The 71,871-nt window shown below is 42.6% G+C and overlaps 3 protein-coding genes across 6 annotated transcripts; 2 read left to right on the top strand and 1 right to left on the bottom strand.

The window, feature by feature from the left end:
- Nucleotides 1-18,891: 18,891 nt before the first annotated feature.
- Nucleotides 18,892-23,111, top strand: LOC146661469 (uncharacterized). Its single transcript, XM_085419473.1, has 3 exons — nt 18,892-19,819; nt 20,145-20,411; nt 23,037-23,111. Exons 1-3 carry the CDS (start codon nt 18,896-18,898, stop codon nt 23,109-23,111), a joined length of 1,266 nt encoding a protein of 421 aa, XP_085275599.1. The 5' UTR covers nt 18,892-18,895.
- Nucleotides 23,112-29,142: 6,031 nt separating this feature from the next.
- Nucleotides 29,143-33,186, top strand: LOC146661468 (uncharacterized). Its single transcript, XM_085419472.1, has 5 exons — nt 29,143-29,318; nt 29,755-30,577; nt 31,544-32,005; nt 32,142-32,209; nt 33,100-33,186. Exons 2-5 carry the CDS (start codon nt 30,541-30,543, stop codon nt 33,184-33,186), a joined length of 654 nt encoding a protein of 217 aa, XP_085275598.1. The 5' UTR covers nt 29,143-29,318; nt 29,755-30,540.
- A 3,569-nt stretch (nt 33,187-36,755) lies between these two features.
- LOC146661467 (uncharacterized) lies at nt 36,756-42,935 on the bottom strand. Of its 4 annotated transcripts, none has more exons than XM_085417925.1 (17): nt 42,377-42,935; nt 41,868-41,946; nt 41,552-41,669; nt 41,372-41,440; nt 40,835-41,209; nt 40,607-40,708; nt 40,156-40,388; nt 39,880-40,058; nt 39,691-39,784; nt 38,955-39,311; nt 38,742-38,859; nt 38,576-38,667; nt 38,360-38,474; nt 37,888-37,989; nt 37,519-37,686; nt 37,238-37,393; nt 36,756-37,005 (listed from the first exon to the last, which is right to left on the bottom strand). In XM_085417925.1, the coding sequence occupies exons 2-17, from the start codon at nt 41,937-41,939 to the stop codon at nt 36,791-36,793; spliced, it is 2,565 nt and encodes an 854-aa protein (XP_085274051.1). In that variant the 5' UTR covers nt 41,940-41,946; nt 42,377-42,935; the 3' UTR covers nt 36,756-36,790. The 4 variants fall into 4 exon arrangements, with proteins under 4 accessions (XP_085274051.1, XP_085274053.1, XP_085274054.1 ...); XM_085417927.1 differs by lacking the exon at nt 42,377-42,935 and adding an exon at nt 42,114-42,332; XM_085417928.1 differs by lacking the exon at nt 37,888-37,989.
- Between the last annotated feature and the right edge of the window lie 28,936 nt (nt 42,936-71,871).

The following is a 71,871-nucleotide window of genomic DNA, read 5'->3' as shown; positions in this document are numbered from 1 at the left end:
AGCTCCTCTTGAGTCTCTCTGTCCTTGCCCGGAAGATGCGGAACCTTCTACCAGATTGCAGAAGTTGGAACAGTTTGTTGCCAGGATGGGACGGGTCCTTCAGTATCTGCGCTGCTCTAGTCCGGCATCTCCTGGTGTAGGTGTCCTGAAGCGGGGGGAGAGCAATCTTGCAGCAGCGTTCTGCTGTACGGATCACTCTCTGGAGAGCTTTTTGGTCCTTCACACAGCTGTTCCCGAACCACGATGTCATGTTCTGTGTGAGGATGCTCTCCACAGCGCCTGTATAGAAAATCCTGAGGATCTTTGGAGAGACCCTGAACTTCCTCAGTTGTCGTAGGTGATACAGGCGCTGCCTAGCCTTTTTGGTCTGGACCTGAATGTGGGCAGCCCATGTCAGGTCTGAGGAGATGTGGACACCAAGATACTTGAAGGACTGCACCCTCTCCACTGGAGCTCCATTGATGATAATGGGCTTGTAGTCTCTGTGCTGACCCCTTCTGAAGTCCACCACCAGCTCCTTGGTCTTGCTGACGTTCAGCTGGAGGTGGTTGTCCTGGCACCACGATGCCAGATTCTTCACTTCATCCATGTAGGCCGCCTCATCGTTGTTGGAGATGGCACCCAACACCACTGTGTCGTCAGCAAACTTCACAATGGTGTTGGAGCCATGGGTGGCCACACAGTCTGAAGTGTAGAGGGAGTAGAGCAGTGGCGAGAGGACACATCCCTGAGGTGCTCCTGTGTTGATGGTGATGCTGTTGGAGAAGCACCTGCCCACCCTCACCACCTGAGTTCTGCCAGTGAGGAAGTCCAACACCCATGCACACAGACGGCTGTTAAGTCCCAGATCCCTGAGCTTTGTGAACAGTCTGCAGGGCACTATTGTGTTAAACGCTGAACTGTAATCAACAAACAGCATTCTCACATAGTTACCCTGTTTCTTGTCCACGTGGCTGAGTGTGGTGTGTAGGACGTGGGCGATGGCATCCTCTGTGGATCTGTTGGATCTGTAGGCGAACTGCAGCGGATCTATGGTGTCTGGGATGGAGGAGGAGATGATGTTCTTCAGCAGCCTCTCAAACACCTTCATTACTACCGAGGTCAGTGCAACTGGCCGGTAATCATTCAGGGATGAGGGTTTGCTGTTCTTGGGCACAGGGATGATGGTGGATCTTTTGAAGCATGTGGGGACCACAGACTTCGCCAGGGACTCGTTGAAGATGTAAGTGAACACACCTGCTAGCTGGTCAGCACAGCAGCGCAGCAGACGGCCGGTGATGCCATCTGGCCCCGCCGCTTTCCTTGTGTTCACTCTCCTCAGTGCCGCTCGGACGTCATGCTCCGCGATGCTGGTCACCGGTCTCTCGCTGATGACGTCACTGTCCTCGGTAGTCAGGCGGTAGATAGCATTAGCTGCCTGGTTAACCTCGAAATGGGCGTAGAACCGATTCAGCTCGTTGGTGAATGCAGAGTCGGCGTTGATCGGCGCAGTGTCCCTGGCTTTGTAGTCCGTAATGGTGCGTAGTCCGTGCCACATACTCCGTGTGTCGCCCTGGTGGAAGCGGGACTCCACACGTTCCCGGTACCGACGTTTGACATCTCTCACCGCACGCCGTATGAGGCCGCTTTGTAGGCGCTCATATCGCCAGTGGTGAGACCCGCGTTGTAGGAGGCGGTCCTGGCGTTTACTGCAGTGCGGATCGATCTGTCCATCCACGGTTTCTGGTTTGGGAATGTGGTGACTCTCGCAGTGGGGATAATCTCCTCCGCTAGCATATTGACGAAGCATACTGCTACTTCCGTAAACTCGTTGATGTCGACTGCGCATGCTCTGAACATGTCCCAGTCGACGTCGTTGAGTGCGTCCTGTAGCGTAGCTTCTGATTGGGCAGTCCACCGTTTTACCTCCCTCGTGGTCACGTCTTCCCTCCGTATGCTTTGTTTATACTGGGGAATGAGGAAGATGGCGTTGTGGTCAGACTTCCCAAAAGCCGGGTGTGAGACAGCTTTGTAGCCCTGCTTGTATGGCGTGTAGCAGTGATCCAAAATTCGATCCCCTCTCGTTGGACACGAGACATGCTGGTAAAAGTTTGGCATGACTTGTCTGAGGTTCGCTTTGTTAAAGTCTCCTGCTACAATGAGGGCTGCGCCCGGGTCCTTGTTTTGAAGCGAGCTCAGCACATCATGTAATTCGGACAAAGCCATACCTGTGTCCGCTTGGGGTGGGATGTAGACCACCGTGGCGATGACTGAGGTGAATTCACGGGGCAGATAGAAAGGGCCTCACTTAATGCTCAGGAACTCCAGATGTGGCGAGCAGCCGCTGGAGAGAGTAGAAATGCTCCTGGCATCACACCACTTTCTGTTTACCATGAAACACACTCCTCCACCTTTGGTTTTGTTCGACTCTGCCGTTCTGTCCGCGCGGAGCACAAAGAATGAATCCGACGGAGTTATGGCCTGGTCCGGCACGGTGGGGGTCAGCCATGTCTCCGTGAAGCACAGAATGTTGCAGTCCCTCATGTCACGTTGGAAGGTGACCCTTGCTCTTAGGTCATCGAGCTTGTTCTCCATGTATTCTGGAAATGTCTTTATGTTCTAAGATCACTGCATCGTTGGACGAACAAGTTATGCCATATGTTTTACATTTTGGTCCATACCAGACATTTGGAATTTGGGTGCCTTGCCAGCACGTGTTGTCCAGCGCCCGCTTGACCATCGGTCCCAGATCTCTTGCTTCATGACCTTCGTGGACCGCCAATATAATGTGGGGAGCTGAATCCTCTCCCACATTGTATCAAGGCAGTTGTTCATCCATAAATTTCACAGCCGTGGCTACACCTTCTGGTCCAACATAAATGTTATGTGTTCGCACATTCCAAGTCTGACCCTCAAGATCAGACTGGGATTGTTCCCGATAGGTGTCATTATCTTCCCTATCATAAAAGAGAGTGACGTGGTATAGATCTTGTGGCAGGGAATAGACGGCCAGGCTCATTATCCAGGGTTTCCACCGCTGATAATTGTTAGATTGTAATATTATTTTATGCCATGTTAGACCCCTAATTAAAGGTTGTGAATTATTATGTAGTTTTAGTTTGCATTATTCTCCTGAATTAGAAGAAACTGATAACTATTGCATTAGTTAAACTGATTTGCATTACATTAGACTGCTGATTTATTGTGGATGAATGATATTGTTTTATGATGTTATAAGAAATACTGTTCGCAGAAAGTCATCGCCTTATTTGTCTGATTAGAAGTGAACATGCTGGAGTTTTCTGCCCCATCTCAGCAGGAGCAGATAAACGGGGAGCCAAGGTCGTAGCTTAGGCGCCGTGTGAGAGAAAAGCATGTGAATGTTTAGGCTTTTATGATAAGGTGGGGGCACCAGAGGCTATAAGAGTTTGATCAATGCTCCACCATTTTGAGATCTGAGGCTGTCTGCATACAGTGTCCATCTCCCACGCGTGTGACTATTAAAATCATCGTTTGACTCAACCCTGCCGGACCAGTGTTGTTATTGTGGTTTTTTCTCTTGTCTCCATCCCCAATTTTGAACTCGTAACAGCTTGGGGGCTCGTCCTGTGGTATTGGGGTGGAAGTTGGAGGTTTGGACTGTCCGAGGTTGTCGAACGGACAGGCACAAGCCAGTGGTCTGACGTGAGTGGGCATAAGCCGGCTTATCCAAAGGTAAGGCACTACCTGTTGAATTATTTCCAAAGTGTGCCAAATTGGACATGATTAAATTAAAAGTCTACTCACTGAAATTACTGGTAGAGGGTCTGTTTTGATTTTGATGAGGATCCGCGTGTGTCTAATGCAGTTAAAGTCGGTTAAGAGTGTTTAATGCAGTCGGAAACTGCTAGGAAGAATAAATGCAGTCGGAAACTGCTAGGAAGAAATACTGGGTTTAAGTCCCATGAAATTGAGTTAAACGCTCAAGTAGTATGGTAGGGAATTGGTCATGTCGTTGGTTAAAGTCCAAATTGGTTATAAGTGTGGACCTGTGTGATTATAAGTGAGGGAAAGGCTCCATTGACCTCTAGGTTGCACTTGCCTTAGTCAGACTCTTTTATTAGGGTTTTATTAGGGTGTTGACTGTTGTTTCAAGGTGTTATAAATTATTATAGGACGGCAGTTAGAGGCTGCTAAGAAGCGCATAGCCCGGAGGTTACGCTCCCTCCTGGCCGTGGACACGCGGTCTTGACCTGTCGGCGAACAGGGGTAGTTCAGTTTGGCTTATCTGTGGGGTACAGGGCATCCTGGAATAAGCTAGGAGTTAGAGTCTCCTCACCGTCGGAAACGGTGTGATGTGCTTTTTTGGACACAGTTAAATTGAGTTAGGGACTTTAGAAATTAGGCCAGAGACTGTGGAAACAGATACTGGGATTGGCTGCAAAAAAGTTATCTTTCTTCGGTGAGACCCGTTATGGTAAAATTTGTCGAAATTTGTTAGGTGCTAAATCCGTCAGGCCTTGCATTGGTTGTAAATATAAGACGTCTTTGTAATATAAAATAACAGAGCTTTGTGTGAGACTGTGTGTGTGACGTGCAGCTGCAGCGCTGCGAGCTATTTTTAGACGGTGTGTGAACATGCAAATGAGGTGGCTGCTGTGAAGCGCACAGAGGACTTTTGCTTGCTGTTTAGCGTGTTATTGAGTTTTATAATTATGATTTGCAAACAATGATACATGCCTGTAATTAAAACGCTGATTTTGCTGATTATGAGATTACAAATAAGGTTTTGAATGACTACGCTGAATGTTTGATGTTTGGCTGGGTTTTGATATAGAAGTGTCACAGGCTGGGTCTCCGACCCAGCACTCTGAGTTTTCTTTGTATTTTTCTTATTTTTTGATATGTTATTAGTTTTTGTGTTATTTCCTATTTGCCTTTAGTTTAGGCAGTTATTGTTCCTGGGTTTTCTATGTTTTGGGGTTTAGTATTTATTCATCACGTATTAGGTCTGTTTAGTGGTGTTGTCATGTTTAGTTTTAGTATTTCCTGTTTTATTCTGACAGTGTCATGTGTTCTTTGTTCATTGTATTTAGCTTTCCTCTCCTGGTCCTGTCATTAGGTTTATGTCAGTCAGCTGTTCCCCCATGTGTCTCCACTTCCCCTGATCACCTCATGTATGTATTTAAGCCCTTTGTTTTCTGCATGCCATTGTCAGGTCGTCTGTTTATTTTGACCTTAGTCTTAGTCGTTGTTAGTTTTCCTCACCCTCAGTCATAGTTATGGTTTTCGTCTGTCAGTTCTACATTAGTCTTAGTCATAGTCTTTGCCTGTTATTTTCCACCACAGTTATAGTTATAGTTTTTGGTCTTAGTACCTCTTAGTGTTTTGTTTCTTAGTGTTTTGACAGTTTGCTTTGGTTTCCTGGTTTTCCCTTGCCGTTATCATTAAAGGATCACTTTTCTGTTCAAACTTACAACTCATCGTCCTCATCTGCTTTTGGGTCCTGTTTCATCACACATCGGCGCACCCCGCCGTGACAAGAAGAGACAAATCGTGCATGATTTAGACCGGCACTTCAGTCGGCAGAGTAAGATTGTGATGAAAATGATATTAAATAAATCTCTTAGTGTGTTGATACAGGTGGCTACAGGCCTGGGCCAACTGCCCCCACAAGCACAGCGGCCGAAGCAAAATTATAGTAATGGAAACCACACTCAGCAAGAATCAGCAGCTGTGGAAAAGACAGCAGCGAGGAGAGAATTAGAGGAGAAATTAAGAGAAGTTTTAACACATAAAATTGGGGCCAACAGACTTGTGGAGGTTGGGAAGGCGTCCGGAGCATCACAACAAAAAGGTGAAACAAAACACACAAGCAGAGTAATGTGAGAGAGAGGCACGTGCTAGAGGAATTCCTGGTTTGAGAAAAAAAAGTTAAATTAACCCACCTACAAACGCACACACGCAATGAAGAAACAGCTTACATTCATGAACACGTGAAGATTTTCCAACAAGGTTAAAGCAGCGAAACTTAACACACACCTGTTGTTAAATGATAAAGTTTATCCACTACTAACAAATAAACTCTCTGGGTTGCAGGACAACAACTTAACTTCAAAAAGACACTGGTCTGACCAACCAGTGAAGACACAACAAATTTAGTGGTAAAAAGATTCAAATTGTGACATGTTTTCTGCTGATTGATTAATACAAGTGATTACTGAGTGAAAGAAATGTCCATTTTTGGGCTTTTAAACATGATCTTAAGAATTTTAACATGTACCTGTGTTGTCCTGTCAGCTTGGTGGGTCATGAGTGGATTATATGGTGAGAAAAAACAAAAAAAGGGGGAGAGAAGGCTTGAATGCTTGATTACAGGCTGCTTTGTCGGCCCGGAAAGCCGAGGCTGACCTGGACTCCTGCTCTCCCCTCCACCATCGTTGCTCACTCCTCTACCATCTTTGCTCACTCCTCTACCATCTTTGATGTGACCCTGACCAAATGCTACAGCAGCTGGACCCACAACAACAACCTGAAAATGTCAACAGTGCTGCAGGAAAACGATCTCATGCAGCAGAGACGGAGAGCGTTAAATCCAAGGCCCGTTTCACTACACGGGGAGATTTCCAGACAGCTTCAGCTGACAGAGCTGTGACGAGACGCCCATTAAGCCCAGATGAAAAGTGAGGCCGAGCAAGACAATGCTGACCTTAACAACTCTGCATTAAAACTGTGCAGGACAGTGACGGACCAACACGGATGATCGGGCAACAAAAAGGGCGTGCCAGAGACAGGAGGAGTAACTGAGGTCAGGAGGCACCTCAGAATGGACAAAAGCACCAGGAGAAAATAAGCTGAAGGCACAGGTGCCGGGGCTCGGCCAGGAGCTGACCTCTGAGAAGAGCCGAACAGCAGAGTTGTAGAAGGCCGTGGAGAAAGGCAAGGGAAACATCAATGGACTTCAATCTGACCTGTACGGAGAAGACTCTGAGGTTTCTGCCCTCAGTAAGAGCTCAAGGCATCAGAGCAGAAACTGAGCATGGATCAGGAGGAGCTGGCTGATAATCGAACCCATCAGGCTTGGAGTCCCAGACACAGGACTTGAAATCAGGCCGGAGCTTGCTGGAGCAGGAGGTTGCCAAACCTGACGAAAAAGCTCCAACAGCAGGAGCAAGCCTTGAAGGAGCTACAGAAGCAAAGGGTCAAGTTAAGGAGGAGTGGAACAAGGAGAAGATGCAGGACACTGGAGAAAAGGACTGCCTCAATTGGGGCCAGAACCAGTATGGACAGAACTTTGAGCAGCAGCACCAACGGATGCAAACGGACTGAAAAGGAGGAGGGCAGGACCCAGGGCACGCTTCAGGCCGTGGTTTACCCAGAACACCAGAACAGGAAAGTGATGAACACAAACACCCACACAAACACACACATCTACATGCACTGACTCAGAATGAAGAGAAACACACATATGAACACATATGCACTCGTTGATTGAGTGAGAAATGACAGACACACGTGCACAAATCGAAATGCTGATTCAATACACTGAGAAGTGATCCATACACACGCTGATGCAATGAAGAATGCTTTACTAACAAATGCTGCACACAAACATCCAAATACGGAGTCGGTTACAACAATGTAAGGGGATTTTTATGAAATACAATATAATCAAGTGTGCCTTATATTCAAGTGTTCATATATTTTCACATAACCGAGCCTATTGTTAATAAGAACATGATGCATTCTTTATTTCAGTGTCTGTGATGTCAGATAAAGCATGATATACTTCTGTATTCTTTACTCCAGTGTGTGAAAGATCAGATAAGCTGAGCTAATGCCTAACCTCTCTTTGACTTCTCACAGAAGAGGAAGTACTATGTAACCTGCTTTGCCCTATAAATAAAGCAAGCAAGCCTGCACTCGGTGTGTGTGTCTTCTCAGAGACATTCACCCGTGCGCACGTTCTTAAAACTCTCTGAGTCTGGTCTGCAGTGTCTTATTTCTCTTACTTGTGAACAAATGTCTACCCCTGACAAACAACAAGAAGCCATTGATTGTTTATTGGTTAAATGCATTTCATGCCACCCAGAGGGCATTTGTGTAGATTTAGGGGACAGGGTCTAAAGCAGTTGGGTAGTGGAAACAATGTCTGTGCGTGATGTTTGTTTATGGCTTAAGGCCTCCACTGAATTGTTTACTGTGCTTCACACAGCCTGATAAGGAGCAGTGGTACAGAGTGAGAATGATGAATTAGCGGTGTGAGTTTTATTTCGGAGAGAATATGAAAAGGTTGTGTCGATTTAACTTAGTTGTTTAAGTTTCTGCCAAAGCAAAGCATTTGTGTGCAACCAGTGTCCACTATTGAGTTAAGTCAATCCAACATGTTTTTGTCAGTGCAAAAAGGACTTACGGTACCTGTATTCCTGCACAATATTGTCCCGGGAGGGAGAAAAACTTTCTGGTGAAGTTTTGGTTGAGTTTTGGGTTTTGCTTAACACTAGGTTGATTCTATCATTGAGGTTTGGATTGTTTTCTTTCTCTAAGAGAGAGAAAGATGGTTTTATGCTTGGACATGTTTGCAATGGGCCCCAGTATTTGTTACTTTATTAGTATTTTATTGTTTACGTTTGTTTGTGCTTTTGTTACAGTGCACTGAGATAAGAACATCTGAGAGGTGTGATCCACCGGTGGTGATATTTTGGTATTTTGTGAGTTCCTGATTTAACAAATCAGCTCTTTAATCCAGGCCTGAGAGATTGAACTTTAAAGCGCTATGAAATATTCTTACTGGAAACAGTCGCAAAGTGTTTTTCTCCATGATTATAATGGGCTTGGGAGAAATTCACTTATATGGGACATTGATCACATGAGAAGTCCTGAGCCTAAAAGGATTGCAGCGAGTCAATCCAGTCCAAAGAAGGAAAAAACAAACAAGGAACTGTTTCCTTTAAAATGATGACGTCGTCTTGGGGTGATGGAGGCTCGAATAGGCTGCGCGTGAGACTCCGTTATCAGCAACTTCTGGTATGAATGTGTGTGGATGTATGCATGTGACTGGACTGTGACGGACTGACGACTAAAAGTTTTAACTGACTTGGTACTGAGACAAAAACGGTGCCGACTTTAGGATTAGTGAATGTCCACAGCAATTCACCCAGCCTGTAGAAGAAAGGTGGAGGTTTTGTCTTGCTGTGTTTTGTTTTTGCAAGAACAGAAGGATGACAAAATAGGCTAGGGTTAGGGGCTATTGAGCTATTTGCAGATTACGTCCCGGATCAAAATGTGAAGTTTTACAAATCACCACTTCTTTAGTTAATATCATTTCAGTCTCAGACAACCTCGTTTCTCTTACAGAGGTTGAATGCACCTTCTGTGGATGGCGGTACCACACAGTGTGCGTGGACTTCCCCTGCACAGAAGGCAACTACAAATGCTGTGAATGCTAAATAAACAGAAACAAATGATCCCTGTTGTCTTTGCTTGATGATTGGTTTGAGTCTTGACAATCCACATTGCTGGCGTTGCATCTTTCAATGCCAGCAATGGCAGGTATCAGTGCTCAAAGCTTTTGTGTTTGTTTCCAACAAGTTGCCCACCTCGGGAAACAAAAATGTGTTCTTTTACTTGTCAGATGAACATATGAGACACTTTGACTCTTCAGTGCAGTGTGGAGCCTAACAAAGATCTGTTTTGTGTCCCAGCTGATCAGCAGGAGGAGGAGAGTCTGACGGAGCAGCAGAGGAACATTTTCAGCTACTTGGACTCAGCTCAGCCACTACAGAGGAAACAATGAGCTCAACACAGAAGGTGACAGACAGAGCAGGACCATATGACCAAAGATATTTATCACCATATACATCTGAACATTTGCCATAACGATGTAGCTGACGATAGAATTGACACCAGACAAAATACTTTACAGCTGCACAACTTTATTAAAAACCCATCAATGTATTTTCACTGAAACAAGCAGCTGTTGTTTATGTGCATTAAAGTTATATAAAAATGTAACAGTGCAAATGCAAATTCCTCGCTGACAGTTTAACCAAAAGGCGTTTCCAGTGGAAACTGGCCGACACATCCTGAGCATAACCATGTATAATATCCACTAAACTTCAGAAGAGGTTATACAGTCGTGGCCAAAAGGTTTGAGAATTGCATAAATATTGGAACCTGGAGAAGTTGCTGCTTAAGTTTTTATAATAGCATTTTGCCTGCACTCCAGAATGTTATGAGGAGTGATCAGATGAACTGCATCGTCCTTCTTTGCCATGAAAACGAACTTAATCCCCAAAAAGCCTTACCACTGCATTTCATTGCTGTCATCAAAGGACCTGCTGAGACCATTTCAGTGATCGTCTTCTTAACTCAGGTGAGAATGTTGGCGAGCACGAGGCTGGAGATCATCATGGCTGTATCCCGATTCAGGTTCTGCAGCTTTAAAGTCCTCAAGGGCCGCGTACTCAAAGACCGCTAAGGCCGAAGTGCGAGGCTCATAGGCTCGTGAAATGGGACGTCTAGCCTCCGTCGCGCTGCCCAGGTTGCCTAGCAACCATGATACTAACAGCTGGAAACGTTTCATACAGCTTTGTTTGACAGAAATGAAGGAGAACATATTTAGTTCATTTGTTTCTACATGAGCTCTGTGTGATTTGATGAGTATCTGAGGCTGAGACCACAGGACTGTGAAACATGATTGTTGGGCTTCATTTCTGTGCTGAACAGTCGTTTAAGATTAGCTGTAAATAACAATTAGCTGATGTTGTTCATGAGACTAAAGTCATCTCACTGTGGTAATGTAAATATAATATGGCCAATATTATAGTTATTATATTAATCACTTCACTCACAGACAAGTATCTGTGACAGTGTGTATATAGGTGTATCATATATAAGAGACAAATATTGTTCATTTAATATGTTGGTACTAAATGTGGCTCAATGCTTACATATATGTGTAAAAAGCAAATGTAGGAGCTGTGATAACTGTGTCTGATAGAATGAAGAGTCGACTGATATATGAAATATTCCTTTATTGGGTGAGAAAATCAGACCATGTCATAACTGCTGTAAGTCACACAGAATAGATATCAGAGCCTTAAACAGGCTGACGTCTGCTAAATGGGTCAAACTGGGCAGAAAGTATACAAACACATAACATCCTTATAGAATATGATGTAACACTATAGATCAACTTAGCTCAGAATATATAAAGCATATAAACAGTTACAGCAATATGATGCAACAAACACAGCAGCTACTGATCCAAAATACTCAAAGCTTCATAGAACTGAAACCAACATTTATTTTAGCTCCATTCTGCTGCTGATACATACTTTAGGTTTCTGAACATTAAACTTGTTGCTGCCTTTCATAGTGTGTAACTTGAAGGCCCTGAGTACTTTCTCCCACACTGAAAACACTGGGATGATCACATTATTTGAACATTACCTAATAAGACTGATTCAGCACAGACAGTTATGTTAAACTTTCCTAGCAGTCCTTCACAAACAGGGAACAGTCTGTCTATTCTCTCCATCTGTCAGCTGCTGCTGGCTCTTCCTCCTCCTCTTCCTCACACACTGCTGAGTTTGTCCTGGTGGATCATCAGGGCTGCAAAGCCTCACAGATGATGTGCAGCAGTGGGTCCCTCAGTCTGTCCTCACTCTGGACACTTGCAGTCGTCACACATGGAAATCAAATGTGTGATAAGCTGCAGGATTCAAACACAAGTGTAACTTATAAACACATGTTCATACTTTTATTCCACAATCAGAGAGAAAGAAACAGAGAGAGTGCAGGACAGACAGACAGGTGAAAGTCTCAGGTGTACACACTGCTACACAACAGCACAGAGAAGCAGGATTTAGTGTTTGTGTTATTACGAGTGTAAACAAGAAGAGTTCCAGATGGTGCAGTGGACACATGTGTGACTGCTGTGATTAAAGCATCTTTCTTTCAGCTTAACGAGTGAACCGTCAGCTCGTTCAAACACACGTTAAAGTGCGTTTGGCTCGACACCACCGAACAGAGGCAGCAATATAACACAGCTAACATTAACAGTGCAGTGGATCCTGCTTGTGCCGTGATGTTCAGGACTGCAAACCGAGCAGCATCACTGACTTTCAGCTTGTTGTGTTTGTGGATATATGACTGACTTTAATTATCCACAAAATCATCACATTCTCTGTCAGATTAAGGTCGACTATTGAACGACGTATATTTTAAAGGCTTTAAAACCAAGTTAACGCTGAAAGTACAAACATCACTAATGTCACATAACTCTGCCGACAAGGCATAGCTATGGCTATGAAATGCTCTTTGTGTATCACTTCTTCATTATGAAAGATGTCATTAATGCACTAGTAATGTCTCATCTGGAGTATTGTTCAATCATTTGGTCAGCAGCTAATAAGACAGATCTTAACAGACTTCAGTTAGTCCAGAATAAGGCGTCCAGATTAGTGTGAAGATGTTCATACTATACTAATATTGATAAAATGCATAATAACCTTTCTTGGCTTCCTGTACAGGCTAAAATATTCTATGGCTTACTTGTAGTTCTAAAGAAAGCAATTCTGTTAAACACACCACATTTATTCTGCTCAGCTGCAGTATCCAGATGAAATACATCATCATATTACACAGTTTTCAACAAGCTGCAATTTAGTAAATGCTCGAGTTAAAAGTAACGTTTTGTAAAACTGTTACATTTAGAGCAACTTTTAAGTGGAATAAGTTGCCTTAAAAAATTAGAGAATTATTCAAAACTTCAATGAACACTTAAAAGCCGATTTACAGAGCTTTTAGTTGTTGTAAATATTGTAAGACATGATTTGTTTTTGAAATTTGTGTAATGTGCCTCAATGTTATTGATATTATTATTATTATTATTATTGATTGCTTATATTTGAACAATTGTGAAACCTCACTGTGGATGTAAGAGTGAAATTATGTGGATATCTTGAATCCACTTTATTGTGGAATATTTTATGTGAGTATTTGACGGAAGACGAGCAACATCTGTTGTGGAAGCTAACGGGGTTCCTTTAGAATAAACAAACATAGGATTTATTATCACTGAATAATTATGAAAACAAAGGGTGGTGGAGTCTGCTTCTACATTAATGAAGGTTGGTGTACTGATGTCACAGTGTTACAGAAACACTGCAGCCCACACTTGGAAAGTTTTTTCATCAACTGTAAACCTTTTTATTCACCGCGGGAGTTTTCTTCCTTCATGCTGGTCGGAGTTTACATCCCTCCACAGGCCAACGCGAACAACGCACTGTGCGAGCTGGCTGACCAGATTACTACCCTGGAGAGGAAATTCCCGGATTCCTTTACAATTATTCTTGGGGATTTTAACAGAGCAAACCTAAACTACGAACTCCCTAAATACAGACAGCATATAGACTGCCCCACCAGGGACAACATCATACTGGATCACTGCTACACCACTCTAAAAGATGCCTATCGCTCTGTGCCCCGGGCAGCTTTGGGACATTCTGATCACTGCATGGTCCATCTTATTCCAGTTTATAGGCAAAAACTCAAACGTGCCAAGCCTGTAGTCAAAACTGTGAAGAAGTGGACTAACGCAGCAAAGCAGGAACTGCAGGACTGTTTTGACTCCACTGATTGGACTGTTTTTGAAGCTGCATCTGAGAACCTAGATGAGCTCACGGACACTGTGACATCATACATCAGTTTCTGTGAAGACGTGTGTGTGCCAACAAAGACCTTTTGCACACACAACAACAATAAACCATGGTTCACTCCTAAACTCCAACATCTTCGTAAGGCCAAGGAGGACGCTTACAGAAGTGGTGACAGGGTCCTGTACAAGCAAGCCAGGAACACACTGACCAAGGAGATCAAAGCAGCTAAAAGCATCTACTCCCAGAAGCTGGAAGAACGGCTCTCAGCCAACGACCCTGCGTCAGTGTGGAGGGGCCTGCAGGAAATCACCAGCTACAGACGCCCCCCACCCACTATTGAAGCAAACAAAGACCTGGCCAACGAGTTAAACACTTTCTATTGCAGGTTTGAGACGGACAGACTCCCACGCCCCACCCTCCCCTCCCCAGGGACATTGCTTCAGACATTGACCCCCAACACACCTTCCACCTCTCCCCCCTTCACCCTGCCCCTCCCCAATCAAGACTCAACGACCACCCCCACCTTCCCCAATCCAGACTCAACGACCACCACCACCCTCTCCAATCCAGACTCAACGACCTCCACCACACCTCTCACCCCCCTTTCCTCCTCCCTGAAACTAAGAATACACACTCAGGATGTGAGCCGACTATTCCAGAAACAGAAGCCCAGGAAAGCCCCCGGACCAGATGGCGTCTCACCCTCCTGCCTCAAAACCTGTGCTGAACAGCTGGCTCCCATCTTTACTCGCATCTTCAACAGATCCCTGGAGCTGTGTGAAGTTCCCTCCTGCTTCAAACGCTCCACCATCATCCCTGTTCCCAAGAAACCCACCATCACAGGACTGAATGACTACAGACCTGTCGCCTTGACGTCTGTGGTCATGAAATCCTTCGAACGACTGGTGTTAGCCCATCTGAAAGACATTACAGGCCACCAGCTGGACCCTCTGCAGTTTGCCTACCGGGCAAACAGGTCGGTGGATGATGCAGTGAACATGGGGCTGCATTACATCCTGCAACACCTTGACCGCCCGGGAACTTATGCCAGGGTCCTGTTTGTGGACTTTAGTTCGGTTTTTAACACCATTGTGCCTGAACTTCTTTCCTCCAAACTCTCCCAGCTCAGCGTGTCACCAGCTACCTGTCAGTGGATCACTAGCTTCTTGACAGACAGAAAGCAACAAGTGAGGCTGGGGGAGATCACCTCTGAAACCCGGTCCCTCAGTATTGGTGCCCCTCAAGGATGTGTCCTCTCACCACTACTGTTCTCCCTCTACACTAACGACTGCACCTCCAAGAACTCGGCTGTCAAACTCCTAAAGTTTGCAGATGACACCACTGTCATTGGCCTCATTTAAGATGGTGATGAGTCTGCATACCGGCAGGAAGTTGAGCGGCTGGTACTCTGGTGCAGTCAGCACAATCTGGAGCTGAACACTCTTAAGACTGTAGAGATGACAGTGGACTTCAGGAGACATCCCTCAACTCTGCTCCCCCTCACCATATCAGACAGCCCTGTGTCAACTGTGAAGACCTTCAAGTTCCTGGGTACAACCATCTCCCAGGACCTGAAGTGGGAGACCAACATCAACTCCATCCTCAAAAAGACCCAGCAGAGGATGTACTTCCTGAGACAACTGGGGAAGTACAGTCTTCCACAGGAGCTGCTGATCCAGTTCTACACTGCGGTCATTGAGTCTGTCCTGTGCTCCTCCATCACAGTCTGGTATGGAGCAGCCACTAAACAGGACAGGAGCAGCCTGCAGCGGACTGTACGGGCATCAGAAAGGATCATCAGCGCCCCCCTGCCCTCCATCCAGGATCTGTACCTCTCAAGAACCAGGAAACGGGCAGGGAAAATCATCGCAGACCCCTCACACCCTGCACACAGACTTTTTGATCTGCTGCCCTCTGGCAGACGGTACAGAAGCCTGCAGACCAGGACCACCCGACACAGGAACAGTTTCTTTCCCCTCGCCATCTCCCTTCTTAACAGTTGACCTGTCATACTGCTCCCACTGCCAGACTGCAACTGCACCTTATGTACATTTTGTAGTATTCATTCCACCTCATTCATTTCTGTATTTATGTATATAAGTTTAGATTCGTTATTTATAGTTGGTTTACACAGCTTTGTGTATGTATGTGTAATGTGTATATATAGACACTGTGTGTGTGTGTGTGTGTGTGTGTGTGTGTGTGTGTGTGTGTGTGTGTGTGTGTGTGTGTGTGTGTGTGTGTGTGAGATTTACATTGCTGTGCTTGAGAGCCACCATCTACCGGAACCAAATTCCCTGTATGTGTCTGCACATATACTTGGCCAATAAACACGATTCTGATTCTGATTCTGATTCTGATGTATAAATCTATACAAATTATAGAAATATGTAATTGGAAACAACAAAATAATCTAAATTATAAAATAATGTGTGTGTGTGTGTGTGTGTGTGTGTGTGTGTGTGTGTGTGTGTGTGTGTGTGTGTGTGTGTGTGTGTGTACAATCAGGAGGGATGGGCATGATTTTAGTGTTTGAACAGTCATGAATTATCTTTAACAGCAGGTTGGATGTAATGTGTTAGAACTACCAGCAGGTGGGGATAAGAGACCTTTAAGGTGTTTGGTGCCACGCTCCACCTTCAGGTTTAAAACTAGTGTTAATGGAGTTTGAAGGTTGAGTTTGTTCCACGACTGCATTTCACTCACTGCCTCTGTTTGTATCTCTGTCACTGCAGGACCAACATGGAGCCAGAAGTCAGCGCTCTCAGGAGGCCGACAAACCTCACAGAAGAAAGGGAGAGAAAAAACACACCTGTGACGAGTGTGGGAAGGGTTTTACTGTGAGGGCTAAACTAAAACAGCACCAACTCATCCACAGTGGAGTTAAAGCGTACAGCTGTGATCAGTGTGGCAGAGCTTTTACTCGCAGTAGCAGCTTACAGAGTCATCTAGCCCTCGTGCTACCCTAGCAAAAAACGGGACCATTTTGGGTACTTTTGGATTTTCGATTTTAAATATATCAGTCATTTTAAAGACCAGTTGCATGATACTTGCCCAGGATGTGAATTTTAGGATTATTTTTAAAATTCAATGATCCCCTCTATGGTGTGGTGTATAGTAAAGGAGATTCACATATTTACCCCCTCCCTTTGCCCTTGTACCATTTTGGGCCCCATTGACTCCCATTATAATCACATATTTTCGATATACTGTAATCCTGACATGTGATAATTTTTTTCTCGTGAATACCTAATGGATCTAAGCCTCTGCCTTCAAAATAAAGGAAAAATATGTTTTGGATCCAATGAGCACAATATTAGGCACAGCACCACCATAGACATTTTCAGTGGTTTTGAATGCAGGACATGGTTATCTTACCTTGCAAAATGCATGGCAATAAAACAGCTGACCACCATAAAATAGTCTTGATGTAGTGGAACTGATATAAGAGAGTGGTGTGAATGTGATTGAGAATATATATATACTGTGTGTGTGTGTGTGTGTGTCGGCCGCAAACAAAACAGCCCATAGAGCCGCCTCCTTGAAGTGAACAACGGCAGCCTGCTCCGTTTTTTTTCTCTTTTCTTTGAACCTCTGTCAATGTTATTTTTCCTCACTTGGCTGAGGGCAAAAACAAGGCTCGTGTGCAGAGAAGGGAGGGGTGTAAAAGCAGCCACGTGTTTGTTGAGCAGAGGGGGGAGGGGCAGTCGTTACTCTCCCAGTGGCAAGTCAGCAGAGCTGGATTCAAGTGCACATTTGAAGTCTGTGGGAATAGTTTGCAGCCTGGTCTTACTAGTCATTTCTGCACAGACGCCACGAAATGCACAGATGCGCGCACGCACAAGACGAAGCGCACGGTCAATTTAGGGGAGCTTGGAAGCAGTGATCATCCTGCAAACAGCGCATTATTATCGTAACAGCTGCAAAAGTTAGGATATGTCCTGTCTGCAACATCCATCCATCTAGAGGTTCGTGCTATAAAATGTAAATTACATCTTTGTTCAGTTTGTTGTTGAGTTTGCTAAGGTCAGTTCAGTTTTCCAGTGTCACAGGAATGGAACAGGAGGGAGAGACAGAAAAAGATCACCGTCTATCCAATAAGATAGAGGATGATCATTTTTTAATTCAGGTGCACCTTTGAAGTCTGTGAGAATAGTTTGCAGCCTTGTCTTACTAGTCATTTCTGCACAGATGCCACGAAATGAACAGATGCGCGCATGCACAACACAAAGCACACGGTCAATTTAGGGGAGGCTTTTGCTGAGAAAGCGCAGCGTTCCAAAAAGCGGAAGCAGTGCTCATTGTGCAAACAGCACATTATTATCGTAACTGCTACAAAGATATATATAAGATATGTCCTGTCTGCAAAATCTAACCATCTTATGGTTCATGCTATGTATGATAATGTAAATTACATCTTTGTATAGTTTGTTGTTGAGTTTGTTCAGGTCAGTTCAGTTTGTTTTTTTGCAATAAAGTGTTATTGTTCCAAAAATAATAATGCATCCAAATCAATGTTGTTATGAATTATTTACCTATTCAAGGCTGTAATAACCTCATGCCAAATATTTCCATTTGCAACTAATTTTTTGAAAATATTGCATATTATGGGTTTTTTCCCCCCCAAAAAACAGGGTTTTTTTTTTATGACAATAAAGCCATAAAAACCTAAAAAATATTTAAAAAATAATGAAAAACTTTATATCTGTGGTTAGGTCTGAAGTTGTTTAAAAGATCTGATGTGAAACAAAAAGAAAAAAAAAATCATATATGATATTGCTATATCACCTTTTGTCAGGGGACCCATGTGGGTACGAAGGGTAAAGCATGGGTGTAAATTTTAAAAACTCTTATTACTCCAAAAATAATAATGCATTCAAATCAATGTTGTTATGAATTATTTGCCTATTCAAGGCTGTAATAACCTAATGCCAAATATTTCCATTTGCAACTAATTTTTTGAAAATATTGCATATTATGGGTTTTTCACCCCAAAAAAACAGGGTTTTTTATGACAACAAAGCCATAAAAACCTAAAAAAAATATTTAAAAAATAATGAAAAACTTTATATCTGTGGTTAGGTCTGAAGTTGTTTAAAAGATCTGATGTGAAAAAAATCAGAAAAAAAATTCATATATGATATTGCTATATCACCTTTTGTCAGGGGACCATTTTGGGTATGAAGGGCAAAGGATGGGTATAAATTTTAAGGGATGGTCAAGAGCTAGTTAGCCACTCTGGAATTAAGCCATACAGCTGTGACGAGTGTGGGATGGAGTTTACTCTGAAGGCTTCACTAAAACAGCATCAGGTCATCCACACTGGAGAGAGACCGTTCAGCTGTGACTTGTGTGGAAAGTCTTTTTCCTTGAAGGGTTCCCTAAAAAGACACCAACTCATCCACAGTGCAGTTAAAGCGTACAGCTGTGATCAGTGTGGCAGAGCTTTTACTCACAGTAGCTGCTTACAGAGTCATCTAGTTACCCACTCTGGAATTAAGGCATACAGCTGTGATCAGTGTGGCAGAGCTTTTACTCACAGTAGCCACTTACAGAGGCATCTAGTTACCCACTCTGGAATTAAGGCATACAGCTGTGATCAGTGTGGCAGAGCTTTTACTCGCAGTAGCCACTTACAGAGTCATCTAGTTACCCACTCTGGAATTAAGGCATACAGCTGTGACGAGTGTGGGATGGAGTTTACTCTGAAGGCTTCACTAAAACAGCATCAGGCCATCCACACTGGAGAGAGACCGTTCAGCTGTGACTTGTGTGGAAAGTCTTTTTCCTTGAAGCGTTCCCTAAAAACACACCAACTCATCCACAGTGGAGTTAAAGCGTACAGCTGTGATCAGTGTGGCAGAGCTTTTACTCACAGTAGCAGCTCACAGAAGCATCTAGTTACCCACTCTGGAATTAAGGCATACAGCTGTGACATCTGTGGAAAAACTTTCAGCCAGAGAGAGAGCCGAAATAAACACCTACGCATTCACACCAGACATGATGTGTACTGCTGTGAACAGTGTGGCAAACAGTTTATAACTCACACACACTTACAACAACACATGTTTACCCACACTGAGGAGAGACCTTATCGATGTGACCTGTGTGAGAAGACTTTTAAAGCTCCACATCACCTGAGACGACACCAACAGATCCACACCAGAAAGAGACTCTACAAGTGCAGCTACTGTGAGGTATGTATTTATATTGTTATCTTGTCATTTTAGCCTGACTGTTTGGAACAACTCTGCTCATTAACCTGTGTTAGCATGTTAGCAATTCTACTGCATGGAAAAGCAGCTCTGAGTGATTATTCAGATTTTCCTTTCAGTTATGATTTTAGTATTACTGTAGTATTATGGTGGTAGTATTGTAGTTATTGCAGCCCAGTAAACTGAGTGTGTTAACTGAAACAGTCAAATGTAGTTGGACGTCTGCAGAGATGCTCTTTATTTCAGGCGACGTTCAGGATACAAATGTTGAAGGACTGACTTACACTGTCTTTGTGTCTTTGTTTAGAAGCAGAGCGACACAGATGGATCCAGTTCTCAACCCTGTCATCACTGTGGTGGTGGGAAAGACTTTCATTGTGACCTCTGTGGAAAAACTTTCAGTCAGCAAAAGACCCTAAAAGTACATCAACGTAGACACACTGGAGACAAACTGAAATACTGCAAAGAATGTGGGAAAAGCTTCACCACACCAAGTGAGTTAAAACAACATGAACTGATTCACAGTGGGGTTAAAAAGCACCTCTGTGATCAGTGTGGGTCATCCTTCACCACTGCAAGGGACCTTAAATCACACAAAAGAGTCCACACAGGAGAGAAACCACACAAGTGCAGACACTGTGAGAGAAGCTTCTCACAGTCAGGTCATCGTAACAGGCATGAACGTGCACACATGGAAGGAAACTACAGCTGTGACCAGTGTGACAAGAGCTTCAGGAATCTCAGTTCATACTCTGCACACAAACGATCCCACGTTACTAATAAACTGTTTCACTGTTACCAATGTGCCCAAACATTCACCTCATTGTCTGCTCTGTGCAAACATCAGCGCGATCACTCAGGGCTGAAATCACTCCCATCACTGGATCACAGTGAATCTGAAGACACAGAAAGATCCTCTGGTTTCTGTGTCAGACTCAAAAAGCTTGAGATCAGGCTCCACAGAGTTCAGATAGAATCATTTAAACTTGTGTTGAACTGAACTGGTTGTTGGGCTGAACTTCTACATAATACAGATCTACATGGGATCTTCTTTTCTGTTGTTTTACTGAGTCAGTTTTGTCCTTTTTTCTCTGTCCTGGTTTTGCTCGTCTGTAAATGATTGAAACTCAGTCAAATAGTTCATTGTTCTCCAGCAAAACGTTTTGGAAACTCATGTTTAACCTTTAAAACTCTGACATGTTTTAGCACACAAGGCTTCATCGGGGAGTTCACTCATGATTGGACCATGAGAACAAAGGTTTTTAGTTCTTTCAAAGAGAGTCTTGGAGATGTTTGATGTTTCTGTTTTTCTGAAACCACCTGAAAGAAAAACTATTTTTCTTGCTTTATGTAGTGTGGAAGTTTTTAATGTTTCTTCATCTGTGATGTTCTTGAATGTGTTCACGTGAAGATGGTACAAATAAACTGTCCTTTCAGCTTTAGCTCCTAATTTATTCATTATTTATGGATGTAGCACAGCAGCCGTCTCTTGATTAACACATGGAGGGCTCGGGATCTGATGGTGTCGTCTCCCTAATTTGCCCACTCAGTAAATCTCACTCATGGCCAAGAAATTGAAATAAACCTTGTTTCCCTGCTGGATAGTGATCCACTGTAACTCTGCTCCTCCTTCCTGTTTAGGATTTCTGTGGCTGAAGTAAAATTCCCTCCATCCATCACTTATCCCAGCTAACCCAAAGTGAAATAAAGTTTTGCTCGTCTTAAAAAAGCATTACAATAATGGGCATTACCAATGCAAACTGAATGATACAGAAGATGAAAGAAGAGACTTTGATCAGTTAATAAAGCTCATGATCTGGATTCATTGTGGCTGCTACACAGATACTTCTGGGTCACTTCTCTCAGTTAGGAACCTTCCTCACCAAACTGACTGTTGGACCACACCCCTGGTTTCATGAGAAATTGTTTCAGCCATGATTTCTCTTCCTGTATTTCAGAGTAAAGACTGAAGTGACAAATGGAAGCATGTTTAAAAAACACAATGTGAGAGAGACGTTGAGGTCCTTAGAAGTTACCCTGGGTTTTTCTGTCACCCTGCTAGATGTTACACACCTTGTTATTGTACTGATTTCTACTGCTGGACTACTCCTGCGGAGAGTAACAATACTCTTACTAATTAGCTCCCTTTCACACCTTTGGGGATATTTATTTTTGTGTTTGCAGCGCTGTGAGCCAGAACAGCGAGAGAAAAATCTGCAACAGCGACGAGCCGAATGCTTACGTGAATCGCAGCAGCTGCACATGTGCTACGCTGAATTAGAGGATATCTTTGCTCTGGATTTCTATTTCTACTTTTTCATTTCTATATGATTCTTCTTGCATCTAAACAAAGATGATTCAATTTGCTAAATGTTGATGGCTCTTCGTGCTCAGGTGTAAATGAGACGTAATATTTGCTCTTGGTTTGGTTCTCCTGTACAGAACCTTGCAGTACAACAGAAACCTAAAAACATTATTTGTAGTTGTTATTCTTAGTTGTTCTGCTGCCTAAATACCACAGGGTCTGATTATGAAGTTATTGAGCTGCACATACTTTACGACCTGCTTAAGTTCGAGGTCACAGCGTCTGTAGAGCAGCTGGAACATAATGAAGTCTACAAGGTTAAAGTTTTCTCTTCAGTTATTGTTCTTTCTGCTGCTTGGTTTGATGGATCTGAGAGCTTTTGTTTTTATTATTGTTATTATAATTATCATTAATATTTTACTCTCTAGAAGCTTTCAAATAGTGTTTGTGTTTGAAAAAATTGATTTAAGAATTGAACAGAAACATCTGTCCTTCTGAAAATCACCCAAAGGCACGGAGACAAAGTCAAAGGATGCAACCTGTAACTTTCTCTTCCTTCATGTCAGTACCATCATCGATGATTTATATAAAATGCATATAGCAACAGTAGCACTTTAGTTTGGACTTTATGATTTCTGTAACTGGAAAATATTATTTTGTTTAAAGACAGAAGTGACCGCATAGTTGCAACATCAAAGGGAAATATTAATTAATTAGCATCAAGTATATTTGTTGCTTAAGCGTTTGCACTATAACTTAAGTAGGATTATAACTTTTAAGGAAGGAAAGATTTCAGATATTTAGTTCACTGTTTCAACGTTGAAGTGTCAAACGTCCAACATCTGGAAAGGAAACCACGCCAGTGTACTGTGATGTTTCACCAACATGTGGCAGACGCTGGTCCTGCCTTTCATGCTGACATCAGCAGAGAGCCCCGCCTACCTCAAAGCCTCGCCTGTCATGTATTGATCAGGATGATTATGAAGATGAGCGAGTGCAAATAAGACTGTAAAAGTCCACGAGCAGAATGTTTGGATGCTTTCTAATAATTCATGAATATCATGAGAGTGTTTGTGTGTTTTGTCTTTTCTTTGCTGACGTTTGTTACTAACAAAGACAATTTACGCTCTGTGTGTGTTTTCATCCTTACCAGCCAAACTCTAACTGCAATGAAGGAAACAAACTGTAGAAAACGTCGACTCAGTGACTTCATAAAATATTGAAGTGGTTCAGGTAGAGCCAGTTTTTAAATGACCATGAACACTGAGCGTATTGTATCTGTACAGCATGTTTTTCTATTAGACAGATTTGTAACAGAGGCCTTGCTCTCAGTAAGTTTGAAATCCTTGTCTGATTTATTTTGTAATCTCTGATCTTTGTGTATCCTGCTCAGTTTGCCTGCTGCCTGTAGGAGTTTCTGTCTTTGTATTTGAAGATAATTCATTGAATATACTCAGCTGCTTCCCTTTGGTGCCTCACACATCACTGAAGTTTTTCAGTGTCCAGTTATTTGTTTTTAATAGCTGTTTGAATTCTCTGTATGTTTGACCCTATAGACTGTTTAATGGACTGCTCGTCTTCCTGTTTGTAACCACTGCCTGTTTAGGACTAAAGATTTGGATTTTTGACTTTAACACAGCCTCTGCGTGTCGTCCCTTTGTGTCCTCGTCCTCTGTGAATGTGTCACAGATGTTTCCATGATAATAACACAGCTTTCCCACAGTGGCTTGCAGCAGCATTTATTCACAGCACATTTGAGAAAGGTTCAGATTAACTCGATGAGTTTATATTCAGAATGATTCTGACAGTGGGCCACTGTGAATTGTGATCTTTCATCAGGTAAATGTTTAAGTTCAGTATTTCAAAGCAGGAGCTATGAACAGTCATCATGTTGGCATTAGAATTATTATTATTAATCATTATTAATAATGTCGTTACTCATGTATAACTTTGATTAGTATACATGAATTTTATCAATAGTGAAAAATAATGAATAATTCATGTATAACTTTTATTGTGTTTTGTATATTAATTATATTTAAATAGAGATGTTGACACTGTCTCTACAGTAGCATCAATGTAACATACATTATTGGTCCAAGCTGTCATAAATGGGGAGCCTGATCCTTTATTATGAAAACATGACGAGTATTTTTCTTGTCAGTTGGGAAGAAGTTGGTCTTTTTTTCCTTCTTTTTGCTCAGTTTGTCTTTTCTTTGATAACTGAAACTCTGATCAAACCTACTCATGTTCACAGCATGTAAAAGCAGCTGACAGTCCGTGGCATTGTTGTTTGTAGAGGTGCAGTGTAGTGGGAGCATAAATCAAAAGAAAACGGTAACATTTATGTAATAAAACATTTGAATGAAAATGAACAGGCCCTTTATGAACTTTAAAGGGATCTGAAAACAACACTTTTTAAAAGAGTATCTTGGGGTGTAGGTGGTCAAAATAGAAAACTGAGCTGAGACTCTAAGTTCAATCCATCCATTCGTTTTTACTTAGGAGGAAGAAATGTCAGGCTGGTGCAGGCTGGTTAGGTGCATGTGGTTATCTTTACCTAAATGAGTTCACTTTGTGGCTGCCAGGTTGGGCAGAAGTACCTGTCCCCTGTTAGGCTTAGCAAGGTTCTCCAAGAGTTTCTCCATGGGTAGAGCTTCTAGCTCTTCCAGCACATCTGTGGCCGTGCAGGCTGCCACTTTCTTGGTTGCTCTTTTTACCCCACTGGTTGCGAGTGTCTAAATACCCCCACTAGCTCGCTTTGGCTGCAGTTAACTTGGGAGGAAGGGGTGGGTGTCCCATGACTAGATGAAAAACAATTATCTGGGATACATAAATATAATAACACATGCATATATCTCTATCAATTTTTATTTCTCTCAGAAATATTGGATCTAAATTGCAAATGTGTTCCAGTTATACTGTTACTGTGTGACAAAGTGGATGAGCTGCAATGGTCTCCATTTGTCCCATATGTGTTTACTTCTTCTTCTTCTTTTGCATATTAAACACTTTATTCTGTTTCTATGTATTTGCTATGATTTGCTATTTGTTAAGTAACATTGCTTCACTCACTATGCCGGGTTTGTGTGTGGAAGCATTCAGTTGCTGGCAAATCAAACATTCTGCAAATGAAGCTGAATACTCAGTTACATGTTTCTTTACATTTTATTATGTTACAGATTAAGTCATTCGTTCATACTTACTTTGTTTGTCTTTTCAGTCTTCATGAGGGTCAGGTGTGGGGAAACGCCCGCCCGGCATTTCTTCATTTTAAAGTCCTGCTGATGTCACACATGACATCAGCAGGTCAAACCAAGTGGAGGGGTTTGTTTGTCCATAGAGATGCTTCCTTTTGTTTGTTTTAAGGTTTAAATGGATTTGTTGAATGTGTTTCTTTTCATCAATATTGCCATTTAGTTGTGTAAATGTGCATGTTAGAAGTTTGAAGAGGTTTTGTGTTTAGAAATGTATAGAAACCAATCATTTACTGACAGCATGTCTGATGGAAATAAGTGCAGATTATGTATGAAGTATAACTGCACACAGTAACTGTGTTACAATAAGTAAGTAAGTAAGTAAGTAAGTAAGTAAGTAAGTAAGTAAGTAAGTAAGTAAGTAAGTAAAATTTTATTTATATAGCACATTTCTAGATAGAAATCACAAAGTGCTTAACAAGATATAACAGATTAAAAAGACAAAATACAAACAAAGTTAGCAAAAAGCAATTTTAAAAAGATGTGTTTTTAGCTGTTTTTTAAAAGTAATCAATGAATCAGCGGATCGTAAGTCCTGAGGAAGGGAATTCCACAGTCTGGCGGCCACAGTAGCAAAAGCTCTATCACCCCTAGTTTTCAGTCTCGTATACTGAATGACAAGTAGGCCCTGACTACTCGACCTCAGAGACCTACTAGGGGCATAGGGCTGTAAAAGTTCAATAATATATGGTGGTGCTTGTTGTTGAAGAGCCTTAAAAGTTAAAACCAAAATCTTAAAATGGACTCTAAATTCGACAGGAAGCCAATGTAACTGCATAAGCAACGGTGTTATATGTGAATATTTAGAAGCTTTCGTCAACAGTCTTGCTGCAGCATTCTGAACGATCTGCAGACGCTCCAAAGAACCTTTGTTTAGATAAGTAAACAGGGAATTGCAATAGTCCAGTCGTGAAAAGATAAAAATAAGGACTTAACAGCGCCCTCTGCTGGAGTGTTTCAGTACTGCGTTAACTAGAATACACCACCTCCTCCTCCTCCTCACACCACCTGCTACAGCTCTACTCTTCTATGACTACAGTCATCCACAGCACTGATGTAAGGTCACATGGTTCATATGTAAGGAGCACAGCTGACCTCAGGTCAGTTTAATGACTGTGAGCAGCAGCTGTGTTATTGTCACTGTGACAGGGAGACACTCTCAGACACAGCGCTCATGTCAGCTTGTTCTCATGCAGGAGGATCAGGAGCTCCATGTTTGTCTTTCTGTTTGAATCATGATGTGTTTGTGCCATCAGAGTCTGTCATGAGTACTCAGGGTTTCACAGCAGCTCTTCTGGATGCTGACGAGGACTCCAACCTCATGTTTCACCTCTCTGAGCTTCTGATGTCTGTGAACACTCGTGTTTCTTCTCTGGGCTCATCTGGACAAAAACACCTTTCTGTGTTTGGCTCCAGACTCATTCTGACTGACAGGAAGTGTGTTATCCATGAGCTGCACTTCTGTGAGGAAGTTTCCTGCTGTGTTTCCTGTCTGTGGACAAACACGAGTGTTTCAGCTGAGGACTTGGTTCCTTCCACCTGTCCATACAGGACATCACGCTGTCTGCAGCTCTGTAAATGCAGCTGCAGGTCCTTCCACGTGCTGCTCTGTATTTGTGCAGTTTGTAGTGTGTCCTGGGAAACGTAGCACACATGGTGTTCTTCTGCTGTTTCCTCCTTTCACTGAGTGTGAAACACTGACGCTGTGCTGTTGTTCACAGAGGGGAGCTGATTCTAGCTGCAGCTGGACTCTGTCATCTAACTGAATGTGTTGGTGCTGATCACGGGGCTCTGAGAGGGGAGCAGCAGGAGGACTCTGGATGCTGACGTCAGTGTATCTGTGGAAGCTCCCACAGCGTGTCTGTCATTCAATATTGTGCTGTATATTGTATCTATGCAAAGATGAACAGACTGTGTGTTCACTGGTCTCTGTGCTGCTGACTGCTTTGCTGCAGCTCTGATGTCATCATCACTCCCTCCTCCACCCTCAGCAGTCCCAGCATGCTGCTGTGGTGCACCCCACCCTCACTCTACACCTGAGCCATAGACCACACCCTCCACCTCAATATACACCACAGTTTTCTCTGCTATGGAAATGAGATCAGGAGGAAATCATCATTATTATTATTTAATAAACGCTCACATTAATGTGGGCTTATTTGTTTCATATTAGAAACATTAGTTGAGTGTTTTTAGTATAAAATGGTGAAAGTCCCTCTTTTTGCTCCTCCCCTCACCTGTGGATGGACGGTGCTGTTACCGTGGTGACAGCTTGGATGTGTTTCAGTCCTGCCTGGTTATCACTGCAGGAATCTTTACTTTCACATTTATTACAGGTAATAACTCTGATTTTTCTGTGTATTATGAACTAAATGTATCCTGATACACACAGAGATGGATGAGCAGAGGTCACATGATGAAAGAACAAACATGGAGTCTTTGATTTATTTAGATATTTATTGATGAATGCAAACAAACCCTGACACTGAACCATCGTCCAGCAGAACAAACCTGATCACATAACCTGCTGACCCAAACAGTGCAAAGCTCCATGGCAACAACAACAAACAGCCTCACATATGTTAACAGAGGCTGTTAGAAGCACAGAGTCTTTACAGTCTTTCTCCTGTTTGGACACAGATCTCTGCACATCTTCATCACAGTTACTCACAGACGTGCAGAGTGTGTGGATATCAAAGCTAAGTTTCCACCATGTTTGTAGTCTGTACTGGGACTCATGGAGCATCTCTCTATGAGCACTCAGTGCTTTAAACAGTGAGTCCCAGTTTAACCAGCAGCCTTCACACATCACACAGACATGGAAACTTCAAACCTCAGACTGAAGACACCATCAGAAATAAATAGATTGTGATGAAGATGAAGAACTGGAACAGTTTGCTGTGGTTTCTTCTGTTCCTGTCAGAAATAAGAGTCTGGCAGCACTTTGCTCTCCTTCCACATGTTTAAGGAGGAAGTGAAGAAGAGTGAGTGAGCCGTCTTCCTCTGTGGGCCCAACATCAGGCAGCAGCAACCCGTTCTCACTCCCGACGCGTAAAATAATGACGATTTGTCACGTCCCTTAACTTCTCATGCTGACGCCTAAGGTACCCTTCCACGTTTTTATGTGACGCTGTGGGTTGTCAATTCATTCCAATATGAACCCGCTCGCGGCGATCAGAGACGCTTCGAGCAGAGGCTCCAGCCATCCATTTACTCCAATAATAACCCCGTCACGGCGAAACATGACGCCGTGAAGCACAATCTAACTGGAGAACCGGGGACCCTCTCCGCGAACGACATCGTTAACATTTCTCAACAAAAACACGAAAGTATCACTGATAATTCAACAATAAAATCGCTTCATGTTGTGGCCATCACACAGTGTTTTCCAAACTGATTCACGATCTGAAAGTGCGCAGGTTTAACGTACATAATCCTTTGTTAGGTTTATTATTTTCATTTCACACGTAAAACACATTTATAGATTCATTCACCACTCCTGCTAGTTTTGGATGCGCTCGGCTCCAGCCAATCAGACCAATTTACGCAGACGCACTAATCCCGTAACTGCACACTACCCATAATCCTCAACCGCCGTCGCTATGGAAATGAAGATGACAACAGCTTGGTGCTACCCGTTATTCCTTTATTTACTCTAAAATAATAACCAGCGATAATACGAAATTAAACTGGCCCAGTGTTTAATTATGTAATTAAAAAATGCAAATTGTAGTATTTTATTTTTTACAAATTGCAATATTTATCTACAGCGCGCCTTTAGCGACACGTCAACAGATCTTAAGCAAGGCGATTGGATGGTTTTTACTGCAATGCATCTTGGGAGTCGTAGTAAATGTATCTTTCAACTCACGGTCCTGCAGCGAAGTTTTCGACTGGACACGAGGCAGATCCTAGCTAAGTAAGTTGTGATAAACTGTGGGTAATTTGCATGTTCACTGAAATATTAATTTCAGTGATATTAAACTGATATTAAACTTGAAATGTTTTCACAGAGCAGTCTGTGTACCAAGAGAACTACTTCTGCAAAAGTTTATTTAAATTTTTTTGTGATGTATTCTCATGTGTAAGACACTTGCTTGGCCACCCAGCTAATGTTAGTACTGCTCTATTTTAGCAATGTATCTTTTCTGTAATCAATTCAGGTTTTTTTTTAACCCTATTCACGTAATTAACTCAATATTAATGACTTTAATCTCGTAATTGTTTTTTTTTTCTAAATATGGTGTAATACTGCCTCGTAATATAAGTTATTTCTTTGGTCATAAATTATTTTTGTAATCGTTTCACCAAAACAGACCTGAAATAATCCCTACATGTTCCATTTTCATTTGCAGAAATGACAAAGCCAAAAACCAAACCATGCCCTTCCTGTCAGGCCCCAAACACCTGCAACAGGAAGACATGCAGTGGATGCCTGGGCAGCCTGAACCTAAAGGAGGGATTGAAAAAAAAACAAGAACAGTTTAAAAACAGTAACTGGGCTGCCTCTGTTAAAAAAACACAGAAATGCGAGCAGGGTGGTTAATTCAGCCCAGTTGTCAGTAAGTTTAAAAGTTCTGATCTAATAAGTGGTTGGTCTGGTAGACAATTCTTTATTAATCACAGTTGTCAATGTTTTCTTGTATATCATGAAGTAAGAAACTAACAAGACATGTATATACACATAAAATATTAATTTATAAAAGAGCATAAATAAAAAAGTTATTCACATCAGAATAACATCATCACACTAAAGACATCCAACTAGAAAAAACTTGTTAAAAACTATTTTTATTCAAGCTACTTCTGATTTTTAATTTAATCGGCTATTAACTGAGAGACAAAACATTTCAAGATGGATTTTATCATACATTTACAGGTTTGGTCACCATAAATACTTTTTAACTATCGACAACAATAAAACAACAAAGATGTGAAACTTAAAGGTTTGTTATACATCAATTTGCTTACATGAAAGACTGGCTGCATGTTTTTCTTTGTTGTTCTTGCAGGTTTCAAAGCTACATGCCCTGGGCTACCAACCAACTCTGTTTCTTGGACAGTTTGACCGTAAGGGCCGTATAGTAGGGGACGTGATCACTCAGATCGAACCAGCGGAAGGTGCTGCACGTGACATCCTCATGAAGATGAGGAAGCTTTATGAACACCTTCTGAGAAGTAAGATATGCTTTGTCCATTATCTGTAACCAGGTGTCCTTATCAGGTAGCCTATCCTAGCTGTCTTTGGGTGATACTCATGGTACACCCTAGATAAGAAGGCAGATCATCACGGGGTACATAGAGACAAACAAGATGGTGAGGATGAGGATAGTTAACAGTCACCAGCTATTCTGTTCTACTCTACTCTATTCTGTTCTATTCTATTATTCAGCCAAGGTTCAGACCAGTAACCTTCTTGCTGTGAGGTGACAGCTGCCCTACATGTCCTGTTGCTAACATGAAAATAGTGTTATATCTGCCTTATTACCTCCCCATGTGTCGGTCACATCACCAAAGCTAGCCATACTGAACCTCTGGTGTTACCCACCTGAACAATTTTGTATGTGTGTGTGTATAGTATGGTCTTTCACACTCATGTATATACAAATGTAATTTTAAAAATCTTCACGAAAACCAGACCTGATAATTCTCTTTGAGACTTTCTAGTATAACAAATGTTATATAATGTTACCAATATGAACACCAAGATTCTTAAATAACTTATATACTTCTTAAGAGGTTACCTGATTACCTCCCTGAGGTAGTTAGCATCACCATTGTACAAAACTCCTAAGTCACAGTACTAGCTTGAAGTGTCAAATGTTATTCACTACAAAGTCAGGAAAGTAGTGTCATCAGAGGAAAAAGTCATTATCTATCTGGATTTATAGTCACACTCATTAATTTATTAATGTACAATGTAGAAAAGCACTACAGATGTCACACTACCCTAGAGGGCACTTGTACTGAATTATTTGGGTCAGTGAGTGTGCAAGATGACTTATTTGATGCCAATATTTACCAGTTGTATCTTTAGTAAAAACTTAACTGAAAACATGCAAATCACTACTTATTATGTGTTTATGTGCACTGTACATTTTTTCAACCCATTTTAATGAATGTTTAATATTTAAAATTTTTCAGAATTACAAGCTTCACCTCCTGCTAAAAGTTCTACACCAGCAGCTGGACCATCCTCTGCTGACAGTGTCGATGCTGGACCAGTCCCAGACCCAGAGGCTCTAAACGAGGAATTTATTCTTCATTTAGAGCCTGTACCAACATCTTCCCTCTGTCAGCCTCCTGCATCCTCCTCTTCATCTCTGCTTCCTCCTGCATCCTCCTCTCCATCTCTGCTTCCTCCTGCATCCTCCTCTCCATCTCTGCTTCCTCCTGCATATTCCTCTCTGTCTCTGCTTCCTCCTGCATCCTCCTCTCCATCTCTGCTTCCTCCTGCATCCTCCTCTCCATCTCTGCTTCCTCCTGCATCCTCCTCTTCATCTCTGCTTTCTCCTGCATCCTCCTCTCCATCTCCACATCCTGCATCTCCCTCAATTTCTACGGTGTACACCTCGGATGTCCCAAACAAAAAAAGGACAAGGAAAGGTTAGACGTTATGGTATTGTAAATGTACGAAACACATGACATGTTCGTTAAGTTTGTTAAGATTTCTTTTTCTTAATTTTTGCATTTTTTCCAGTTTTACAGAACTCATGTAAATATTTCATTTGTTATTTTTCAGAATGCCGAAAACACCGTACACAGAAGATTTTCAAATATGAAGAGATAGTAGACAGAAGAGTTGTAAATGTAAGTAATTTAGCCTGCTGTTGTGCAGATTTGTTTGCGTCTTTGGACTTCCCGGATTTGAACTGTGCCTGACTGAATATCCATAAGCTTTTGTATTTGATGAATCTACACTAATTCAGCCACTGAGTCAGGATTTCACTCCAAATAGGACATTAAATAAGAACAGACCACCTGATACGACCTGGTCATGCTGCCTTCCTGATGTTTACGTTCTTTAAAGTCCTCCTGACATCATGCTCAGAAGGAGTGATTGATGTGGAGGTGCTCCTTCCCATTCAGTAACATCTGCTTCAGTTAGTTTTGCTTGTGAGCCACAATGTAAGCAGTGTTGCTTTGCTGACATGCACTCGATGCTGGCAGTACAAGCATTGTAGTGGTTCTTATGTTTTTGTAAACTAATTGTATAATATATTGAGCCATTCAATAGTACACAAATGTTTATAAGCTCCTTTTTGTATGCAACTTGCATGTCTTTCTTAATTAATTGTTTGTTTATATCATGTTTTTCAGGAAAAAGAAGAAGTTAAAGTCAAGTGGAAGCCTTGCTCAACATGGTATGTAGTAACAACTTTGTTGGACGGGAACAGACATTCATATTGTTGATAAATAGTTATCAACTCAATTTGAATTCATGTATTTGGACTAAAGTAAATTGGGAGCTTTTAGCTATCGAGCTCCTCTTCTGTGAGGAGCTTGATAGCTGTCCACCTCCAAAGTCCATTATGAGTTTTGGAGGTGGACATGGTCAACACTTTTAAGAGTAGGCATAAGACTTTACTTCTTTATAGAGCTTATAGTTAGGGCTGGTTCAGCTCAGCCCTTAGTTATGCTGTAATAGGACCAGACTGCTGGGGGTTAGTGTCCCCCCCCTCTCTCTCTGTCTCTTTCAGGGTTATGCAGGCTCAGTATTGGTTGGAGATGCAGTCACGTCTCCTTTTACTGAAAACTCTCCCCCTCTCCCTCACCACCATCTGTAAACATACATGTCTCAGTACAACCCGTTCTCACTCCCAAAGCGTAACATTTTACGCTAGGTGACAAATCGTCACCATATTACGTTTTCGGCTACCCACCACGTTCCTAAATGACGACCTCGGAAAAAGAGGAAATATGAGAACCGTCTGGACTGAACCTACACATGTTCGCTCTTTTTCTTCAAATCGCTTAGAAACACGCTATTTAACATCATTAAAGTCCTGGTTAAGGTCAGGAATAAGGTTATGGTCAGGGCTAGGGATAAGGTTAGGTTTAGGGCTGGAATACAGGGCTGGAACGTCTATTACCGCGGGAGCGTCATTGCACTGGATTCCAGCCATAACCCGCCGCGTACCATAAGAACGCCGAAGGTCTCCTTTCGCGTTCCTCAGGAACGCCGCGGGACGTGACAAAACGTCGACATGTTACGCCTCGGGAGTGAGAACGCTCTGCTCAGTAATGCAGTTCATGCATGTTACTAACTAAACTTCTTCCCTGGAGTTTCTGTGCTCTCTCATCCAGCAGGTTCCAATGGATCGTGGCTGCTGCTGTGGTCCTGCTTGACATCTACTACATATATTAATACTCTCTGACTTGATTTGATTAATTTATATTACAATGAAGGTGTATAAAGCATGACATGAATATAGAAAATATTTCATCCTAAAAAATTGTCATATGTCACAACCTAAATTGTCCTATTTTGTGTGTGGTTGTCGTTGTTGTTTGTTATGTTTTTCTCCTGACAGTGGCAAAGTGTGGGATGACACATGGGAACCTGCGCAGTTTTACACACAGTAAACCAGGCACCACAGGTCGCAGAGATCGCACAGTTCACAGCTTGTAGTTCAGCATAAAAGTTCAAAATAAAATATTTACTATACATTTCAACCAGTGTCAGTCTCTGTTTCACTCTCTAATTGTGGCTTAAGTACCTAACATATTCATGAATCTGATCGATCAATAATATCTTCCCTGCACTCGACATCTCATAGTTTTACATATCAGCCAACATTATTGTCTACATCCTCATAAATATAGAAGTGACTTGCTTATTATAACATATTACAAGGTAAAGTAATACTGCACTGCACGTATAGTAAGTAACACCTACTGTGTATGGGAGCCTAAAGCAAAGTTAACTGCACCAGTACCAGCTTCAGAACATATTGTATATTATATGTTTCTACCTTTTTGTAATATGTCATGTTTAGATGCAGTGACAATTGCACATTTGGAGTTGTGGTCATATGTGGTCTTTATATACAGGGTATTAAAAAAAATTGACATTTTTTGCTATTTTTCTTGTTTGTTTGCACAATATTATTGTGTACATATTACATATGTAACATCATTGTTAATATTATTATTAGATATCAAAGATACAATTTGATTGAGGGTTTTCCTGTCATAATTTCAATAAAAATGCAATTACACACGTAAACAATAGGATCAAAATAAACTTTTAAAAAGTCTGTTGATCAAATGCTGATTTTCAAAACATTCTATAGGAAAACAGAGATAAAATAATCTGAACAGTAACAGTGATCGTGGATGATGATGGAGGCTTCAATGGATTATTCTGTTTCAATCAATAGGTTTGTATCTATGACAATAATTTGATAAGTTTAACAGGTTGGTTTAGGCCTGGCAATACAGCAAATATTCACAAACTTTTGTTTTTGAAGAATGTTTATCTTTTTTGGGATGAAGCTATCTGGCAAAATGAGACAACCCTTTTAACCTCATCTTTATGTCTTTTTTGTGGCTATGATACTGGATTTTGGTTTGATGCATATGCAGGTTACAGCTGGGGAATGGCAGTATGTTGTGGATTGATTTGGCATGTTCAACCACTGTTACACCAAACTCTCTCACTTATAACATGATAGAGGCCTCTTACCCAGTGTCATGGATTCTCTATACTTTTGGGGACACAGGGCCAAAGTCTGAGGCAATAAGTCAGATCAAAGAAGGCAATGATTCTAAAATGGGAGTTTACTTATGTCATTATATATATCCAGGAATATGTGCCTGAGGATAGTTGTCATGAAATCAATATTAAATCAAAGTATTCCTTAATTACCACAGCTGACACGAGTTCTCCATAGCTGCCTGCTGTCTCAGGATCTGTCTCCAAAAAGGACCAGGGAGCGCTAACATGTTATGTTCTAAACTGATGAAGAAAATGCACATTAAACATAGTATAAACTTACTGAGTGAAGTAATGTCAAGAGGATTCCTTTAGCTCCTATTGGGTTGGTTCCTTGATCAATGCAATACAGAATCATTAATCTGGTTTTATGTAATGTCCTCAAAACATGTCAAAATGAGGCTCACTAGTCTGTGTGGCCTCCACATGCCTGTATGACCTCCCTACAACACCTGGGCATGCTCCTGATGAAGTGGCAGATGCTCTCCTGATGGATCTCCTCCCAGACTCCAGGACTAAAGCATCTGCCCACTCCTGGACATTTTGTGGTGCAGTTGTTGGATGGAGCGAGACATAATGTCCCAGATGTCCTCAATTGGATTCAGTTCTGGGGAATGGGCGGGCCAGTCCACAGCATCAATGCCTTCGTCTTGCAGGAACTGCTGACACACTCCAGCCACATGAGGTCTAGGATTGTCTTGCATTAGGAGGAACCCGGGGCCAACCGCACCAGCATATGGTCTCACAAGGGGTCTGAGGATCTCATCTCAGTACCTAATGGCAGTCAGGCTACCTCTGCCGAACACATGGAGGGCTGTGCTGCTCCCCAAAGAAATGCCACCCCACACCAAAACTGACCCACTGCCAAACTCATGCTGGAGGATGTTGCAGGAAGCAGAAGGTTCTCCACGGCGTCTCCAGACTGTCACAAGTGCTCAGTGTGAACCTGCTTTCATCTGTGAGGAGCACAGGGCGCCAGTGGCAAAGTTGCCAATCTTTGTGTTGTCTGGCAAATGCCAAACATACGGCACTGTGTTGGGCTGTAAGCACAACCCCACCTGTGGACGTCGAGCCCTCATACCACCCTCATGGAGTCCATTTCTGACCGTTTGAGCAGACGTGCACATTTGTGGCCTGCTGGAGGTCATTTTGCACAGCTCTGGCCTTTCTTTCCTACCCCACAGTACCTTCCCTTACCATTTGTTTCCTACTCTTTTACTTCTTTGATGACTGTTGTCTTTCTAGATAAGCAATTTCATTTGCTCTGGGGCGAGTCAATGGCTCGGGTGCATTCTGGGACTGTCAGTTCACCAGTGTGCTGGCATGCTTCTTAACAAACACACCACTACAGCAAACATCTCAGTTGTACTTGTTGATTTCTTCGACAAAACACTGAACAAAAAATTTACTTGTGAGTGTGCTGCCTGGTGCTTTTAAATTTTGTGATTATTTGAGCAGCCCAGAAAGCATCCCATAAATTAAATTATGTTATCGTATCTGAACATGTACACTAGTCATTAAATTAGATGGGAAATAATGATTCAGGGTAAACAACTGCACCAAGGAAATTCCATTTTTCTTCTCAAAATGTAAAATGTCTGTTGAAAAATCACATTGAACAGAGATGTGATTAACTTTTTATTTTACCAAACATAACATCAATGATGACACAATCAGTCTTCATCAGAAGTGCTCAAATCACTCTCAGTGGCATCGTCTGGAATGTCCTCCTCCTCCTCCGAGTCCATTTCCAGGAGTGGTTGGTGGCTGAGGATTCTCTTGTACACGTCCTTTACTTTGAGCATTTCAGCTTTCAGTTCACTTTGTTTTTTTAAAACCAGGCTACAGAGTCCCTTCTGTGCATCCTCCGACATGCCAACAAAGGAGGCTGTAAAAAGAACAAAACAAATAAATATGAGAAAAGTAAAAAAAACAAACAACAAAAAAACATCACCTCAAACACAATGAATTAGGATGCTGTAATTAAACATTTTTTTAAAAGGGAGAAGGCAGTGTTAGCTAGCAATCTAGATATAGGTAAAAGATCCAGTAAGACTTTAGCATCTGCTCTTATTTTCAATCGATTCATCAAAAAATTAATAAATAAATAAAGTGCTTACAGTCTGAGGAGATTGTCCCCAACACCACAGAACGCATTCGCAACACTGTCCAGTGATGCCGCATCTCCCTGCAAAGGATCATCTCCTCCTCTCTCAGGCGCCTCACAGCCATCACCTTCTCAAAGACCTTTCTCTTTGTCCGGAGGTCAGCAGCAGCTACAGTTTAACAACATCAGATGGGAAAACATAGCAGCATATTATGATTCAAGAACAAAACATTCAACTACTGCTCAGATACTGGGAGCTTGTTTAAAAAGGATATTTATAAATCAAGAGCTTACGTTCACTTGTGCTCTGCCAGGGCCAAATATCGGTCTGCATGAGGGCATCACTGGATACGATTTGCTTTGTTGGTTCAGCGAGCTTGTTGTAGTCGTCAACAGCAGCCGCCAAGCGTTTCTTCTCAACTAAGATGACCTTGCGAATTCTGTGTCGCCTCTTGTTGCTATCTGTAAATAAGCATAAAAAATTCACACCTTCACATAATGTATATAGTTTCATTTTAATCTACACTCATCAATTTGTTTGCTAGAACAAATCACATCCAGCTCAAACAAACCTGGATCTGATTTGATTCTGTTTACAAAGTAGCTGCACAAGCTGTACAAACTGAGCATCAAACGGTCCGTTTCAAAGAAACTGGGACGTACCATTTTGTCTGTAAAGACTTTGTGTTCGCACTCTGATGATGACGACAAGCTCCTCTATTCGTGCCTGCAACGCTCCAAGGCTGCCATCAGTTTGATCACTTTCTAAGTGAGAGGAATATTAATCAGAATACAGGATGAGTAACAGTCACCAAACTACAGTGGACTCTGTAATCACTGACTTGATGACATTCATTATAAGACATCTGGAGCCTTCATGTGCTGCTATCTCATGATAATCATGAGATAACAAGTATGTTGGTGTTCAGGTTTATAAAACCAACTAGTAAGACATCATTTCAACCCAGGTTCTATCCAATTTGATGAAACGCAATAACTCTGCCATAAATTTGCTTTTCCAAGGCTTATTTTTCATTGTTTGTTGACACTGTCAGAAAGATCTTAACTCTAAGTTCTTTAATGAGGCCATGGTGGGTCCTATTGTTATACATGAGTGCATTATATTGAGACTCACCTTCAGCCCATTTCTGCACATCGGCCACCCATTGCTGCAGTGTGTCGTCATCCACACCCAGCTCATTTCTGGTCGCATTCAGGCTCTCCACTTGTTCTCTAAGGATCCTTATGATCTAAGAATGCATTCATAAATGTCATTCATATTGACATTAAAAGAGTACTGGTGTTTTCCCCCCATTACCACACACATTAAAATGGGTGTTGAAAAAATGACCTTTAGATATCGCTGGCTCAAAGTGCGGCCCAGTTGTTCCACTTTCCTTTTGTTCCACCCCAAAGCCAGGAGGGTCAGCATGTCTGTTCGCCCTGCATTTCAGTTAGTATACAAATTAGAATTAATGAGCAGGAGACTGAGTGGAATCTCAGACACGGACACACACCTGCTTTAGACATGTACTTCGTTGTGATGGCCGCCCTAGACAGGAAACTGTTTACTTGTTCCACCTCTTCTCCAACTGTTGAACCGGCCCCATCCTGAAACGCACCTCCCCATTTGATCTATAGAAAGGAGGTCACAATACATGACTGCTGAATTCATTCAACCTTATAACAAAATGTCTCAAACTAATCCAAAACTACAAGCTGCAGTATACCTCGCATTTCCAAGTGTGAGCCTTTGCATGCATGACGGAGAGAAAAGGACGCATTGACAAGAGGTTCCTCAGCTCAGGGCACTGCTGAGCCACCTTGGTTAAATAGGGGAAATATTTACAGGCCACATCGGAGCAAAGGAACGTAATATGTCCTGGGATGCTAGCTGCCAACTTCCTCTGGAGAAAAAGGGGGTAAGCAAAGATCTCCCCTCGAAACATGTTCAATGCAGCTAAGAGGACTCCGTGGCGACAAACAGCTATTTCCATGCCCTCCTCATCCAACTTCCCAGTGGACTTTTTGGACGACTCCTTTGCTGCAGTCCAAGATGAAGATCCGCACAACCCTTTCCCCGGGACCTATACACTCAAAGATTTTAACATAAAAGACATGACATGATTAAGCCCTATCAGGGACAAACTTTTTAAAACAAACGCATAACAATTAGCTGAATTAGCCTCGAGTCACACAAGACCTCAGATCTCCCCAGGACAGCACTGATAACACAAAATAAAAATCATGTTGTTTTTTTTAAATACACATGGTGACAAAATTAAGTAAACATTAAGATAAAGTAAAGTAAATAGTATTACGACAACACCAAGAGAAAAATAAAAAAATATCGACCCATCCATATATGTCCACACACACACACACGTATTTGTATATGGTTACGGCATTAACGTCATTTTAACAAGATTAACGCTAACAGCACTAATATATATATGTGTATCTTACATGATTTGTGTGTCTCTGGATGTATTTCACAAACTCAGCAACTTTCTCATCTTTTTCAATGAAGACACCTTCAAAGTTCCCCTGCTCTGAAGTGCTGAACGAACACAGTGACAGTTGTTTGAAAAGAAACATTAAAATACATTTTTCTACAAATCCATATTTGACTTATGTACACAATGCATAACGTACCTTGCATTAGACTGAAAGCGATAAAGCTTGCGGTTTCCATCAACTGAGACGGCAAGCATGTCTGGAGTGCAGGCAGGGCAGCTAAAGCATGGCTCCTTGCACATCCTGTCCACCTCAAACTTTACAGCACTCCACTCCAAGAAACTTTTACTGAAGGCATCAGCTGATATTCGGCCATTCTTTTACATAGAGGACATACAACAGAATATTCAAGGACAGTCATCATAAACATTGATTTGCACAATTTCCTTAAACTTAGCAAATTTAGAAACTCACCCTTCCAAAATGGGCTGTTCGTTCATCCAGCATTTTGACAAATGCCTTAAGTGACATCCCTGGTGCAGCCTTCTTAATGTCATAGAAAGACTGAAAGACATCCATTGAAAACAGGGTGCAGAAATTTAAGGTGCCAGGCCAATATCCACTACCCAGGATGTCCTTAACTGAGGGGGACCACATTAGGCCACAGCTGGTGCAGCTCACCACTGGCAGTGCAAGGTTATAACGGCCTTTAGAAAGGATAAGGATAAATTCAGTCATGGCTCAAAGCATTCATTTTTTTCATGTTGTTTTCAAATCGGTCTGGTAAATCCAAATGACCTTTGACAGGTGCCCACATATACTGCGGGCCGAGGGTAATTAAAACCAAGATAGCAATGCACAATTTGCAATAAAACCTCCAAACACATCTATTGTGTATGTAGTGTGTGACAAAAGGGCAACTTACCATTTATGGTTACAAGAGCCACAATTGCGCCGGGTGAAACCTCAACGTTACCTGCTGGGCAGTCACACACATGGTCTGGCCTTTGCACAGGCAACAGCCGAACTAACATTAAAACACACAATATATATAAAAAGAATTAGAAATTAACTGATACACAATAAATATACAATAACAGCACCCACTCATACTCATACATAGCAAGAAATGCATAAGACTTAAAAACTGTACCTATTGGCTTGTGAAACTCTGATGAAGGCTGCAAAAACCCTCCTGTTACTGCCTCTCTGTTGTGCAGGACAAAGCGTGTGTGAACTGCAATATCACAGTCAGCACAAAGGAATGGAAGAGGCAGGCAGTCCAGACACCTCACAACTACTTGTTTGCCACACTGACACACACGGTGTGACTGTGGATCCAGAGTAGCTAACATATTGTCTATAAGACAAGGCCTGGCCTCTTTCCACTTTTGCGAGGACACCATATTTCTGATCGCCCAGTGAGTAGCAGCTGACTCAGACGACGTCTCACAAGTCATGGCTGCGTCCTCTTCTCCATCCTCCAACAACTGAAGGAGCTCCTGACGAAGCACCTCAGTTCCATACACTAACAGAAAAAAAATAAAGAAAGGAAGAAACTCTTCCACAAAGTGAAAAACACTCTAGGCAGTATGTTTCTTAGGACTCCACAAAAGCCCTGCATAACTCAACTATAACAACAAATATAAAAGTAAACAGAAATCACAATATATACAAGAAGGTAAAGTACCTTTTGTTGGGTTGACACTGGCAACATAACTAGGTTCTTCACGTGGACATTGATGCTGCTCTCTGGACACTGGGGGGGGGGGGGGGGGGGGGGGGAGGGGAAATGAAGAATATTTACTTACTGAAATTCTTTGGTGAAAACAAGTTGTGAGATAAAATCAATGGTTGTGTGAACACTGACCACGTGGCATGCAACTAGTACTTCGACTGGTTGATGGTCTTTGAGGAATAAAAGCTCCCTGTCTGTCACGTTTTTTCCAGCGCACTGGTCTTGGCTGAGGTTCACTCTGTGCATCATTCTACGCAATTAACAAGGAAAAAAGGGAACACCTAAAATACAGTCTATGATTAAAGCAAAGATTATCAAACATCTTAAGTTAACCAACTTAATTTGACATAAACTTTAAAAAAAATTCAAATAACATAACGTTTACTCCGTACAAAATATTAGACAAGCGTGTTCCCTCTTTAACAACTGTTTCCACTAAAAATGTTACCTGCATATCTTGAAGGAGTTCGTCAGCAGCCTGAAGCTCTTCCTCCAGCTCGGGATCCTCTGAATCACTCATTTTCAAGCTAAAGAGGAAAGAGATTTTTGCAGAACTCAGTGACATAAACACATAACTAACGCAATTCAAATGATTTTCAGTCTTGGCGCTCCAGTTAACGTTAGCAATTAACGTTAGCATCATCAGTTTGTAAAGAGCTAGCAGAACTCTTAGCGCAAAAACTGCTTTACGCACCATGTGAGGGTATTTTGCAGCACACAAGTCCTTTAACGTTTGTAATAGATTTAATCCATCATCGTTGGATTAAATGGCTAATGCTGCAGTAGACACGTGTAGTCGTTACCTAGCAAGCATGCTGACGGTAGCTGTAGCCATTTTTAAATACATTACACCGTTTCCGAGATCAGTCACCTCTGTTTGTTTGAAGCTTTTATGAAAAAACTAACTTTGAAACACACATCAAGGTATTACTTTAAATATATGTATTTTTTACATACCTGCATTAGAATCAATCAGTTCCGCCTCATTTTCTTATTCTTATAAATGGGTCTCTCCGTTCTCCCATCAGCCTTTGCTTACACAGGTTGCGTCTGATTGGCTGGAGCCGAGCGCGTCCAAAACTAACAGGAGTGGTGAATGAATCTATAAATGTGTTTTACGTGTGAAATGAAAATAATAAACCTAACAAAGGATTATGTACGTTAAATCTGCGCACTTTCAGATCGTGAATCAGTTTGGAAAACACTGTGTGATGGCCACAACATGAAGCGATTTTATTGTTGAATTATCAGTGATACTTTCGTGTTTTTGTTGAGAAATGTTAACGATGTCATTAAAAGAAAGCATTAAATTAGGGAGAAAAACCCGTTCGCGGAGAGGGTCCCCGGTTCTCCAGTTAGATTGTGCTTCACGGCGTCATGTTTCGCCGTGACGGGGTTATTATTGGAGTAAATGGATGGCTGGAGCCTCTGCTCGAAGCGTCTCTGATCGCCGCGAGCGGGTTCATATTGGAATGAATTGACAACCCACAGCGTCACATAAAAACGTGGAAGGGTACCTTAGGCGTCAGCATGAGAAGTTAAGGGACGTGACAAATCGTCATTATTTTACGCGTTGGGAGTGAGAACGGGTTGGCAGCAGCCACGGATTTTTAAAAACCCAGCACACTGGTTAGAACTGCATTCAAAACTATCGAGACAGTATTTTCAGCTTCTATGGCTGAAACATTTTCAAATGATGAGCTTCCAACAATGAGTGAAACAGTAAGAGCATGTGGAAAGTTTGGAAACATCCCATTAGGAAAGAGAAATCAAACATTTGGATTCATTTTAATGAGCTCAGACTTGTTGAAAATGCAGAGGAGCTGGTTGTGAACTGAGCTTCAGAGAAACACAACACACTGAGATTCAATGTGAAGCTTTGACTGGAAAAAGACAGAAAAACAACATGGGGATCCTGGAATAATGGGAGCTTCCATCTTTAAAGGACTGAAGAGGAAGAAGTTTACAAGGAATCATTTAGAACAGTTTCAAACATCAACTGATTGAATCTATGAATCTGAAAACGTGTTTCTGAGTGAAAGAGACAGACATGTACAGACTGAACTATCTGCTCAACAGTCTGAGTGTTTCTCTAACAGGAGACACTCTTTACACTCCACTCAGCACAGGGACACTGAGGAACCACGAGACCGGAACCTAAACCCAGGATAAAGAGTTTGAGTGAATGTGGTGTTGAAGGTGTGGAGGTGGATCAGAGTGTCAGAGGAGACTCTGTAGAAGGACAGAGTGCCAGCAGGACAGTCCACATACACTGCTACTCTGTTAGAGACAGAGGAGGAGGAGGAGGAGGAGGAGGAGGATGTTGATCTCTTATTGTGCCAGACACGAACAGGACCATCCTCAGTGCAGTACAGACTCCAGGAATGATTGTTCTCTCCAAACTCACACTCATCACTGCGTCCTTTCCTTCTGATGCTTCTGTAACTCACTGATATATAAATGTCTCCTCTCCACTCGACCTCCCAGTAACAGCGACCAGTCAGACCATTTCTACACAGCAGCTGAGAATAGATATTAAATCTGTCTGGATGATCAGGATATGACTGATATCCTTCACGTGTCACCTTCCTGTTGTTGTTGGACATTTTAAGTTTTCTGCCTATGGTGTTTGTGTCGATTGTGAGTTGACAGGAATCTGATGGAGAGAACAAACACAATCCAGCTGCAGTTATTGATCCATCATCTGTTCATTGATTGACACTTTGATGATGACTCCTGACATGATGAAGATGGTTGAATGTGTGCTGCTTTGTTTTCATGAATCCCATTAAAAACACACTTACACTTCCTCAGACCTGGTCTCAACCATCGGACTCCAGCAGGCTCCACCCTGAAAGGAGGAGGGGGGTCAGAGCAGCACAGTCAGCATGCACACATGGACATTACATGGCTCTCATACACATACTGTTAGACACTGATAAAGGAACAGTCCAACATTTTCACAAATATACTTCAATCCATACGTTACTGATGATGATTTGGACTGATCCTGGATCTGTCAGTACACGACTATATTGAATGAAATATGACCGATTCAAACTGTGACCTTCACTATCTTTATATTCCTCTTCTGTTAAGCTGAAATGGACACCTCCCTGCTTTTGCTGCCAGCTGTTTTTCTCCTCTTGGTGTCAGTGTGGTTACTGTACATGACCTCTGACCTCTGAGTGAGTGCAGCATCCCCATGCAGTACAGCACACAACGATAACAGCAGAATGGAAACACAAACTGTGTGACATGCTGTTTATTTTTCATAGTTTAGAGATTTACATAATGAATTCATTGCCAAAACTAAATGAAAGGTAAAAGAGAAAAAACATGTGTTCTCCTCCCTGAATTTCTACCTTATCACGGTGGAGGGTTTTGTGTGTCCCAGGTATCCTAGGCGCTATGTTGTACCAGGGAGCAAGGGTCTCCCATGGCAAATTGGTCCTGGTTGAGGGACCAGACAAATAGCGAGACAAAAGACCCCATATGAGTATGAAATCAAAGGAACAGTTCACTCCACATGGGATAAGGGTACCCGATTACTATGACTTAGCAAATGGGACATGGAATGTCACCTCTCTGGCAGGGTAAGAGCCTGAGTTAGTGCGTGAGGTTGAGTGGTACCAGCTAGATATATTTGGGCTCACCTTAATGCACAGCTTGGGTTCTAGAACCAGACTGCTAGAGAGGGGCTGGATTTTGTCCCAGTCTGGAGTTGCCCTAAGTGAGAGGTGGCAGGCTGGAGTGGGTATCTTGGTATCACCTCAGGTTTCTGTCTGTACATTTTTTCCTGGTGGACAAGTAGGAAGAAGTTCCTTGTGCTTTCAGGTTGGGGAACAGGTCCTGATTGTCATCTGCACTTAAGTGTCCAATGATAATTCAGAGTACCCAATCTTCTTGGAGTCCCTGGGTGAGGTATTTGTGGATTATTCACCTGGGGACTCAGGTGTCCTACTGGGAGACGTCATATTTGCAACAGTGGCAAGATCCTGGAGGGAAGTGATTGGAATGAACAGCCTGCCTGATTTGAGGCAGAGTGGTGTTCTGTTACTGGACAGATTTTTCAATAACAAACACAATTTTCGAACATAAGTGTGTCCATAAGTGCATGTAAATGGTAAGTGGCCTGTATTTGTGTAGCGCTTTATGTCTGTGAAGGTGGCTTCTTTCACTCCTCTTTCAAACCATCTATCCTCGAGGATGCCAATGTTCACATTTTGGACAAAGAGGACAGATGGTTTGAAAGAGGAGTGAAAGAAGCCATTTATGTCCACTGTGACCATCTTTGAACAGAGGCGGTGGTTTACGACACCAACTGTCTGCCATCTATAATCCAGTTTTGAGTTCCCTCCCCAGATGCCTTAATGCCCACTCACATCCTGGGCCATCTGACCTCAGGAAATCACATGATAGGGTGGGGCCAGGTTTCACAATGAGCTCAACCGAAACCCTGGCTGATTGGGACCCACACCCATTTTCACATCTCGGCTGTGATTAGGTAGAGGATCATCAGGGGGTCCTTTGTCCCTCTTTGGAGCGAAACTCCCACTGGGTTTAAATCTGGGACTCTCCACCATTTGACCCTTAGAACTGAAGAAGCTTCTCGGTTGAGAGGTGAAACGTCTTCAAGCAACTTAAAGAAGTCCTTTAAGAAGTCGCTTTTCTTTCCAAGCTCCTTAGAGTATAGCACTTTACTTAGTCCCTATGGACCCCAAGCGCTTTACTCTGCATTCAGTCATCCACCCATTCACACACTGAGGATAGCAAGCTACATTGTAGCCAAAGCTGCCCTGGACCGCACTGACAGAGGTGAAGCTGCAGGACACTGGCACCACCGGGCCCTCTGACAACCACCAGTAGGCAACGGGTGAAGTGCCTTGCCCAAGGAAACAACGACCGAGACTGTCAGAGCCGGGGCTTGAAGCAGCAACCTTCTGATTACAAGACAAACTTCCAACTCTTTGAGCCACGATCACTAGGTTGATGATCGATTTTGTAATCGTATCATTAGATCTATGGCCATATGTTCTGGATGCTTGGGAGAAGACAAGGGCTGAGTGCTCAACTGATTACCACCTGGTGGTGAGTTCCTTTTTACCCAGAGAGAACCCACGCAAACACAGGGAGAACATGCAAACTCTAAGAATGAAAGAAAGAAAGAAAGACCCTGGCCTGATGGTGGAATTGAACTCAGGACCTCCTTGCTGTGAGTCAACAGTGTTAACTATCGTGCCAATGTGCTGCAGTCACGTGAAATTTTTAAGTATATTTTTTTAATTTATATGCATATATTTTAAATTATATTTCCCAATATTAAATCCTGTCTTTTTATTTTTTTAAAGAAAACCTGAACATGCTAAGAAAAATCGTCATATGAATTTGAATATGGATTGGCTTAAAATATTTAATTGGTTAATTTTAGTGGTGTCAGCATTAATCTCATTAAAATGACATTAACGCCATAACCGCAGTTGCACAGCAAATCTTCGTTAGCAAGTTAATGCGGATTGCCCCGTACATGGGCCTGCATGGCATCAAAGAGTTAGCGCAGTTAGCTCGTTAACGCGGTAGTGCCTTGCAACCCCATGCACAGGACGATCTGCATTAACTTGCTAATGAAGATTTGCCGCATTAATGCGGTTATTACGTTGATGTCATTTTAACAAGATTAACGCTGACAGCACTAGTTAATTTTAAAAATACAAAATGTAATTTGACCCGACCTCAGAGGATTCAGGTTACAGTTTAAATTTTGTAGTCCCACAGCCAGAAGCTTCACTCCTGAGTCATGCAGGTTTTTGATACACAGGTCCAGCTCTCTCAGACTAGAGTCCTGGGAGCTGAGAACTGAGGAGAGAGCTTCACAGTTTTCCTCTGAGAGTTCACAGATGTTGAGTCTGAAAATAAAAACATGAACAAAGTGTTAAAGTATAACCAGGGTGTAATAACTAATGATGTATTTTAAAGTATGCTTAATATCTTGTCCTCAACAGGTTAGTAAAATTTTACTTTAACTTAGAAATGATTAAAAATGTTAAGAAACAACAATACATGGATAAAGTTTGCCTTTACTGGTTAATTTGTTTCATTGGTTTATTTTGTGATTTGATAAAAAGAAGAAACAAACATATAAACAAACAAAACAAAACAGAATACATATTGATCTGACCTCAGAATATTCAGTTTGGCATGTGGACTCTCCAATGCAGCAGACAAAAGCTTTACTGCTGAATCATTCAGCCTGTTGGTACTCAGGTCCAGCTCTCTCAGACTACAGGACTGGCAGCTGACGACTGACAACAAACCTTCACAGCCTTCCTCTGAGAGGCTACAGCTTCTCAGTCTAAAAAACCCCCAAAAGGAATATTTGAGATCAAATCTCTTTATATGTTGAACCTAGATAATAAATCAAATATGCCTGTGTACACTACAACTCAAAATTAACTTCAAAAATGATAAAACTTAAGTATGGAAGAAAAAAAAGTAAATTAAATTTATAGAAACACAATTGTACCAACATATCTAAATTGCAACCAGTGATCTAGTGACACTAGATCAGTGTCTGCAGACATGCCTGTGGGTACTAGAGTACTACAGATACTACAGTACTGTTGGTCACTTTTTCTAATTCTAATATCTGCAATAACTGTAAATGTAGCTATAAATAATGGATCACATGCTGGACTTGGTGCAGACTCTTGTTTGATTTCTGTCTACAATCAGAATCAGAATCAGAATCAGAATCAGAATACTTTATTGATCCCTGGGGGAAATTATTTTTTGTTACAGTGCTCCATTTTAAACCAACATTAAGACAAGACAGACAATACGCTAACTAAGAATAGTACAATATATACATATATATACATACATACATACATAAGTCACTTATAAATAAATATTTGGAAAAGAAACATGTGTAGTTGTAGCAGCAAACAGTGTGTTAAGTGGATGCGTTGTACAGGGAGATGGCCACAGGCAGGAATGATTTCCTGTGTCGTTCAGTGGTGCTTTTCGGTAATCTCAGTCTCTCACTGAACGAGCTCCTGTGACTGACCAACATGTCATGGAGTGGGTGGGAGGTGTTATCCAACATTGTCTTTATCTTGGACAGCATCCGCCTCTCCGACACCACCTTGAGGGAGTCCAGCTCCATCCCCACAACATTGCTGGCCTTACGGATCAGTTTATTAAGTCTGTTGGCATCTGCGACCCTCAGCCTGCTCCCCCAGTGCGATCCTCTATGCTGTTGCATCAGCATAGAGGATCGCACTGGCCACCACAGACTCATAGAAAATCCTCAGCATTTTCTGGCAGATGTTGAAGGACCTCAGTCGCCTCAAAAAATAGAGACGACTCTGGCCCTTCCTGTAAAGTGCTGTGGTGTTTTTAGCCCAGTCCAGTTTATTGTCAATGTGTACTCCAAGGTATTTATAGTCCTCCACAATGTCAACACTGACCCCCTGGATTGAAACAGGGGTCAAGTGTTTCCTGGTCTTCCTGAAGTCCACGATCAGTTCCTTGGTCTTTGCCACGTTGAGCTGCAGATGATTCTGCTCACACCACGTGACAAAGGAGTCGACCACAGCCCGGTACTCTGTCTCATCATCCCTGCTGATGCATCCAACCACCGCAGAGTCATCAGAAAACTTCTGAAGATGGCAGGTCTCTGTGCAGTGGCTGAAGTCTGTGGTGTAGAGGGTGAAGAGGAAGGGGGAGAGGACAGTCCCCTGTGGTGCCCCTGTGTTGCTAATCACCTTGTCAGACACACACTGTGGGAGACGTACATATTGTGGTCTTCCTGTCAGGTAATCAACAATCCAGGACACCAGAGAAGCATCCACCTGCATCGCTGCTAACTTATCACCCAGGAGGGTCGGCCTGATGGTGTTGAAAGCACTGGAAAAGTCAAAAAACATGACCCTCACAGTGCTCGCCGGCTGGTCCAGATGGGTGTAGACACGATTGAGCAGGTAGATGATGGCGTCCTCTGTTCCGAGACGAGGCTGATAAGCGAACTGAAGGGGATCCAGATGTGGTCTTACTATGGGTCGCAGCTGGTCCAGGATGAGCCTTTCCAGGGTCTTCATGATGTGGGAGGTCAGTGCCACGGGCCTGTAATCCTGGGGGCCACTGGGACGAGGCGTCTTTGGTACAGGGACGAGGCATGATGTCTTCCACATCACCGGGACCCTCTGCAGATAAAGACAATGTTGGATAACACCTCCCACCCACTCCATGACATGTTGGTCAGTCACAGGAGCTCGTTCAGTGAGAGACTGAGATTACCGAAAAGCACCACTGAACGACACAGGAAATCATTCCTGCCTGTGGCCATCTCCCTGTACAACGCATCCACTTAACACACTGTTTGCTGCTACAACTACACATGTTTCTTTTCCAAATATTTATTTATAAGTGACTTATGTATGTATGTATGTATATATATGTATATATTGTACTATTCTTAGTTAGCGTATTGTCTGTCTTGTCTTAATGTTGGTTTAAAATGGAGCACTGTAACAAAAAATAATTTCCCCCAGGGATCAATAAAGTATTCTGATTCTGATTCTGATTCTGATTCAGACTCAGACTCAGCATAAACAGTTTATGAAAGACTCCACACAGCTGGGGGGCACAGGCCTTGAGGACAAGGGGACTCACTCCGTCTGGTCCAGCAGACTTGCCTGAGTGAAGTCTCCTCATTTGCATCTCAACCTGGTATTGAGTGAAGGTGATGGGTGGGGGAGGGGTGTCAGGAATCTCACAGGAGGCAACATGTGAAGAGAGAGGCTGGCACAGTGGTGTGGCTCTGGATTCCAGGCTGACTGCAGGTGAGGTTGTGGGGGTGGGAGCAGACACTGTGGTGTCGAATCTATTGAAAAACAGATTCAACTCGTCGGCTCTATTCTCACCTCCCTCAGCTCCCCTGCTGTTGGTTGGCCTGAATCCAGTGATGGTCTTCATGCCCCTCCACACCTCTCTCATGCTGTTCTGCTGGAGTTTCCACTCCAGCTTCCTCCTGTAATTGTCCTTAGCCTCTCTGATCTTGTCCTTTAGTAACACCTGGACCTTCCTCACCTCCTCTTTGTTGCCCCCTCTGAAAGCCCTCTTCTTGTTGTTGAGGAGGGCTTTGATGTCCTTAGTCACCCACGGCTTGTTATTTGGGTAACAATGAACAGTCTGAGCTGGAACAATGGAGTCGGTGCAGAAAGTTATGTAGTCTGTGATACACTCAGTAAGCCCATTGATGTCCTCGGCGTGAGGCTCACAGAGTGTTTCCCAGTCGGTCACCTCGAAACAGCCCTGTAGTTCCGCTATTGCCTCCTCTGACCACCTCCTAACAGTCCTGGTGGTCACAGGTTCCCTCCTCACAATTGGCACATAGCGGGGGGTGAGGTGAATCAGGTTATGATCTGACCTACCAAGTGGGGGGAGGGAGGAGGAGCTGTATGCATCCTTGACGTTAGCATACAGTAAGTCTAAAGTTTTCTCTCCCCTGGTGGGACAGTCCACATATTGTTTGAATGTTGGTAGTGTATTGTCCAGTGATACATGGTTGAAGTCACCCGAGATCACAATAAAGGCACTCGGGTGCTGAGTCTGTAGCCGAGCTATGGCAGAGTGGATAGTGTCACATGCAGCTGTGGGGTTAGCAGAGGGGGGAACATAAACAGCCACCAAGATGACGTGAGAGAATTCCCTGGGTAAATAATACGGCCTGAGTCCAACAGCACACAGTTCAGTGTCCGGGCAACAAATCCTTTCTTTGATTGTTATGTTGGCAGGGTTACACCACCGGTTGTTAACTAAAACAGCAAGCCCACCTCCTTTACGCTTACCGCTAGCGATGCTGTCCCTGTCCGCCCGAACAGTGTGGAAGCCTTCCACGGAAGCATTCTCATCGGGAATGACCTGGTGCAGCCATGATTCGGTGAAACACATCAGGCTGCTTTGGCTCATTCCCTTTAAAGTCCCGGCCTCCCTAAAGGGCAACTTTCTATTGCTTTGATAATTTCATAAAGCACACTGAAGATCAGTCATTACAAGCTTCATCTACTCAACCTTCTAGTTTACAAATTCTAAAAAACTGTAACCCACATTAAAACCTGATTGGAAATAAAATCTTCTCAAATGCATTTTTACATTTTAGATCCACAGTAACAAAGTTCACACGTCTTTGTTCAGTAATTATTATGTTCATTACCTGCATACTGTGAGTAACACTGGATTTTAAACAGTACCTGTATAAAACTCTTCCTGTTAAAGGTGTTTATAAAGGGTATGAGCTGAAATGCTGACTTCATGGAGAATGTTTGGTGTCAGGAAATATCAAAGGTAAAGCAGTGATCCATCCAGTCTCTTCCATTTGGCCCACAGAGAGACAGACAAGCATTCTTACTCACACTTGCATGAAGTTTAGATCACCAGTTAACCTAACTGCATGTTTTTGGACAGTGGACAGAAACTGTAGAGTACCATGAGAGAACCCACTGTAATTGGTAACATTGGTTATGGTGACATTACAGTTAGATATGGTTGCTGATGAGAAACAGAACCTTAGTAGGAATTTCAAATATAAAGCACAAGTATTTCCCTCCATACTGGATATAGTCAGGACAGCCACAGCTGATTTATATATATTAAAAAAAAGAGAGATTGAACATTGAACATTGTACTAAAGCTGAGACAAAAACCAAAACTTGGATTACGAACACCAGAAAAAGATGAAGGTGTAGTCTGGTAGCAGAAGTATATGCTTTAGAAAAAAAGGTACAAAATTCCTGGAGTTGGGGACAAGTAAAAAGCCTAAGGACAATAAACTTGATAAAGGGGCTGAAGGATCAGAACTCATGTTTTTATAGACTGGGTCTAGATTGTTATTTGATTTGAGTTAAAGAGAAAAATGTTTCAGAAATGCTGAAATGTCCTGCTGGAGGTAAACATTAAACGTATCAAATATTTGTCTGAGTGACTAATGATCATTGTTACGTGCCAAGAGATGTGGCTTTGCTTTTGTGTTCTTTTTATCTTTCAGGTGTCAAGCCTCCACCTATTGGCCAGTTCAAAGTTGATTGGCATGTGTCTATTGGCTGGTCTGGGCACAGATGGCCAATCACTCTCCGAGGATCACTACAAATGAGCAGCTCCCTGGCCAGCTGCTGGCTGCTGCTTTATGACAAACATTTGCAAACAGGCTTTTTTGTATTTTGTGTGGTGGGAGGCTGGACAGGTAAGCTGGGGTACCCTATACACTGGTTGCAGGTTTTAAACTGTTAGTCACACTAGGTTATGCGGTTGACACCACTCTTGTATGTTTTCACTGACCTTTTGTCGAGTAGCTAGGTAGGCCTTTTGTTTTGCATTTTTTGCTTCAGTTAGGCCCTGGAAGCTATCGACCTCTTTTTGTTTTATTAATTTCTTTGATTTGGCTCAACCGCCCAGCCCTCCTCCCCCACCTCTTTTCTTTTGTTAAGTTTGACTATCAAGGCAAGCAACCAATAAATCCTGCCTGATTCTTAACAAAAAACAAATATATACCCATTTCAATTATTTATTTTTACCAGTGACACCAATATAACATCTCCACATTCACAAATATACATTTCTGACATTCAAAAACAAAACAAAAACAAATCAGCGACCAATATAGCCACCTTTCTTTGCAAGGACACTCAAAAGCCTGCCATCCATGGATTCTGTCAGTGTTTTGATCTGTTCACCATCAACATTGCGTGCAGCAGCAACCACAGCCTCCCAGACACTGTTCAGAGAGGTGTACTGTTTTCCCTCCTTGTAAATCTCACATTTGATGATGGACCACAGGTTCTCAATGGGGTTCAGATCAGGTGAACAAGGAGGCCATGTCATTAGTTTTTCTTCTTTTATACCCTTTCTTGCCAGCCAGGCTGTGGAGTACTTGGACGCGTGTGATGGAGCATTGTCCTGCATGAAAATCATGTTTTTCTTGAAGGATGCAGACTTCTTCCTGTACCACTGCTTGAAGAAGGTGTCTTCCAGAAACTGGCAGTAGGACTGGGAGTTGAGCTTGACTCCATCCTCGACCCGAAAAGGCCCCACAAGCTCATCTTTGATGATACCAGCCCAAACCAGTACTCCACCTCCACCTTGCTGGCGTCTGAGTGGGACTGGAGCTCTCTGCCCTTTACCAATCCAGCCACGGATGTGGTGGTCCCCACATCCTTCATCATCATTCCCGTCCCCAAGAACCCAGAAGTCTCAATGTTCTGGCTGAGCAGGAGAGGACACTGCAGTGACCATGACAACCAACTTATGCATCCCACTGTTGCCAGGAAGAAGGATCATATGAGGACAAACAGCAGAGCCAAAGGAAAGAGATCATCTCTCACTCATGGCTCTACTCCACTTTACTCCACCAGGGGGTGCTGTAAGCAGCCTGGTCTACAGTGGGAAGTAGCTGTGGCCAAAGCCCTGGCTCCACACATCAGGATTCAAAACCAAGACTGAACAGTGTGCCACCATCACCTGTAGAATGTCACAGCCTGGTGTCAACACAGGTAATGGAGACATTTCATTGGCCACACCCACATCAACAGGTGCAATAACAGGACTAATGGTTTGGAAAAGACAAGTGGTGGTGACAGTGGACTCATCTCTGTGCTTGTCCTGCTAGACTTCAGTGCAGTAGAAAAGAAAGTGGTGGATCTATGTTTCTGAGTGTGGGGCCATCAAGAGGCCACAATATCCATAGAGGGGCCAAGTATTACTCCAGCAGCACGTACAATGCTCATTCTAACTGCTGTTTCCTTCTTATTTCTTTGTATACATGCAGCTCACACTCGACTGTGACTCCTGACCGTGTTTATGGGACAAAGGTTTTGTTCTTTACATTGTCTTTCTTCTATATAATTGTTAAACATTTAATAAATATGTCTACAAAAAAGATTTTAAAAAATCAGACATTTCACACAGACACCCAAATGATTTCTGCCTGATGAAGGGGGCTGAAGGTGCCCTGCTCTTGACCAGCTTCTGCTGCTCTCTCCCTGCTCACTGTCAGCAGCTGGCAGGCTCAGGTCCTGCCTGAGACTTTTCATCTATCAGTGCCAAAGAATATGGGAAATAGCAACGCACAACATGCACATTACAAAACAAGTACATGAACCAGCATTACATTCATTAGTGAAGTGCTGACGTTCTCTCCTAAACTTTGGGCCTTAATTGATTGATTGATTGGTAATTTATTTCAACATGTGAACAATATACAACTACATTTAGAAAAGAAAATAAGAGAGAAAAAAACACTATACAAATTACATACAAAAAAACCCGTTCTGATTAATTTACATGTTGAAAGGGAAGAAGTACACACTTATTTAATCCCACCCCTTTGCCATAAATTATCAGTTAATATTTAGTCAGCTTCCTTACTGATATAATTTGTAATAAAAATAGTGAACAGATTTCTGATATACTATATACTATAATATCACATCATGAGTTTTTTGTTTGTTTGTTTTTAAATAGAGACATTCACTTAATTTAAATATTTTCCTTTTCTTTATAGTTCGAGAAGATCATACTTTTATAATTCTTTTTGAACAGTTTTATGTTTGGACGTTGCTTTAATTCCATATTCAGACTGTTCCACAGTTTCACTCCATGAACAGAAAAACAAAAGCCTTTTCTTGTAGTACGTACGTGATTTTACATTACTGTTAACTAATGTTTGCTTTGCTTCTTAACCAGTGAAGCAGCGAGGGGCTTTCTGAGGTTCCTGCTCGTAAATGCCCAAAATGAGTCGAGTATTTCTGCAACTACAAACTCTTTTTTCATCAGAGGTGTAAATATTACAGCACTGTGTCAGAGCCACTGAGGCTGGAACACAGAAAAAGAAGTGGATGGATTTATTTTTAGACTTTATTGCCTGGAACCAACCCTTGTGTTGTCCTTGGGTCATTTTTGTCCTCTAAAGAAATCTTTTGCTATCAAAAATTTGTTTTTTATTTATCAAATGGTCTGAAAATAACAGAAGTTATTCATTACTATACTATGCATGATTGCAATAAGTTTTAAGTAATTTGATTTATTTATGTGGTTTTTATTGGATTCTATAACACCTGTGGTCCTCGTGGACAGAAATGACCCCAAAGTACAAAGTGTTGCAAAGGGCCGTATTTTCACACCATACTGCTTTCAAACATCTTTGATCTTGGATCACTGATGTGTGGGGTCAAGCACTGGTCATAACCACAACAACAACAACAGGCAGCACAATGAGGAGGCAGGTGCTCTATATTCAATGGAATTTTATTTATACAGCGCCGAATCACAACAACAGCCGCATCAAAATGCTCCATATTGTAAGGTCGACTCTACAATAATACATACACAGAAAGTATGCTCACAGGCCTCCATTGCACTGGAGATTTGCATACTTTGATGAGCATACTTTTTTTACCATGTTGTGCAAAGCAATGACCAGTAGGACAAAGCACATATTGTCCTCTAGTACTTCTGGATCTGCTGTTGATGTACCAATTGCTTGTCTAATTTTTTGGATTTTTTCAGTGAAGAATTTGGCAAAGTCATTGCAGGCCATGGTCGAATGAAGTTCAGCTGCCACTGACACAGGAGGGTTTGTTAGCCTGTCAACTGTAGAAAATAAGACCCGAGCATTATGGCTGTTTTTAGTGATGATGTCAGAGAAGTAGGACCTCCTTGCACTCCTCAGTTGTAAATTATAATTGTGAAGTTTCTCTTTATAGATGTCATAATGAACCTGGAGGTTTGTTTTTCTCCATCTGCGCTCAGCTTTCCTACACTCTCTTTTTTCATTTTTCACCAGTGTGGAGTTTCTCCATGGAGACTTTTTCCTTCCAGAGATAACCTTCACCTTAATGGGAGCAATAGTGTCCATTACATTTAACATGTTAGCATTGAAGCTATTGACGAGCTCATTGACTGACCCTCTGGGCAGGTCAGGTGTTAATGGGAAGACCTGGTTAAAAATTGCACTACTGTGTTCAGTTATACACCGTTTTGTGATCACTGTTGTTGATATATTTGTGTGGGCTGAGATTTTACTTTCAAAGAAAACACAGTAATGATCAGACAGGCCCACATCAGACACAGTAACCTTTGAAATGCTCAGGCCTTTGGAGATCAGTAGGTCGAGAGTGTGTCCTCTATTATGTGTGGCCTCTGTTACATGCTGAGTCAGCCCAAAGTTGCCCAGAGTGTTACTCAGGTCTTTAGTCCCTTTGTCCTGAGGGTTGTCCACATGGATGTTAAAATCCCCAACAATAATTACACAGTCAAAATCAACACAGATCACAGACAGCAGTTCACTGAGGTCATTAAAAAAGTCTGTGCAGTATTTGGGAGGCCTGTAAACATTAAGAAACACAACTTTGGATGGGGCCTTCAGCTGTAAAGCCACATATTCAAAAGACTGAAAACTTCCAGGAGATAGCTGCTTACATTGAAATGATTCATTAAATAAGACAGCAACCCCCCCTCCTCTCCTGCTCACCCTGGCCTCACTGATAAAACTGTAGTTAGGAGGGGTCGTCTCGATGAGAACAGCTCCACTGTTACTTTGGTCCAACCAAGTTTCAGTTAAAAACATAAAATCAAGGCTGTGCTCAGTGATTAAATCATTAATTAAAAATGTTTTCCCAGCTAGAGATCTAACGTTTAATAAAGCCAACTTAAGTGTTTTAGAGGTATTACTTGTCCCCTCGTGTTTGGGAGCAGTCTGTGGCACACAAGGTATGTTTACTATGTTTAAAGGTCTTTTAGAGTGCAGCTCTCTGTGTTTTGACCAGGCCACATGTCTCCTTCTGTCACCTAAAAGTACAGAAATTTTAAAACCTTCTAGTAAACAGGGTCCCAGCTTCTCCTGGGAAAAGTCACCACTGCCATAATCCTCACAGCCCGGACCCTCCACACATCACACATCAGACTGCGGAGACAGAGCATGAAGGTGGTAAAGAGGAACTAAGGGGGGCGAGGCTGGGCAATGTGACTTCGATTGCTCTGTTGAGGGTGGGGCTCGATGGCGAACCTTTGGCCGCTCTGGTGGGGGGTTTATGGGGGACAAAAAGGGATTGGGCTGGGGGTAGATCTGAGCCCAGCATTGATGCACCGAGTGGTCAGTACATGCTGATATAAGCCATTTATTCAGTGTAAACAACCTGCTGAATCTCTCGTCTCCTCCTCTGACCGGCGGTACAGGTCCACTGATGAATACAGCTGCATTCAGAGAGTTTACAGTATTTAATAATCCAGTAAAGTCCCGTTTCAGAACCTCCGACTGTTGTTTGGACACATCGTTTGACCCTGTATGCAGAACAATGTTTGTCACAGTTGGATATTCATCTGCAATTTGAAGAATTCTCTCCTTCAGGTTGTTGACCATATCCTTAGGAAAGCAGAGGACTTTAGTGTTCTTACCGCACATCCTTTGTACATCCTTTACGGCAGAGTCACCCACAATCAGAGTTTCAGGCCTAGCCTTTAGCTTTCCCTGTGGCCTTTCACTTTTCAACAGATTTTCAGACCTTACTTCGCTGCTTTTAGATGGATGGTTGTCCGATATAGATCCAGGGTCCTTTGATAGTGGAGCAAATCTGTTCTGCAGTTTCACATTCAGTTGTTTTGGAGGTTTGTCGTTAACCTTCCTATTCACGGTTGTCCAGTCCTGTTTCCTCTCGTATACAGGGGTAGAAGAGCTTCTCTGTCTCGTAGGAAGTGAAGGCCAGTCGGTTTCAGAGATTTCAGCTCGCTGTGCTCTGCCCGTGATACGTCCTCCCCCTTCCAGGAGACATGATTTATGTCTTGGTTTTGCACCAAGACAGTCCAAGGGGGGATTATTGCTTGAGGATTTATAATAATGCACAGAGTCTACTTTCTTGGTCATGTTATCTGTGCTCCTTAGCTGTGTACTAGCTTGCTCGTCGCCATTGTTTTGAATCAAAGGCAAGGTTGTTTCATTTCCACACAGTCCATTTACCTCCACGTTTACTTCTAAGCGATGAATTTTTGTCTCCAGTACTGCAATCTTCTGCAGGAGGCTGTGGTAGTCATCTGTGGAGAGGGAAGGCATCTTGTTGCTAGTTAGCCTAGCGGTTAGCACCTTTCCAGGCTATTGAGGCTGTTCGGTGCCCAGACGCTGTAATCAGGCTTCAGCTGTGTCTAGGCCACAGACACACGGAGCGCTGAGGATAAGGTAACTATAAAAATGTTGCTGCTTCTGTTAAGAACACTTTAGTCCTAATGATCTATAAGTGTCCAGAAGCTATCGCAGGTAAGCTCATACGGAAAAAAGGGAAAAAATCAGCATAAAAATCAATAAAAGAAGCAAAGCATTTAAAGAGCAAAGAGAGGAAGCGTCCAGCTCATTTAAGTTTGAAGCTTAGTTCCTCACTCAGTGACATGAAAGTCTCTTCATACACAGCCTTCATGTGTTTGTTACTATTTTTGCTGCTCCTTTAATAAATAATTCAATTCAGAGTTGGAGGAATTATGAGAAAGTTGGGACAAAAACATAATAACAGCACGACAAGTGGCCTTACTTACTTACATCCACTAAAACATGAATTCACCATGGCAACAGAGTCATCTTCACTCAGACGATACAGAAGTGTGTTTTTTCTATTTTTTGTGATTGGTTTGAGAGGTACAGCATAATTGGCTTGTTGACAACAAACAGAGGACCAAAGGATTTAAACACAGGGACCGGAAATCTTTAGAAGTGGATAATTAAAAACATCATCATTATAATAATGATCAAGTTTCTACATCGTCATGATAGCACGTTGTTGCAGAGCACAGTCACCACGTGGCCTGTTGGCTCAATTCTAAAGCTTTATTTGTCCCCATGATGGACAGCACCTCCTGCAGGAGGCTGTGGAGGCCCTGAGAGCAGTGCACACACACACACACACACACACACACACACACACACACACACACACACACACACACACACACACACACAGTCAGACGAGAACAAAATAAATCACAAATAAATGCATGTAACAAATATAAAACATTTTTTCGACATGAGATAATGAACATGACTCTGTGACCATGGATGCACCGGTACATTTACCCACTTACCCTGCTGCTTTTTTTTTCAGACACAAAGAAACAAAAATAAAGCCATTTAAAAAATAAAAAATATTTTTTCATCATGAGGTGAAGATGACTCTGTTGCCATGGTGAATTCCTGTTTTAATGGCTGCGCTGATGTGCTGGGAGACGTTTTTCCTAACCTTCCCAACACGGACTGTTCACAGGTCACCCTTCATATTAAGCTCATTGGTCTTTTGCACACATCTCTGTTGCACACGTAAATATTCTGTCTTCTTTTTTGTCTTCATTTATTTATTTGTTCTATTTGTATTTATCTGACATATTTCTATTGTATATATTAATCAGCATCTGTCGGTGGACAGCAAAGAAAGAATTTCATTGCACAGAGAAATGCTTTTTTCCCCTTCGGACACATGACAATAAACACTTTGAATCTTGAAATTACAGAGGGGAGAATAATTATCTGCTCAGTTACAAACAGGGAAGTCTTTTATTTTATGCTGTTTCATTTTAATGGAGACAGAATATCAACAAAATCACGAAGGTGTGTATGAAGTGTGTTCATGTGCCTGAGTGAGGTAAGTATTAGATGCCTACAGCCCAGCCAGAGGCAGCACGGTGGTGCAGTGGGCAGCTCTGTTGCCTCCCAGCAGGGTTTGAATCCCCCACCTGGCCTTCCTGTGTGGATGTTCTCTCTGGGTTCTCTGTGTTTGGAGGCTTCCTCCCACTGTCCACAGACATGCAGTTAGTGGGTTGGGTCACTGTGAGTGTTACCCTGTGATAGGCTGGTGACTCTGGCTACTCCCCCGTAACTGTGAGCTGGATAAGCAGAAGAAGATGGATGGATCTCCCACAGAGTCCAACCAAGTACAGACACTCCTGATCTCAGCTCATGTGTGGATGAAGCACATCCGTCCACAGAAACACTTTCTTCTACTCCAACCTCTCCACCACCTCAGGCAACACCAGAGAGCTAAACCACACCCCCTCACCCGATCACTGCTCTGCTAACATCTTACAATAACACACTTATTTTCTCAGGCTGTGAAACTCGTTGCACATCATGTCCTGCCTGGATTTTGCACTCAGCCCACTCATAATCATCCATGTTTCATATTTCTAATTATATCCTATATCTATGGGCAAATACTTTTCCTACATAGACATGTATATATCATAGAGGAAGAGAAATGTTGAAGTGACCCACAGAGCAGCGTCCCCACAGTCAGGCAGTGAGGGGGGACCATCATGCTCTGGGCTGTCTCTCTGTTTAGGGTGCAGGACGACGTCACTGCACTGAGAGGTCAGTGTACCATGTAGTGTGAGACCTGAGACGACTGAACTATGATGTTATTTTTCTGGGTTTAGTTTCTTATTCTGTCACTAACATGAAGCTATCTAAATAAATAAAAACAATTAAATTAAATAAATAATAAATGAAATAAAATATCTTCCAAACAGCTGTGTCTCATCAGACCTCAGATTCCTAAAGGAGAAGCTGCTGCACACAAACAGCTACTGTGTGTGTGTCACTGTATTCATCATGATCTCAGGCCAGCCATCTGATGCAGGCTTGACTCTAACTATGAAGGTGGAATGTATATTGCCATGGCAACCCTAGCCTGGTCTGGAATAGGTGAGTGATCAGCAGGTACGACCAGCCTGCTTACTGACCAAACAGCTCTCATGAGGGTGTGTCAGAGCTGTGTGGAGAGCAGCAGTTTCAGGCTGTATCCCAATTCAGGGTCTGCAGCCTTAAAGGCCGCATTTTAAGGCCGATTACGTCACAGCGACGCGACGAAGGCTGTCCCAATTCAAAGGCTGCTCGAAATGCGGCCCTCAAATGCGTCCTTCATTTCCCTGAATTTTAAGGATGTGGCGGTGTAGACTTCGTGGCCCAACATATCCCAGAATGCACAGCGCGGCGGTGGGTGTGGATAATTTTGCCGGAAAAAAACGGCAGATGAGGGGCGGCGAAGAGTAAACTTTAAGTAAGTACGGAGATTTGGCGGAGAAAAAAAAGCGAATGGTAGCATAGAATTTAACAAAGTTTCTTTAAACGTCAGTATTGCCAAATAAACTAACCAACTGTCATATAACTAACAACATCTGTCCTATCATCTCTAACACCCTGGAGGACAACGAGGAGAGTTTAGACGCTCTCCAAGAATACATCGACCGGTGCTTCGAAGATTTAGTAATGAAGAAGGCCCAGAGCGCGTCTTCCCCGGCCAAAGCTGAGACGCCGTCATCTAAAAGATAATTTAAATCTCTAAAAGAATCCCTGGAGTTCAGCCAGCAGCAGGTGGAAACACTTGCTGTGGAAAACGCCACGCTACGGGACTCGGTCAAATCTCTGACCGAAAATGTGACCCAATTAAACATAGAAAATAAAAAAATAAAAGAGACCGTTATAGATTTACAAGCCCGTAGCATGAGAGATAATCTGGTGTTTTCTGGTATTCCAGAGTCTGCCGGAGAGGACCCGGAAACGACCGTGAGAAGCTTCATTAAAATCCACCTGAAGCTGCCGGAGGACACGGTGAAAAACATAGGGTTCGATAGAGTGCATCGCGTAGGGGCTCCGAAGACAGGAAGCGGGAGACCACGTCCTATTGTAGCCAAATTCGGCCACTTCAAGCAGAAGGAGCAGGTGAAGAGTCGTGGCAGAGAGCTGAAAGGAACGGATTTCAGCGTGAACGATCAGTTCCCCAGAGAGATCCTGGAACGACGCAGGGTCCTCTTCCCAGTCCCACGTAGTTTTATCCAGAAAGGCTCCCGGGCTGTCATCGCCGTGGACCGGCTCTACGTGGACGGACTGCTCTACCGCGACCCTGGCATCACTCCATGGCTGTATTGACCGCACACCAGATAAGAATCCGCTACACTATCCTCTTCACTCACACTCTCTTGTATTAACTTTTGCTTAACTATGTAATTTCAGTTTGCTAATTTAGTATAACGTCACCGTCACTCTCCGCCAACGCTTTAATTGGAATGTTTCCGTTTTTATTTCTTTTCCCGTCTCTCTCTCTTGTCGCGCACCTTGCTGTTTGGTGTATTTGCTTCTCTTTTCTATCACTATGTCGATCACCTGTTTCCCTATCCATCCACAAGCGACACTGTCTATTTCTACATGCTTACTCTGCACGATCACGCACACACATGCGTTTAAAGGCAACACACTTACAACAGCCACACAGCGCACACAGATATAGGACACACGCACACATTTGCTCATATTAGTTATTATGCACACACATAGTCAGACCTATGGAGCTTCTTACCGCGCATTTTCTTCTCTTTACTATTTTTTAAAAAAAAGATGTGTTTCCATTTTCCTCACCCGTCTAAGCGAGACACACAGCGTACATCATTAGCCACAAACACACAACTATGGGCATGCTAAGATTTGTACATGGAATGTGCATGGAGCTGGCTCTACGGAAAGAAGGTTAAAAATACTTAACCAACTTAAAACATTACAGGCAGACGTTGTTTTATTACAAGAAACCCACATGCCTGTCACAGGTTTGAATAAACTTAAAACACCTGAGTTTCCTAATGTGTTCTCAGCCTGTTATAATTCTAGACAAAGGGGAGTAGCAATTCTAATACATAAATATTAATTTCACAGTACTCGATACAGTTATAGATCCAGAGGGCAGATTCTTAATCGTCAAACTATCTATACTTAACCAAAAGCTAGGTATTGTAAGTATATATGGTCCAAATGTTGATGACCCCTCATTCTTCCACGGCTTTTTTAGTACACTCTCCGAACACCTAGATTGCACAATTGTTCTTGGGGGAGACCTCAACCTGGGACTAAATGAAGACATGGATAGGCTCAATACAGCAGGAACTCAGCGTAACTGGCAGTCCACAAATATAATCAATCAGTATATGAGCGACTTTGGTCTTTGCGATGCATGGCGCTCCCTTCACCCCAACAGTAAGGAATATTCTTTCTTCTCACATGTCCATCACTCCTACTCTCGTCTGGATTATTTTCTGGTCAGCAGCTCACTGCTGAGTAACATGACAGACACTGAGATTCATCCTATAGCTGTCAGCGATCATGCTCCTGTATCTTTAAAACTAATGTACAACAATAATACTACACCAAGTAAAAACTGGAGATTTAATACATCACTGCTCAAAGACGAAGACTTTATCAAATACTTTAAAAAAGAGTGGACTCTATATTTAGGCTTTAATGACATTCCTGGAACATCAGCATCTGTCCTCTGGGAAGCAGGGAAAGCTGTGATGAGAGGTAAAATAATCTCTTTCTCATCACATAAGAAGAAAGAAGAAAACAAAAAAATTCAGGAACTAGAGAAAAACATCAAATCCTTAGAAAAAGCCTATGTGTCACACCAAGATCAAGAAATATTAAACAAAATACGCAAGACAAAACTAGAATTAAATGAAATTATTAATAAAAAGACTAAATTCTTAGTACAAAGACTTCGCCTGCAAAATTATGAACACGGTAACAAATCCGGACAATTTCTTGCTAACCAGTTAAAAATCAATAAAGAAAAAACAACTATATGTGCTGTTAAAGATTTATCTGGGAACACAATATATGATCCTAAAAAATAAACACAATTTTTAGGGATTTCTATGAAACTTTATATACACCACAAATAAACCCATCTAAAAACGAAATTGATCAATTTCTCGACAACATAACTCTTCCAAAATTATTAGACACCCAAGCAGTGAAGATAAACAAACTGCACTCACGGTAGAGTCGGTGGTTGTTCAGAGCGCACAGTTCATCAATCTTATTCTGTAACGAGTTCACGTTGCCCATGATCACTGTCGGGATTGATGGTTTGAATCGCCTCCGGTGATCCGCTTTCCTCGCTCCAGCCTTGCAGCCTCTGTAGCTCCTCTTTAGCTCGGCCAGGATATTGTGTCTGATGCCGGTCTGTGCCTTTGTGTTTAGTGCCAGCAGCTCCGCTCTCGAATAGATGAAGGAGCTGGTTCCAGAAGTTTTAAAAAGTGCGTTATCCATAGTATATCTAAGAGGCAGAAAGTAAAGTGACTAAAGGAAGGTAAAAAAAAGTTTGAAAAGACTAGTCTGAAACAGTTGAAAGTTAAGAAACAAGTTCGGTGTTGCAGAGCTACTTGGAAAGGCTGCCGTCACTCCAGCGCCATCTTTATCTCTATGCTGGCCGTCAGACTGGGGTCTGGGATGCGGGGCCTCCCCGCTACTGCAGATAAGGAGGTGGTCCGCTTGCCTCCACCCCAGAGAGAAGGGTTACATCTCCTGGTCTAGGTGCGGCTTGCCCCTCTGAGGGCGGGGGTACCTGGACCTGGGAGATAGAGTATGTTTGGGGAGTGCGACTGTCTGTGCAGTGTCTATTTGTGTCTGTCTACACGTTGGGTGAGTGCCAAGTATTTGGTGGTGCATATGGGGTGGGAATGCACGTCTGTGTCCGCGTGCGCCTGTTCGTCTGTGTCTATATGTCAGGTTGGGTCTTAGACTCAACCTCTCTGGGTCCATCTCAGGCCCTCTAAAGTACGGAGGCCTATCTCCCCTCACCACACTCCCTGCCGGTGGTTGATGCCCTCAGACGTTGGTGTGTTGGTGGTCCTTGTCGTCTGGGGCTGGGCGCTCATGTATGTACCGGCTCACTCCTGGTGGCTGATTGGCGGGGCCGGGCGCCTGTGGCCCTGCTGGGCTCCTTCCGGGGGGTGGGATGCCCTCAGGCCTCTGGGCCTGAAGCTCGGTCCTCTCTGGCACAGCTGGCTGCCGGCAGAGCCCGCGGGCACGCCACTGCAACCCCCTCTGGCCTCTGCTCCGTAGCTGCGGGGTGACCTCTCATTTGGGGCTCTACTCAGCTCTTCCCAGGAGGGTGGCACGGTTCCCCCCCTTTGGTGGTCCTCCTCGGGTCCTCGTACTCTGGGGCCTCTGGATATCTGGGGCCTGGATCTCCTCCATACCTGCTTCATACCCTGGTGGACGGGGCTGTGGCTCCCCACACTCCCTAGCAGATCATTACATGGAGAAACCTTTGGAATACAAGCGCGCTGATCCACACAGGTATGCACACAGGTGTACACATGGGTGTTCACAGACACGGACTACACCTTTCTTGGCTGCTGCCTCAAAGCACATTGTGTGCTGTCTATCTTGCGTGCTGCACAATATCGTTTATTATTTAGTATCTACTGTTATCTACTGCTAGCTAGTTTATTGTGATGGTGCTTTTTTTTATTATGTTGCACTTTGTTGTTTGCTGTCTCTTCTGTTTTTTTTCTCCATACAGGTGACCCAGGTGTTTTTTTTTGTTTTTTGTTTTTTCTCTCTCCCCCCCCTTCTCACCGTCTCTTCTCCCCTCTGGTTTTCTTTCTCTCCCCTGTTAAGGTTCGTTCGACTTGGATCAGAGAAGAAAGCAGGCCGAGTCCGGGTAGGTGCCAAAAATAGTGATCTTTATTACATACTTCTGAACAGAAGTATGGGAAGACAGACATACAGCAAACAATCTCCGCAGGGCGGAGGTTCTCTTCATCCTTATATATTACCCTGATGACATCACAGTTAGATCTTACTGGAAATGATAACAATTCCCCTCAATCCAAAAGTTCTTCCTTATATGGACATCAGATGATAGTTTTAGAGAAAAACAAGTGTGTTCTTTAAGTGCATTTTGTGAGACTGTGTGTCCTTATAGAGAGGATGTCCTAACACGACCCCCCCTTTCCTAATACATGTGTGTGGACCCATGCGTGGATGATATAACTCTCCGTGCGTGTTATCAAAGGCCTGAGTACGTGCAAAACTGAATGTAGACGGTCTAGGCCCAACAGGACCCTTCAGCTCAAACGGTAACACAATGCTGTGCAGTCCATTTGAGACTGATTAGAAGATGATGATAGGCCTACACTAATATTCACTCAGATTAACATAGATATACTTCAGAGATTATGCTGTCATTAGATTCAACAATGATGAATGAGTGATCAATGATAGTCATGATTATAAAATGTCATCATAAGAATACAAAATAAAATATCTCTTTTCCACACCCCCTCTTTCTTTCATTCTTTCTCCCTGTCCTATCCCACAGTCATGTCTGTCCCGTTTGTAGCAACTGAAAATAAAATAAATTCATAATTATAATAAAGGTCAATCAAATGGACCAATATGGCAAGGCCACGATGATCCACTTGGTAAAATAAATCCGCTTGGCATCTTTCTTGGCTTTAAGACAACAATTATGATGGCTAAAGATCCAAACGGGACACACACAAAAAAATAATCTGAAACTTAAAATTGTCCGCAGCCTGCTGTTGTTACCACTGTCCTGTTTGAAAAGGAATGAGAGAAGCTGGTTATTTTGACATATGTGCATGTGCCGATATTAAACCCAGGAGCAACATTCAGGTAAAAGTGTAAGAACAAATGATCCGTCAATAAAGGATAATGTTGGATCAGTGTTTCAATATTTATTTATTTCAATATGGCAGCCTGGCTTCTGTCAGTCTGCCCCAGGGCAGCTGTGGCTACACCTGTAGCTGCCTCCACCAGTGTGTGAATGTGAGAGTGAATGAATAGTGGTATTGTAAAGCGCTTTGGGTGCCTTGAAAAGTGCTATATAAATCCAATCCATTATTATTATTATTATTATTATTATTATTATATCTTTTATTAGATGTTCGTGTGGTTTGGTTATTTGCCTTTTGGTTGAAAGTACACTGAGAGAGGATGTTTTTCTTTAGTGATCTTAATAATATTTTTTTCAAATTAATGTAATTTTTTCATCTAATTGAATACAATCTATTTGTGTATGATTGTCAGTCCAAAGAGGGAGAGAGGAAAGAGGGAACGTGAGGAGAAAGTACAAGGTGAGGAAGAACCAGGTAAGCAAACAGACAGGGAGCAGTGACAGGCAGAAACTGTTAAACTGCTTGAGAGAGTTGACCACCAAAAGTATTTGCCAACTTCAAGGTGAGGCGACACAGGTTAAAATGAAAGGAATAAATATGCAGAGCCATAGTAGTATCTGCAGTAGAGATGTTTTCATACATTGTATCATATACCATTGCCTCCATTTTTATAAAAAATAATTTTTTATCAATAACTTGTACATTTCAAGGACTCTACTTTTGGAGTCTATTTTCATGTATCTGTATTGTATTATACATACAGATTAAAAGTGAATCTCTGTCCAAAAAATGCACCCAGTTTACTTCTTACTTGCTATGAGCACCATTCATCATTTTCCCCCAGTAAAGTAATTAAGGTCAGGATATGTATTTTTTTATTCCAATCCATTCTTCGTTTGCAGCATTTAAATAACCTTTATCAGATTTGATGTTTTGTTACTGTCATGGTCCTGGGTCGGTGACCCAGCGCTTTTAGTTTATTATCATAGTCCAGTTTATTATGATGATGATTATTATTGTTTGAGTTCTATGTGTTATATTCTGTCTGCCTCTGAGTCTGCGTCTGTATATCCGTCTGTCTATGGCAGTGTCACGGCGGGGTGCGCCGATGTGAATGGAAACAGGACCCAAAAGCAGATGCTGAAAGGCGGAGTTGCTGGCTGAACAGAAGACGATCCTTTATTTGGATGTTGGCACACGAAAAAGCATGAAGCTATGAAAACTAAGAAAACTGTGAACACTCAGAAAACTAAAGGACTAAGAAACTCAGTGAAAATGCGATGACAAACTATGAACACTGAGTAAAGTATGACGAAACACTATGGGGATGCAAACAGGCAAAACACTAAGAAACAAAACACTGAACTGGCAAAACACTAAGAAACAAAACACTAAAGGTACTAAGACCAAAAACTATAACTATGACCGAGGTGGAAAATAAACAGGCTAAGACTATGACTGTAACTCTGGTGAGAATAAACAGATGAACTGACAATGGCATGAAGAAAACAAAAGGCTTAAATACAGACATGAGGTGATCAGGGGAAGTGGCGACACATGGGGGAAAACAGCTGACAGACATAAACCTAATGACAGGACCAGGAGAGGAAAGCTAAATACAATGAACAAAGAACACATGACATTGTCAGAATAAAACAGGAAATGACAACACAACTTAACAGACCTAATACGTGATGAAATAAATAGAAAACCCCAAAACATAGAAAACCCAGGAACAATAACTGCCTAAACTAAAGGCAAATAGGAAATAACACAAACTAATAACATATCAAAAAATACAAAGAAAACTCAGAGTGCTGGGTCGGAGACCCAGCCTGTGACAGGCAGGCCTGCCCAATCCCGGTCCTCGAGAGCTACTATCCTGCAGCTTTTAGATGCATCCCTACTCCAACACAGCTGAATCAAATGGTTTGATCTCTTCAGCACGCCATCATGTTTGGCAAAGGCCTGATAACAAGCCATTCATTTGATTCAGGTGTGTGGGAACAAGGATGCATCTAAAAGCTGCAGGACGGTAGCTCTCGAGGACCGGGATTGGGCACCCCTGGTCTATGGTGTCCCCCCCGTCTGTTTGTGAAGCTGTCTGTTTAGTTCAACGTCTTGTTTGGTTCCCCGTGTCTGAGTTTCCTGTTTTATTGTGAAGGTCTCTGTCTGATGTGAGTGTGATCAGTTTACGTTTCCCCTGTCCCGTCAGCTCTGATTCCTCCCAGCTGTGTTGCCCTCCTGTCTCTCATCCCCTGATTACTGCTGTGTGTATTTAAGCCCTGTGTGTTCTCCTGCCTGTTGCCGGTTTGCCTGCGTTACTCTGTGTCAGTCTGTGTCCCGTCCCGTCCCTCGTCCGTGTCCCGTCCCGTCCCTCGTCCGTGTCCCGTCCCGTCCCTCGTCCGTGTCCCGTCCCGTCCCTCGTCCGTGTCCCGTCCCGTCCCTCGTCCGTGTCCGTGTCCCGTCCCTCGTCCGTGTCCCGTCCCTCGTCCGTGTCTCTCTGCCTCTCACCCCATTCTGGTACCGTCTCAGGTTTGTCATTTAGCTTTCCCAGTTTAGGTCTTTAGTTTTGTCTTCCCTCTTGCCTGTTTTGCCTTCTCACCACGGTGTAAATAAAACATCACCAGCATTATCATCTACTGCCTGCGTTTTGGGTCCTTTCTCCCTTCAATACCACACGGCTCGCCTCGGCAGCCGTGACAGTTACAGACTTTAAAAAAAGTGTTTTTCTTTTCTTTCACAAATGTGGATTAAATTGTGTACAAAACAGTGATGTCATGTTTTGTGACGAGGACCCAGGCACAGAGAGACTTGATGAATTTAAGAATCTAATATTAATAAAGAAATTTGCAGACTTGCACAGAGATGGTAAAATTATGATGACTGATAACGGAGACGGAGACAACAGACGATGAGGACAGGGAGGAACAGGGGTTTAAATGCACCAAAGTGACAGTCAGAGAGAACTCGGGACAACATTTAAGGATGCAGGGACTGACAGAGACAGGGAAGAAGTCTCATTGTGACGAGTAAAGTTTATCTCTCCTGGCTGGGCAGCTCTCCTGGTGCTCAGCACCCCCAAAGCTCTGATCCTAGAATCGCCCCTGGTTAAAAGTACTAAAGTTAGAGTTCAGAGTTGAATATTAGATTATATAAAGCTTATTCAAAGTTTGAGTAGCAGAAATGTCAGCATGTAGCACAGAGCTACAGTTAAGAGTCTGAGTGAGTCTCACAGGTCTGAATGTGCATTAAAAGCTCTTTATAATAATTAGACATTACATTGGGGACGGCTGTAGCTCAGTACAGCGGGTCATCTACTGATCGGAAGGTTGGTGGTTCAATCCCTGGCTCCCCCTACTCTGCATGCCAAATATTCTTGGGCAAGATATTAACACCAAGTTTTCTCTGGTGCATCCATCGCAGTATGAATGTGTGTGAATGGTAGTTAGTAAGCACTTAAAGCATAGAAACGGTGCTTGTGTGAATGTGGCACGCTTTGAGTGCTCAAGGAGAGTAGGAAGGCGATACATAAGAATCAGTCCGATTATAATTGATTATTTTAACTTGTTTGATCTGCTGCTCACAACAATCAAGCACAAGCAGACATTTTGAATTTTCATAGTTTTACAGCTTTTCTTGCCGATACAAACCTCACTTATTCATACTACACAAAGTAATTCAGCAATAAACTTTTAGAGACAGAAAACCTTCTTTTTTCACTTTATGCTATAGAAACTTTAGGTTTTTTAAGATTAAAGATGAGCTTTGAGAACTTTTCTGTGATTTTATTTCTGACAGGTTAAAGAGCCGTGCTGACAGATTTCTGTCATTGTAACTTTTTCTTCATCATGTAGAAAAACAGTTAAATATGTGACTCCTTCACAGTGACAGGAAGTTCCACTGGTCCGGCCCATTAAGGTCAAAGACGGCTGTCTGTGGCCCCCCATGTAAAGTCAGTGTGACACCCCTGGTGTGAATCATGAACTTCAGGAACTGTTAGCGCTCTAGTACATAAGTATATAGCATAGCAAGCATGTCTAGTCACTGACAACACTACTAGCTGTTCCTTCATTAGCAGTTAGCATTAGCCATGCTAGCTTCCTGTTTCTGTGTTCAACAAGCTGCTTGTTCTGAGTTGAGGAGAATAAGAAGACATTTAACATTCGATGTAGCCTCATTGTTGAGTATTCAATTCAATTCAATTCAATTTTATTTATATAGCGCCAAATCACAACAAAAGTCGCCTCAAGGCGCTTCATAGATACAGAGAAAAACCCAACAATCATATGATCCCCTATGAGCAAGCACTTTGGCGACAGTGGGAAGGAAAAACTCCCTTTTAACAGGAAGAAACCTCCGGCAGAACCAGGCTCAGGGAGGGGCGGCCATCTGCTGCGACCGGTTGGGGTGAGAGAAGGAAGACAGGATAAAGACATGCTGTGGAAGAGAGACAGAGGTTAATAACAGATATGATTCAATGCAGAGAGGTCTGTTAATACATAGTGAGTGAGAAAGGTGACTGGAAAGGAAAAACTCAATGCATCATGGGAATCCCCCGGCAGCCTACATCTATTGCAGCATAACTAAGGGAGGATCCAGGGTCACCTGGTCCAGCCCTAACTATATGCTTTAGCAAAAAGGAAAGTTTTAAGCCTAATCTTAAAAGTAGAGATAGTGTCTGTCTCCTGAATCCAAACTGGAAGCTGGTTCCACAGAAGAGGGGCCTGAAAACTGAAGGCTCTGCCTCCCATTCTACTTTTAAATACTCTAGGAACAACAAGTAGGCCTGCAGAGCGAGAGCGGAGCGCTCTAATAGGGTGATATGGTACTACAAGGTCATTAAGATAAGATGGGGCCTGATTATTTAAGACCTTGTATGTGAGGAGCAGGATTTTGAATTCAATTCTGGATTTAACAGGAAGCCAATGAAGGGAAGCCAAAACAGGAGA

This window comes from Rhamphochromis longiceps, linkage group LG9 (genome assembly GCF_057381845.1).
Source record: "Rhamphochromis longiceps isolate RC_006_pf linkage group LG9, R_longiceps_female_GT1.1, whole genome shotgun sequence".
Classification (NCBI taxonomy): domain Eukaryota; kingdom Metazoa; phylum Chordata; class Actinopteri; order Cichliformes; family Cichlidae; genus Rhamphochromis; species Rhamphochromis longiceps.
Note: the sequence above shows the minus strand (reverse complement) of the source record. Positions and strands in the feature narration are given on the sequence as shown.

Excerpts from the sequence above, each read along its gene's own strand:
- LOC146661469 (XM_085419473.1), top strand. The coding sequence starts at position 18,896 with ATGGAGTTTACTCTGAAGGCTTCACTAAAACAGCATCAGGTCATCCAC. Across the intron at positions 19,820-20,144 it reads ACAAGTGCAGCTACTGTGAG|AAGCAGAGCGACACAGATGG; the intron begins GTATGTATTTAT and ends GTCTTTGTTTAG. Across the intron at positions 20,412-23,036 it reads GTGGGTCATCCTTCACCACT|ACGCTGGTCCTGCCTTTCAT; the intron begins GCAAGGGACCTT and ends AACATGTGGCAG.
- LOC146661468 (XM_085419472.1), top strand. The coding sequence starts at position 30,541 with ATGAAGATGAGGAAGCTTTATGAACACCTTCTGAGAA. Across the intron at positions 30,578-31,543 it reads TTATGAACACCTTCTGAGAA|AATTACAAGCTTCACCTCCT; the intron begins GTAAGATATGCT and ends AAAATTTTTCAG. Across the intron at positions 32,210-33,099 it reads TAGACAGAAGAGTTGTAAAT|GGTTATGCAGGCTCAGTATT; the intron begins GTAAGTAATTTA and ends TGTCTCTTTCAG.
- LOC146661467 (XM_085417925.1), bottom strand. The coding sequence starts at position 41,939 with ATGAGTGATTCAGAGGATCCCGAGCTGGAGGAAGAGCTTCAGGCTGCT. Across the intron at positions 41,441-41,551 it reads TACTAGTTGCATGCCACGTG|TGTCCAGAGAGCAGCATCAA; the intron begins GTCAGTGTTCAC and ends CCCCCCCCCCAG. Across the intron at positions 40,389-40,606 it reads GGCTCTTGTAACCATAAATG|GCCGTTATAACCTTGCACTG; the intron begins GTAAGTTGCCCT and ends TCCTTTCTAAAG.